Below are 72,089 nucleotides of genomic sequence, written 5' to 3' on the forward strand. Positions count from 1 at the left end.
GTTTTGGGGGAGCGCTGGGTGAAAGGAGATTTGTGGCTCCTCTCAGATTCCAGAACTTTCTGTCACCAAAATGTGAGGAGAAAGTGTTTTTTTGGCCACATTTTGAGGTTTGCAAAAGATTCTGGGTAACAAAACCTGGTGAGAGCCCCACAAGTCACCTCATCTTGGATTCCACTAAGTGTCTAGTTTCCAAAAATGCACAGGTTTGGTAGGTTTCCGTAGGTGCTGGCTGAGCTAGAGGCCAAAATCCACAGGTAGCCACTTTGCGAAAAACAGCTCTGTTTTCTTTGGGAAAATGTGATGTGTCCACGTTGTGTTTTGTGGCATTACCTGTCGCGGGCACAAGGCCAACCCACACAAGTGAGGTATCATTTTTATTGGGAGACTTGGGGAAAGTTGGGTGGAAGGAGATTTGTGGCTCCTCTCAGATTCCAGAACTTTCTGTCACCGAAAGTAAAAATTGTTTTTTGGCCAGATTTTGAGATTTGCAAAGGATTCTGGGTAACAGAACCTGATAAGACCCCACAAGTTAACCCCATCTTGGGTTCCCCTAGGTGTCTAGTTTTCAGAAATGTACAGGTTTGGTAGGTTTCCCTGGGTGCTGGCTGAGCTAGAGGCCAAAATCCACAGGGTGGGACTTTGCAAAAAAACTGTTCTGTTTTCTTTGGGAAAATGTGATGTGTCCAGATTGTGTTTTGGGGCATTTCCTGTTGCAGGCCCGAGGCCTACCCACCTAAGTGAGGTTTCATTTTTATTGGGAGTTTTGGGGGAGCGCTGGGTGAAAGGAGATTTGTGGCTCCTCTCAGATTCCAGAACTTTCTGTCACCGAAATGTGAGGAGAAAGTGTTTATTTGGCCACATTTTGAGGTTTGCAAAAGATTCTGGGTAACAAAACCTGGTGAGAGCCCCACAAATCACCACATCTTGGATTCCCCTAAGTGTCTAGTTTCCAAAAATGCACAGGTTTGGTAGGTTTCCCTAAGTGCCGGCTGAGCTAGAGGCCAAAATCCACAGGTAGGCACTTTGCAAAAAACAGCTCTGTTATCTTTGGGAAAATGTGATGTGTCCACGTTGTGTTTTGGGGAATTACCTGTCGCGGGCACAAGGCCAACCCACACAAGTGAGGTATCATTTTTATTGGGAGACTTGGGGGAACGTTGGGTGAAAGGAAATTTGTGGCTTCTCTCAGATTCCAGATCTTTCTGTCACCCAAATGTGAGGAAAAAGTGTTTTTTTGCCAACTTTTATAGGTTTGCAAAGGATTCTGGGTAACAAAACCTGGTGAGAGTCCCACAAGTCACGCTAGCTTGGATTCCCTTAGGTGTCTAGTATTAAAATATGCACAGGTTTGGTAGGTTTCCCTAAGTGCCGGCTGAACTAGAAAGCCAAAAATCACAGGTAGGCACTTTGCAAAAAAAAGCTCTGTTTTCTTTGGGAAAATGTGATGTGTCCACGTTGTGTTTTGTGGGATTTCCTGTCGCGGGCCCTAGGCCTACCCACACCAGTGAGGTATCATTTTTATCGGGAGACTTGGAGGAACGCTGGGTGGAAGGAAATTTGTGTCTCCTCTCAGATTCCAGAACTTTCTGTCACAGAAATATGAGGAGAAAGTGTTTTTTTGGCCACATTTTGAGGTTTGCAAAAGATTCTGGGTAACAAATCCTGGTGAGAGCCCCACAAATCACCACATCTTGGATTCCCCTAAGTGTCTAGTTTCCAAAAATGCACAGGTTTGGCAGGTTTCCCTAGGTGCCGGCTGAGCTAAAGGCCAAAATCCACAGGTAGGCACTATGCAAAAAACAGCTCTGTTTTTTGGGAAAATGTGATGTGTCCACGTTGTGTTTTGGGGCATTTCCTGTTGCGGGCACTAGGGCTACCAACACAACTGAGGTATCATTTTTATCGGGAGACTTGGGGGAACGCCTGTGGGAGGAAATTTGTGGCTCCTCTCAGATTCCAGAACTTTCTGTCACCGAAATGTGAGGAAAAAGTGTTTTATTGGCCACATTTTGAGGTTTGCAAAAGATTGTGGGTTACAAAACCTGGTGAGAGCCCCACAAGTCACCTCATCTTGGATTCCACTAAGTGTCTAGTTTCCAAAAATGCACAGGTTTGGTAGGTTTCCGTAGGTGCTGGCTGAGCTAGAGGCCAAAATCCACAGGTAGCCACTTTGCAAAAAACAGCTCTGTTTTCTTTGGGAAAATGTGATGTGTCCACGTTGTGTTTTGTGGCATTACCTGTCGCAGGCACAAGGCCAACCCACACAAGTGAGGTATCATTTTTATTGGGAGACTTGGGGAAAGTTGGGTGGAAGGAGATTTGTGGCTCCTCTCAGATTCCAGAACTTTCTGTCACCGAAAGTAAAAATTGTTTTTTGGCCAGATTTTGAGGTTTGCAAAGGATTCTGGGTAACAGAACCTGATAAGACCCCACAAGTTAACCCCATCTTGGGTTCCCCTAGGTGTCTAGTTTTCAGAAATGTACAGGTTTGGTAGGTTTCCCTGGGTGCTGGCTGAGCTAGAGGCCAAAATCCACAGGGTGGGACTTTGCAAAAAAACTGTTCTGTTTTCTTTGGGAAAATGTGATGTGTCCAGATTGTGTTTTGGGGCATTTCCTGTTGCAGGCCCTAGGCCTACCCACCTAAGTGAGGTTTCATTTTTATTGGGAGTTTTGGGGGAGCGCTGGGTGAAAGGAGATTTGTGGCTCCTCTCAGATTCCAGAACTTTCTGTCACCGAAATGTGAGGAGAAAGTGTTTTTTTGGCCACATTTTGAGGTTTTCAAAAGATTCTGGGTAACAAAACCTGGTGAGAGCCCCACAAATCACCACATCTTGGATTCCCCTAAGTGTCTAGTTTCCAAAAATGCACAGGTTTGGTAGGTTTCCCTAAGTGCCGGCTGAGCTAGAGGCCAAAATCCACAGGTAGGCACTTTGCAAAAAACAGCTCTGTTTTCTTTGGGAAAATGTGATGTGTCCACGTTGTGTTTTGGGGAATTACCTGTCACGGGCACAAGGCCAACCCACACAAGTGAGGTATCATTTTTATTGGGAGACTTGGGGGAACGTTGGGTGAAAGGAAATTTGTGGCTTCTCTCAGATTCCAGATCTTTCTGTCACCCAAATGTGAGGAAAAAGTGTTTTTTTGCCAACTTTTATAGGTTTGCAAAGGATTCTGGGTAACAAAACCTGGTGAGAGTCCCACAAGTCACGCTAGCTTGGATTCCCTTAGGTGTCTAGTATTAAAAAATGCACAGGTTTGGTAGGTTTCCCTAAGTGCCGGCTGAACTAGAAAGCCAAAAATCACAGGTAGGCACTTTGCAAAAAATAGCTCTGTTTTCTTTGGGAAAATGTGATGTGTCCACGTTGTGTTTTGTGGGATTTCCTGTCGCGGGCCCTAGGCCTACCCACACCAGTGAGGTATCATTTTTATCGGGAGACTTGGGGGAACGCTGGGTGGAAGGAAATTTGTGTCTCCTCTCAGATTCCAGAACTTTCTGTCACAGAAATATGAGGAAAAAGTGTTTTTTTGGCCACATTTTGAGGTTTGCAAAAGATTGTGGGTAACAAAACCTGGTGAGAGCCCCACAAGTCACCTCATCTTGGATTCCACTAAGTGTCTAGTTTCCAAAAATGCACAGGTTTGGTAGGTTTCCCTAGGTGCCGGCTGAGCTAGAGGCCAAAATCCACAGGTAGGCACTTTGCAAAAAACAGCTCTGTTTTCTTTGGGAAAATGTGATGTGTCCACGTTGTGTTTTGTGGCATTACCTGTCGCGGGCACAAGGGCAACCCACACAAGTGAGGTATCATTTTTTTTGGGAGACTTGGGGGAACATTGGGTGGAAGGAAATTTGTGGCTCCTCTTAGATTCCAGAACTTTCTGTCACCAAAATGTGAGGAGAAAGTGTTTTTTAACTTTTAAGGTTTGCAAAGGATTCTGAGTAACAGAACTTGGTGAGCTCCCCACAAGTCATCCTACCTTGGATTCCCCTAGGAGTCTAGTTTTTAAAAATGCACAGGTTTGGCAGGTTTCCCTAGGTGCCGGCTGAGCTAAAGGCCAAAATCCTCAGGTAGGCACTATGCAAAAAACAGCTCTGTTTTCTTTGGGAAAATGTGATGTGTCCACGATGTGTTTTGGGGCATTTCCTGTTGCGGGTGCTAGGCCGACTCACACAAGTGAGGTATCATTTTTATCGGGAGACTTGGGGAGCGCTGGGTGGAAGGATATTTGTGGCTCCTCCCAGATTTCAGAACTTTCTGTCACCGAAATATGAGGAAAAAGTGTTTTTTAGCCAAATTTTGAGGTTTGCAAAGGATTGTGGGTAACAAAACCTGGTGAGAGCCCCACAGGTCACCCTAGCTTGGATTCCGCTAGATGTCTAGTTTTAAAAAATGCACACGTTTGGTAGGTTTCCCTAGGTGCCAGCTGAGCTAGAAGGCCAAAAAACACAGGTAGGCACTTTGCAGAAAACACCTCTGATTTGTTTGGGAAAATGTGATGTGTCCCTGTTGTGTTTTGGGGCAGTTATTGTTGCGGGCACTAGGCCTACCCACACAAGTGATGTATCATTTTTATCAGGAGACTTAGTGGAACACTGGGTGGAAGGAAATTTGTGGCTCCTCTCAGATTCCAGAACTTTCTGTCTCTGAAATGTGAGGAAAACGTGTTAGCCAAATTTTGAGGTTTGCAAAGGATTTTGGGTAACAGAACCTGGTGAGAGCCCCACAAGTCACTGCATCTTCGATTCCACTAGGTGTCTAGTTTTCAAAATGCACAGGTTTGGTAGGTTTTCCTAGGTGCTGGCTGAACTAGAAGGCCAAAAAGCACAGGTAGGCACTTTGCAAAAAACAGCTCTGTTTTCTTTGGGAAAATGTGATGTATTGACGTTGTGTTTTGGGGCATTTCCTGTTGCGGGCCCTAGGCCTACTCACACCAGTGAGGTGTCATTTTTATCGTGTGACTTGGGGGAACGCTGGGTGGAAGCAAATTTGTGGCTCCTCTCCGATTCCAGAACTTTCTGTCACCGAAATATGAGGAAAAACTGTTTTTTAGCCAAAATTTGAGGTTTGCAAAAAAATCTGGCTAACACAACCTGGTGAGATCCCCACAAGTCATTTCATTTTGGATTCCCCTAGGTGTCTATTTTTCAAAAATGCACAGGTTTGGTAGGTTTCCCTAGGTGCCGGCTGAGCTAGAGGCCAAAATCCACAGGTAGGCACTTTGCAAAAAGCAGCGTTGTTTTTTTGGGGGAAAATGTGATGTGTCAATGATGTGTTTTGGGGCATTTCCTGTTGCGGGCACTAGGCCTGCCCACACAACTGAGGTATCATTTTTATCGGGAGACTTGGAGGAACACAGGGTGGAAGGAAATTTGTGGCTCCTCTCAGATTCCAGAACTTTCTGGTACCGAAATGTGAGGAAAAAGTGTATTTTTAGCCAACTTTTGAGGTTTGCAAAGGATTCTGGGTAACAAAACTTGGTGAGAACCCCAAATGTCACCCTAGCTTGGATCCCCCTAGGTGTCTAGATTTATAAAATGCACAGGTTTGGTAGGTTTCCCTAGGTGCTGGATGAGCTAGAGGCCAAAATCCACAGGTAGGCACTTTGCAACAAACAGCTTTGTTTTTTGGGAAAATGTGATGGGTCAATGTTGGATTTTGGGGCACTTCCTGTCGCAGGCACTAGGCCTACCCACACAACTGAGGTATCATTTTTATTGGGAGACTTGGGGGAGCTTTGGTGGAAGGAAATTTGTGGCTCCTCTCAGATTCCAGAACTTTCTGTCACCAAAATGTGTGGAAAAAAGTGTTTTTTAGCCAAATTTTGAGGTTTGCAGATGATTCTGGGTAACAAAACCTGGTGAGAGCCCCACAAGTCACTCCATCTTGGATTCCGCTAGGTGTCCAGTTTTCAAAAATCCACAGGTTTGGTAGGTTTCCCTAGGTGCCGGCTGAGCTAGAGGCCAAAATCCACAGGTAGACACTTTGCAAAAAACAGCTCTGTTTTCTTTGGGAAAATATGATGTGTCCATGTTGTGTTTTGGGGCCTTTCCTATCGCGGGCACTAGGCCTACCCACACAAGTGAGATATAATTTTTATCGGGAGACTTTAGGAACGCTGGGTGGAAGGAAATTTGTGGCTCTCTCAGATTCCAGAACTTTCTGTCACCGAAATGTGAGGAAAAAGTGTTTTTTAGCCAAATTCAGAGGTTTGCAAAGGATTCTGGGTAACACAACCTGATGAGAGACCCACAAGGCACTCCATCTTGGATTCCGCTAGGTGTCCAGTTTTAAAAAATGCACCGGTTTGGTAGGTTTCCCTATGTGCCGGCTGAGCTAGAGGCCAAAATCCACAGGTAGACACTTTGCAAAAAACAGCTCTGTTTTCTTTGGGAAAATGTGATGTGTCCATGTTGTGTTTTGGGGCATTTCCTGTCACGGGCACTAGGCCTACCCACACAAGTGAGGCATCATTTTTTATCGGGAGGCTTGGGGGAATGCTGGGTGGAAGGAAATTTGTGGCTCCTCTCAGATTCCAGAAGTTTCTGTCACCAAAATGTGAGGAGAAAGTATTTTTTAACTTTTGAGGTTTGCAAAGGATTCTGAGTAACAAAACTTGGTGAGCTCCCCACAAGTCACCCTACCTTGGATTCCCCCTAGGTGTTTAGCTTTCAAAAATGCACAGGTTTGGCAGGTTTCCCTAGGTGCCGGCTGAGCTAAAGGCCAAAATCCACAGGTAGGCACTATGCAAAAAACAGCTCTGTTTTCTTTGGGAAAATGTGATGTGTCCACGTTGTGTTTTGGGGCATTTCCTGTCACGGGTGCTAAGCCGACTCACACAAGTGAGGTATCATTTTTATCGGGTGGCTTGGGGGAGCGCTGGGTAGAAGGATATTTGTGGCTCCTCCCAGATTTCAGAACTTTCTGTCACCGAAATATGAGGAAAAACTGTTTTTTAGCCAAATTTTGAGTTTTGCAAAGGATTGTGGGTAACAACACCTGGTGAGAGCCCCACGGGTCACCCTTGCTTGGATTCCGCTAGGTGCCTAGTTTTAAAAAATGCACAGGTTTGGTAGGTTTCCCTAGGTGCTGGCTGAGCTAGAGGCCAAAATCCACAGGTAGGCACTTTGCAACAAACAGCTTTGTTTTTTTGGGGGGAAAATGTGATTTGTCAATGTGTTTTGGGGCATTTCCTGTTGCGGGTGCTAGACCTACCCACAGAAGTGAGGTTTCATTTTTATTGGGAATACTTGGGGGAACTTTGGTGGAAGGAAATTTGTGGCTCTGCTCAGATTCCAGAACTTTCTGTCTCCGAAATGTGAGGAAAAAGTGTATAGCCAAATTATGAGGTTTGCAAAGGATTCTGGGTAACAGAACCTGGTGAGAGCCCCACAAGTCACCCCATCTTGGATTCCCCTATGTGTCAAGTTTTCAAAAATGCACAGGTTTGGTAGGTTTCCCTAGGTGCCGGGTGAGCTGGAGGCCAAAATCCACAGTTAGGCACTTTGCAAAAAACACCTCTGATTTCTTTGGGAAAAAGTGATGTGTCCATGTTGTGTTTTGGGGCGTTTCTTGTAGCGGGCCCTAGGCCTACCCACACCAGTGAGGTATCATTTTTATCGGGAGACTTGGAGGAACACTGGGTGGAAGGAAATTTGTGGCTTCTCTCAGATTCCAGATCTTTCTGTCACCCAAATGTGAGGAAAAAATGTTTTTTTAGCCAACTTTTATAGGTTTGCAAAGAATTCTGGGTAACAAAACCTGGTGAGAGTCCCTCAAGTCACCCTTGCTTGGATTCCCCTAGGTGTCTGGTTTTAAAAAATGCACAGGATAGGTCGGTTTTCCTAGGTGCCGGCTGAGCTAGAAGGCCAAAAAACACAGGTAGGCACTTTGCAAAAAACACCTCTGATTTATTTGGGAAAATGTGATGTGTCCACGTTGTGTTTGGGGCATTTCTTGTCGTGGGCACAAGGCCTACCCACACAACTGAGGTATCATTTTTACCGGGAGACTTAGGGGAACACTGAGTGGAAGGAAATTTGTGGCTCCTCTCAGATTCCAGAACTTTCTGTCTCCAAAATGTTAGGAAAAAGTGTTTAGCCAAATTATGAGGTTTGCAAAGGATTCTGGGTAACAGAACCTGGTGAGAGCCCCACAAGTCACCCCATCTTGGATTCCCCTAGGTGTCAAGTTTTCAAAAATGCACAGGTTTGGTAGGTTTCCCTAGGTGCCGGATGAGCTAGAGGCCAAAATCCACAGTTAGGCACTTTGCAAAAAACACCTCTGATTTCTTTGGGAAAATGTGATGTGTCCATGTTGGGTTTTGGGGCGTTTCCTGTAGCGGGCCCTAGGCCTACCCACACCAGTGAGGTATAATTTTTATTGGGAGACTTGGAGGAACACTGGGTGGAAGGAAATTTGTGGCTTCTCTCAGATTCCAGATCTTTCTGTCACCCAAATGTGAGGAAAAAGTGTTTTTTTAGCCAACTTTTATAGGTTTGCAAAGGATTCTGGGTAACAAAATCTGGTGAGAGTCCCACAAGTCACCCTTGCTTGGATTCCCCTAGGTGTCTAGTTTTGAAAAATGCACAGGTTTGGTAGGTTTCCCTAAGTGCAGGCTGAACTAGAAGGCCAAAAAGCACAGGTAGGCACTTTGCAAAAAACAGCTCTGTTTTCTTTGGGAAAATGTGATGTGTCCACGTTGTGTTTTGGGGCATTTCCTGTCGTGGGCCCTAGCCCTACCCACACCAGTGAGGTATCATTTTTATCGGGAGATTTGGGGGAACGCTGGGTGGAAGGAAATTTGTGGCTCCTCTTTGATTCCAGAACTTTCTCGCACCGAAATATGAGGAAAAAGTGTTTTTGGGCCACATTTTGAGGTTTGCAAAAGATTGTGGGTAACAAAACCTGGTGAGAGCCCCACAAGTCACCTCATCCTGGATTCCCCTAAGTGTCTAGTTTCCAAAAATGCACAGGTTTGGTAGGTTTCCCTAGGTGCCGGCTGAGCTAGAGGCCAAAATACACAGGTAGGCACTTTGCAAAAGACAGCTCTGTTTTCTTTGGGAAAATGTGATGTGTACACGTTGTGTTTTGGGGCATTACCTGTCGCGGGCACAAGGCCTACCCACACAAGTGAGGTATCATTTTTATTGGTAGACTTGGGGGAACGTTGGGTGGAAGGAAATTTGGGCTCCTCTCAGATTCCAGAAGTTTCTGTCACCAAAATGTGAGGAGAAAGTGTTTTTTAACCAACTTTTGAGGTTTGCAAAGGATTCTGAGTAACAAAACTTGGTGAGCGGCCCACAAGTCACCCTACCTTGGATTTCCCTACATGTCTAGTTTTCAGAAATGCACAGGTTTGGCAGGTTTCCCTAGGTGCCGGCTGAGCTAAAGGCCAAAATCCACAGGTAGGCACTATGCAAAAAACAGCTCTGTTTTCTTTGGGAAAATGTGATGTGTCCACGTTGTGTTTTGGGGCATTTCCTGTTGCGGGTGCTAGGCTGACTCACACAAGTGAGGTATCATTTTTATCGGGAGACTTGGGGGAGAGCTGGGTGGAAGGATATTTGTGGCTCCTCCCAGATTCCAGAACTTTCTGTCACCGAAATATGAGGAAAAAGTGTTGTTTAGCCAACCTTGAGGTATGCAAAGGATTGTGGGTAACAAAATCTGGTGCGAGCCCTACAGGTCACTCTAGCTTGGATTCCGCTAGGTGTCTAGTTTAAAAAAATGCACAGGTTTGGTAGGTTTCCCTAGGTGCCGCCTGAACTAGAAGGCCAAAAAGCACAGGTAGGCACATTGCAAAAAACAGCTCTGTTTTCTTTGGGAAAATGTGATGTATTCACGTTGTGTTTTGGGGCATTTCCTGTCGCGGTCCCTAGGCCTACTCACACCAGTGAGGTATCATTTTTATCGTGAGACTTGGGGGAACGCTGGGTGGAAGGAAATTTGTGGCTCCTCTCCGATTCCAGAACTTTCTGTCACCGAAATATGAGGAAAAAGTGTTTTTAGCCAAATTTTGAGGTTTGAAAAGAATTCTGGGTAACACAACCTGGTGAGAGCCCCACAATTCATTACATCTTAGATACCCCTAGGTGTCTAGTTTTAAAAAATGCACAGGTTTGGTAGGTTTCCCTAGGTGCCGGCTGAGCTAGAGGCCAAAATCCACAGGTAGGCACTTCGCAAAAAACAGCTTTGGTTTTTTTGGGAAAATGTGCTGTGTCAGTGTTGTGTTTTGGGGCATTTCCTGTTGCGGGCACTAGAGCTACCAACAAAACTGAGGTATAATTTTTATTGGGAGACTTGGGGGAACGCTGGGTGGGAGGAAATTTGTGGGTCCTCTCAGATTCCAGAACTTTCTGTCACCGAAATATGAGGAAAAAGTGTTTTTTTGGCCACATTTTGAGGTTTGCAAAAGATTGTGGGTTACAAAACCTGGTGAGAGGCCCACAAGTCACCTCATCTTGGATTCCACTAAGTGTCTAGTTTCCAAAAATGCACAGGTTTGGTAGGTTTGCCTAGGTGCTGGCTTAGCTAGAGTCCAAAATCCACAGGTAGGCACTTTGCAAAAAACAGCTTTGTTTTTTTTGGTGGAAAATGTGATTTGTCAATGTGTTTTGGGGCATTTCCTGTTGCGGGTGCTAGACCTACCCACAGAAGTGAGGTTTCATTTTTATTGGGAGACTTGGGGGAACTTTGGTGGAAGGAAATTTGTGGCTCTGCTCAGATTCCAGAACTTTCTGTCTCCGAAATGTGAGGAAAAAGTGTATAGCCAAATTATGAGGTTTGCAAAGGATTCTGGGTAACAGAACCTGGTGAGAGCTCCACAAGTCACCCCATCTTGGATTCCCCTATGTGTCAAGTTTTCAAAAATGCACAGGTTTGGTAGGTTTCCCTAGGTGCCGGATGAGCTAGAGGCCAAAATCCACAGTTAGGCACTTTGCAAAAAACACCTCTGATTTCTTTGGGAAAATGTGATGTGTCCATGTTGTGTTTTGGGGCGTTTCTTGTAGCGGGCCCTAGGCCTACCCACACCAGTGAGGTATCATTTTTATCGGGAGACTTGGAGGAACACTGGGTGGAAGGAAATTTGTGGCTTCTCTCAGATTCCAGATCTTTCTGTCATCCAAATGTGAGGAAAAAGTGTTTTTTTAGCCAACTTTTATAGGTTTGCAAAGGATTCTGGGTAACAAAATCTGGTTAGAGTCCCTCATGTCACCCTAGCTTGGATTCCCCTAGGTGTCTGGTTTTAAAAAATGCACAGGATAGGTCGGTTTTCCTAGGTGCCGGCTGAGCTAGAAGGCCAAAAAACACAGGTAGGCACTTTGCAAAAAACACCTCTGATTTCTTTGGGAAAATGTGATGTGTCCACGTTGTGTTTGGGGCATTTCTTGTCGCGGGCACAAGGCCTACCCACACAACTGAGGTATCATTTTTATCGGGAGACTTAGGGGAACACTGAGTGGAAGGAAATTTGTGGCTCCTCTCAGATTCCAGAACTTTCTGTCTCCAAAATGTTAGGAAAAAGTGTTTAGCCAAATTATGAGGTTTGCAAAGGATTCTGGGTAACAGAACCTGGTGAGAGCCCCACAAGTCACCCCATCTTGGATTCCCCTAGGTGTCAAGTTTTCAAAAATGCACAGGTTTGGTAGGTTTCCCTAGGTGCCGGCTGAGCTAGAGGCCAAAATCCACAGTTAGGCACTTTGCAAAAAACACCTCTGATTTCTTTGGGAAAATGTGATGTGTCCATGTTGGGTTTTGGGGCGTTTCCTGTAGCGGGCCCTAGGCCTACCCACACCAGTGAGGTATAATTTTTATCGGGAGACTTGGAGGAACACTGGGTGGAAGGAAATTTGTGGCTTCTCTCAGATTCCAGATCTTTCTGTCACCCAAATGTGAGGAAAAAGTGTTTTTTTAGCCAACTTTTATAGGTTTGCAAAGGATTCTGGGTAACAAAATCTGGTGAGAGTCCCACAAGTCACCCTTGCTTGGATTCCCCTAGGTGTCTAGTTTTGAAAAATGCACAGGTTTGGTAGGTTTCCCTAAGTGCAGGCTGAACTAGAAGGCCAAAAAGCACAGGTAGGCACTTTGCAAAAAACAGCTCTGTTTTCTTTGGGAAAATGTGATGTGTCCACGTTGTGTTTTGGGGCATTTCCTGTCGTGGGCCCTAGCACTACCCACACCAGTGAGGTATCATTTTTATCGGGAAATTTGGGGGAACGCTGGGTGGAAGGAAATTTGTGGCTCCTCTTTGATTCCAGAACTTTCTGTCACCGAAATATGAGGAAAAAGTGTTTTTTGGCCACATTTTGAGGTTTGCAAAAGATTGTGGGTAACAAAACCTGGTGAGAGCCCCACAAGTCACCTCATCCTGGATTCCCCTAAGTGTCTAGTTTCCAAAAATGCACAGGTTTGGTAGGTTTCCCTAGGTGCCGGCTGAGCTAGAGGCCAAAATACACAGGTAGGCACTTTGCAAAAGACAGCTCTGTTTTCTTTGGGAAAATGTGATGTGTACACGTTGTGTTTTGGGGCATTACCTGTCGCGGGCACAAGGCCTACCCACACAAGTGAGGTATCATTTTTATTGGTAGACTTGGGGGAACGTTGGGTGGAAGGAAATTTGGGCTCCTCTGAGATTCCAGAAGTTTATGTCACCAAAATGTGAGGAGAAAGTGTTTTTTAACCAACTTTTGAGGTTTGCAAAGGATTCTGAGTAACAAAACTTGGTGAGCGCCCCACAAGTCACCCTACCTTGGATTTCCCTACATGTCTAGTTTTCAGAAATGCACAGGTTTGGCAGGTTTCCCTAGGTGCCGGCTGAGCTAAAGGCCAAAATCCACAGGTAGGCACTATGCAAAAAACAGCTCTGTTTTCTTTGGGAAAATGTGATGTGTCCACGTTGTGTTTTGGGGCATTTCCTGTTGCGGGTGCTAGGCTGACTCACACAAGTGAGGTATCATTTTTATCGGGAGACTTGGGGGAGAGCTGGGTGGAAGGATATTTGTGGCTCCTCCCAGATTCCAGAACTTTCTGTCACCGAAATATGAGGAAAAAGTGTTGTTTAGCCAACCTTGAGGTATGCAAAGGATTGTGGGTAACAAAATCTGGTGCGAGCCCTACAGGTCACTCTAGCTTGGATTCCGCTAGGTGTCTAGTTTAAAAAAATGCACAGGTTTGGTAGGTTTCCCTAGGTGCTGCCTGAACTAGAAGGCCAAAAAGCACAGGTAGGCACATTGCAAAAAACAGCTCTGTTTTCTTTGGGAAAATGTGATGTATTCACGTTGTGTTTTGGGGCATTTCCTGTCGCAGTCCCTAGGCCTACTCACACCAGTGAGGTATCATTTTTATCGTGAGACTTGGGGGAACGCTGGGTGGAAGGAAATTTGTGGGTCCTCTCCGATTCCAGAACTTTCTGTCACCGAAATATGAGGAAAAAGTGTTTTTAGCCAAATTTTGAGGTTTGAAAAGAATTCTGGGTAACACAACCTGGTGAGAGCCCCACAATTCATTACATCTTAGATACCCCTAGGTGTCTAGTTTTAAAAAATGCACAGATTTGGTAGGTTTCCCTAGGTGCCGGCTGAGCTAGAGGCCAAAATCCACAGGTAGGCACTTCGCAAAAAACAGCTTTGGTTTTTTTGGGAAAATGTGCTGTGTCAATGTTGTGTTTTGGGGCATTTCCTGTTGCGGGCACTAGGGCTACCAACAAAACTGAGGTATCATTTTTATTGGGAGACTTGGGGGAACGCTGGGTGGGAGGAAATTTGTGGCTCCTCTCAGATTCCAGAACTTTCTGTCACCGAAATTTGAGGAAAAAGTGTTTTTTTGGCCACATTTTGAGGTTTGCAAAAGATTGTGGGTTACAAAACCTGGTGAGAGCCCCACAAGTCACCTCATCTTGGATTCCACTAAGTGTCTAGTTTCCAAAAATGCACAGGTTTGGTAGGTTTCCCTAGGTGCTGGCTTAGCTAGAGTCCAAAATCCACAGGTAGGCACTTTGCAAAAAACAGCTCTGTTTTCTTTGGGAAAATGTGATGTGTCCACGTTGTGTTTTGTGGCATTACCTGTCGCGGGCACAAGGCCAACCCACACAAGTGAGGTATCATTTTTATTGGGAGACTTGGGGAAAGTTGGGTGGAAGGAAATTTGTGGCTCCTCTCAGATTCCAGAACTTTCTGTCACCGAAAGTAAAAATTGTTTTTTGGCCAGATTTTGAGGTTTGCAAAGGATTCTGGGTAACAGAACCTGATAAGACCCCACAAGTTACCCCCATCTTGGGTTCCCCTAGGTGTCTAGTTTTCAGAAATGCACAGGTTTGGTAGGTTTCCCTGGGTGCTGGCTGAGCTAGAGGCCAAAATCCACAGGTAGGGACTTTGCAAAAAAGCTGTTCTGTTTTCTTTGGGAAAATGTGATGTGTCCAGATTGTGTTTTGGGGCATTTCCTGTTGCGGGCCCTAGGCCTACCCACCTAAGTGAGGTTTCATTTTTATTGGGAGTTTTGGGGGAGCGCTGGGTGAAAGGAGATTTGTGGCTCCTCTCAGATTCCAGAACTTTCTGTCACCGAAATGTGAGGAGAAAGTGTTTTTTGGGCCACATTTTGAGGTTTGCAAAAGATTCTGGGTAACAAAACCTGGTGAGAGCCCCACAAATCACCACATCTTGGATTCCCCTAAGTGTCTAGTTTCCAAAAATGCACAGGTTTGGTAGGTTTCCCTAAGTGCCGGCTGAGCTAGAGGCCAAAATCCACAGGTAGGCACTTTGCAAAAAACAGCTCTGTTTTCTTTGGGAAAATGTGATGTGTCCACGTTGTGTTTTGGGGAATTACCTGTCGCGGGCACAAGGCCAACCCACACAAGTGAGGTATCATTTTTATTGGGAGACTTGGGGGAACGTTGGGTGAAAGGAAATTTGTGGCTTCTCTCAGATTCCAGATCTTTCTGTCACCCAAATGTGAGGAAAAAGTGTTTTTTTGCCAACTTTTATAGGTTTGCAAAGGATTCTGGGTAACAAAACCTGGTGAGAGTCCCACAAGTCACGCTAGCTTGGATTCCCTTAGGTGTCTAGTATTAAAAAATGCACAGGTTTGGTAGGTTTCCCTAAGTGCCGGCTGAACTAGAAAGCCAAAAATCACAGGTAGGCACTTTGCAAAAAACAGCTCTGTTTTCTTTGGGAAAATGTGATGTGTCCACGTTGTGTTTTGTGGGATTTCCTGTCGCGGGCCCTAGGCCTACGCACACCAGTGAGGTATCATTTTTATCGGGAGACTTGGGGGAACGCTGGGTGGAAGGAAATTTGTGTCTCCTCTCAGATTCCAGAACTTTCTGTCACAGAAATATGAGGAAAAAGTGTTTTTTTGGCCACATTTTGAGGTTTGCAAAAGATTGTGGGTAACAAAACCTGGTGAGAGCCCCACAAGTCACCTCATCTTGGATTCCACTAAGTGTCTAGTTTCCAAAAATGCACAGGTTTGGTAGGTTCCCCTAGGTGCCGGCTGAGCTAGAGGCCAAAATCCACAGGTAGGCAGTTTGCAAAAAACAGCTCTGTTTTCTTTGGGAAAATGTGATGTGTCCACGTTGTGTTTTGTGGCATTTCCTGTCACGGGCACTAGGCCTACCCACACAAGTGAGGCATCATTTTTTATCGGGAGACTTGGGGGAATGCTGGGTGGAAGGAAATTTGTGGCTCCTCTCAGATTCCAGAACTTTCTGTCACCAAAATGTGAGGAGAAAGTGTTTTTTTTACTTTTAAGGTTTGCAAAGGATTCTGAGTACCAGAACTTGGTGAGCTCCCCACAAGTCACCCTACCTTGGATTCCCCTAGGATTTTAGTTTTCAAAAATGCACAGGTTTGGCAGGTTTCCCTAGGTGCCGGCTGAGCTAAAGGCCAAAATCCTCAGGTAGGCACTATGCAAAAAACAGCTCTGTTTTCTTTGGGAAAATGTGATGTGTCCACGATGTGTTTTGGGGCATTTCCTGTTGCGGGTGCTAGGCCGACTCACACAAGTGAGGTATCATTTTTATCGGGAGACTTGGGGGAGCGCTGGGTGGAAGGATATTTGTGGCTCCTCCCAGATTTCAGAACTTTCTGTCACCGAAATATGAGGAAAAAGTGTTTTTTAGCCAAATTTTGAGGTTTGCAAAGGATTGTGTGTAACAAAACTTGGAGAGAGCCCCACAGGTCACCCTAGCTTGGATTCCGCTAGGTGTCTAGTTTTAAAAAATGCACACGTTTGGTAGGTTTCCCTAGGTGCCAGCTGAGCTAGAAGGCCAAAAAACACAGGTAGGCACTTTGCAGAAAACACCTCTGATTTGTTTGGGAAAATGTGATGTGTCCCTGTTGTGTTTTGGGGCAGTTCTTGTCGCGGGCACTAGGCCTACCCACACAAGTGATGTATCATTTTTATCAGGAGACTTAGTGGAACACTGGGTGGAAGGAAATTTGTGGCTCCTCTCAGATTCCAGAACTTTCTGTCTCTGAAATGTGAGGAAACGTGTTAGCCAAATTTTGAGGTTTGCAAAGGATTCTGGGTAACAGAACCTGGTGAGAGCCCCACAAGTCACTGCATCTTCGATTCCACTAGGTGTCTAGTTTTCAAAATGCACAGGTTTGGTAGGTTTTCCTAGGTGCTGGCTGAACTAGAAGGCCAAAAAGCACAGGTAGGCACTTTGCAAAAAACAGCTCTGTTTCCTTTGGGAAAATGTGATGTATTCACGTTGTGTTTTGGGGCATTTCCTGTTGCGGGTCCTAGGCCTACTCACACCAGTGAGGTGTCATTTTTATCGTGAGACTTGGGGGAACGCTGGGTGGAAGCAAATTTGTGGCTCCTCTCCGATTCCAGAACTTTCTGTCACCGAAATATGAGGAAAAACTGTTTTTTAGCCACAATTTGAGGTTTGCAAAACAAGCTGGGTAACACAACCTGGTGAGAGTCCCACAAGTCATTTCATCTTGGATTCCCCTAGGTGTCTATTTTTCAAAAATGCACAGGTTTGGTAGGTTTCCCTAGGTGCCGGCTGAGCTAGAGGCCAAAATCCACAGGTAGTCACTTTGCAAAAAACAGCGTTGTTTTTTTGGGGGAAAAGGTGATGTGTCAATGTTGTGTTTTGGGGCATTTCCTGTTGCGGGCACTAGGCCTGCCCACACAACTGAGGTATCATTTTTATCGGGAGACTTGGAGGAACACTGGGTGGAAGGAAATTTGTGGCTCCTCTCAGATTCCAGAACTTTCTGGTACCGAAATGTGAGGAAAAAGTGTATTTTTAGCCAACTTTTGAGGTTTGCAAAGGATTCTGGGTAACAAAACTTGGTGAGAACCCCAAATGTCACCCTAGCTTGGATCCCCCTAGGTGTCTAAATTTATAAAATGCACAGGTTTGGTAGGTTTCCCTAGGGGCCGGATGAGCTAGAGGCCAAAATCCACAGGTAGGCACTTTGCAACAAACAGCTTTGTTTTTTGGGAAAATGTGATGGGTCAATGTTGGGTTTTAGGGCACTTCCTGTCGCAGGCACTAGGCCTACCCACACAACTGAGGTATCATTTTTATTGGGAGACTTGGGGGAGCTTTGGTGGAAGGAAATGTGTGGCTCCTCTCAGATTCCAGAACTTTCGGTCACCAAAATGTGAGGAAAAAGTGTTTTTTAGCCAAATTTTGAGGTTTGCAGAGGATTCTGGGTAACACAACCTGGTGAGAGCCCCACAAGTCACTCCATCTTGGATTCCGCTGGGTGTACAGTTTTCAAAAATCCACAGGTTTGGTAGGTTTCCCTAGGTGCCGGCTGAGCTAGAGGCCAAAATCCACAGGTAGACACTTTGCAAAAAACAGCTGTTTTCTTTGGGAAAATATGATGTGTCCATGTTGTGTTTTGGGGCATTTCCTATCGCGGGCACTAGGCCTACCCACACAAGTGAGATATCATTTTTATCGGGAGACTTTAGGAACGCTGGGTGGAAGGAAATTTGTGGCTCCTCTCAGATTCCAGAACTTTCTGTCACCGAAATGTGAGGAAAAAGTGTTTTGTAGCCAAATTCAGAGGTTTGCAAAGGATTCTGGGTAACACAACCTGATGAGAGACCCACAAGTCACTCCATCTTGGATTCCGCTAGGTGTCCAGTTTAAAAAAATGCACCAGTTTGGTAGGTTTCTCTATGTGCCGGCTGAGCTAGAGGCCAAAATCCACAGGTAGACACTTTGCAAAAAACAGCTCTGTTTTCTTTGGGAAAATGTGATGTGTCCATGTTGTGTTTTGGGGCATTTCCTGTCACGAGCACTAGGCCTACCCACACAAGTGAGGCATCATTTTTTATCGGGAGACTTGGGGGAATGCTGGGTGGAAGGAAATTTGTGGCTCCTCTCAGATTCCAGAAGTTTCTGTCACCAAAATGTGAGGAGAAAGTATTTTTTAACTTTTGAGGTTTGCAAAGGATTCTGAGTAACAAAACTTGGTGAGCTCCCCACAAGTCACCCTACCTTGGATTCCCCCTAGGTGTTTAGTTTTAAAAAATGCACTGGTTTGGCAGGTTTCCCTAGGTGCTGGCTGAGCTAAAGGCCGAAATCCACAGGTGGGCACTATGCAAAAAACAGCTCTGTTTTCTTTGGGAAAATGTGATGTGTCCACGTTGTGTTTTGGGGCATTTCCTGTCGCGGGTGCTAGGCCGACTCACACAAGTGAGGTATAATTTTTATCGGGAGGCTTGGGGGAGCGCTGGGTAGAAGGATATTTGTGGCTCCTCCGAGATTTCAGAACTTTCTGTCACCGAAATATGAGGAAAAACAGTTTTTTAGCCAAATTTTGAGGTTTGCAAAGGATTGTGGGTAACAACACCTGGTGAGAGCCCCACGGGTCACCCTTGCTTGGATTCCGCTAGGTGCCTAGTTTTAAAGAATGCACAGGTTTGGTAGGTTTCCCTAGGAGCTGGCTGAGCTAGAGGCCAAAATCCACAGGTAGGCACTTTGCAACAAACAGCTTTGTTTTTTTGGGGGGAAAATGTGATGTGTCAATGTTGTGTTTTGGGGCATTTCCTGTTGCGGGTGCTAGACCTACGCACAGAAGTGAGGTTTCATTTTTATTGGGAGACTTGTGGGAACTTTGGTGGAAGGAAATTTGTGGCTCCTCTCAGATTCCAGAACTTTCTGTCACGAAAATGTGAGGAAAAAGTGTTTTTTAGCCAAATTTTGAGGTTTGCAAAGAATTCTGGGTAACACAACCAGGTGAGAGCCCCGCAAGTCACTCCATCTTGGATTCCGGTAGGTGTCCAGTTTTAAAAAATGCACAGGTTTGGTAGGTTTCCCTAGGTTCCGGCTGAGCTAGAGGCCAAAATCCACAGGTAGACACTTTGCAAAAAAACAGCTCTGTTTTCTTTGGAAAAATATGATGTGTCCACGTTGTGTTTTGGGGCATTTCGTATCGCGGGCACTAGGCCTACCCACACAAGTGAGGTATGATTTTTATCGTGAGACTTTGGGAACGCTGGGTGGAAGGAAATTTGTGGCTCCTCTCAGATTCCAGAACTTTCTGTCACCGAAATGTGAGGAAAAAGTGTTTTTTAGCCAAATATTGAGGTTTGCAAAGGATTCTGGGTAACAGAACCTGGTGAGAGCCCAACAAGTCACTCTATCTTGGATTCCCCTAGGTGTCTAGATTTAGAAAATGCACAGGTTTGGTAGGTTTCCCTAGGTGCTGGCTGAGCTAGAGGCCAAAATCCACAGGTAGGCACTTTGCAATAAAGAGCTTTGTTTTTTGGGGGGAAAATGTGATGTGTCAATGTTGTGTTTTGGGGCATTTCCTGTCGTGGGCACTAGGCCTACCCACACAACTGAGGTATCATTTTTATCGTGAGACTTGGGGGAACTTTGGTGGAAGGAAATTTGTGGCTCCTCTCAGATTCCAGAACTTTCTGTCACCAAAATGTGAGGAAAAAGTGTTTTTTAGCCAAATATTGAGGTTTGCAAAGGATTCTGGGTAACACAACCTGGTGAGAGCCCCACAAGTCACTCCATCTTGGATTCCGCTATGTGTCCAGTTTTCAAGCATGCACAGGTTTGGTAGGTTTCCCTAGGTGCCGGCTGAGCTAGAGGCCAAAATCAACAGGTAGACACTTTGCAAAAAACAGCTCTGTTTTCTTTGGACAAATGTGATGTGTCCACGTTGTGTTTTGGGGCATTTCCTATAGCGGACACTAGGCCTACCCACACAAGTGAGGTATCATTTTTATCGGGAGACTTTGGGAACGCTGGGTGGAAGGAAATTTGTGGCTCCTCTCAGATTCCAGAACTTTCTGTCACCGAAAGGAAAAATTGTTTTTTTGGTCAAATTTTGAGGGTTGCAAAGGATTCTGGGTAACACAACCAGGTGAGAGCCCCCCAAGTCACTCCATCTTGGATTCCAGTAGGTGTCCAGTTTAAAAAAATGCACAGGTTTGGTAGGTTTCCCTAGGTGCCGGCTGAGCTAGAGGTCAAAATCCACCGGTAGGCACTATGCAAAAAACAGCTCTGTTTTCTTTGGGAAAATGTGATGTGTCCATGTTGTGTTTTGGGGCATTTCCTGTTGCGGGTGCTAGGCCGACTCACACAAGTGAGGTATCATTTCTATCGGGAGGCTTGGGGGAGCGCTGGGTAGAAGGATATTTGTGGCTCCTCCCAGATTTCAGAACTTTCTGTCACCGAAATATGAGGAAAAACAGTTTTTTAGCCAAATTTTGAGGTTTGCAAAGGATTGTGGGTAACAACACCTGGTGAGAGCCCCACGGGTCACCCTTGCTTGGATTCCGCTAGGTGTGTAGTTTTAAAAAATGTACAGGTTTGGTAGGTTTCCCTAGGTGCTGGCTGAGCTAGAGGCCAAAATCCACAGGTAGGCACTTTGCAACAAACAGCTTTGTTTTTTTGGGGGGAAAATGTGATGTGTCAATGTTGTGTTTTGGGGCATTTCCTGTTGCGGGTGCTAGACCTACCCACAGAAGTGAGGTTTAATTTTTATTGGGAGACTTGGGGGAACTTTGGTGGAAGGAAATTTGTTACTCCTCTCAGATTCCAGAACTTTCTGTCACCAAAATGTGAGGAAAGAGTGTTTTTAGCCAAATTTTGAGGTTTGCAAAGAATTCTGGGTAACACAACCAGGTGAGAGCCCCGCAAGTCACTCCATCTTGGATTCCAGTAGGTGTCCAGTTTAAAAAAATGCACAGGTTTGGTAGGTTTCCCTAGGAGCCGGCTGAGCTAGAGGTCAAAATCCACAGGTAGACACTTTGCAAAAAAACAGCTCTGTTTTCTTTGGAAAAATATGATGTGTCCACGTTGTGTTTTGGGGCATTTCCTATCGCGGGCACTAGGCCTACCCACACAAGTGAGGTATGATTTTTATCGGGAGACTTTGGGAACGCTGGGTGGAAGGAAATTTGTGGCTCCTCTCAGAGACCAGAACTTTCTGTCACCGAAATGTGAGGAAAAAGTGTTTTTTAGCCAAATTTAGAGGTTTGCAAAGGATTCTGGGTAACAGAACCTGATGAGAGCCCAACAAGTCACTCCATCTTGGATTCCCCTAGGTGCCTAGATTTAGAAAATGCACAGGTTTGGTAGGTTTCCCTAGGTGCTGGCTGAGCTAGAGGCCAAAATCCACAGTGAGGCACTTTGCAATAAACAGCTTTGTTTTTTTTTGGGAAAATGTGATGTGTCAATGTTGTGTTTTGGGGCATTTCCTGTCGTGGGCACTAGGCCTACCCACACAACTGAGGTATCATTTTTATCGTGAGACTTGGGGGAACTTTGGTGGAAGGAAATTTGTGGCTCCTCTCAGATTCCAGAACTTTCTGTCACCAAAATGTGAGGAAAAAGTGTTTTTTAGCCAAATATTGAGGTTTGCAAAGGATTCTGGGTAACACAACCTGGTGAGAGCCCCACAAGTCACTCCATCTTGGATTCCGCTAGGTGTCCAGTTTTCAAACATGCACAGGTTTGGTAGGTTTCCCTAGGTGCCGGCTGAGCTAGAGGCCAAAATCAACAGGTAGACACTTTGCAAAAAACAGCTCTGTTTTCTTTGGACAAATGTGATGTGTCCACGTTGTGTTTTGGGGCATTTCCTATAGCGGGCACTAGGCCTACCCACACAAGTGAGGTATCATTTTTATCTGGAGACTTTGGGAACGCTGGGTGGAAGGAAATTTGTGGCTCCTCTCAGATTCCAGAACTTTCTGTCACCGAAAGGAAAAATTGTTTTTTTGGCCAAATTTTGAGGGTTGCAAAGGATTCTGGGTAACATAACCTGATAAGAACCCACAAGTTACCCCATCTTGGGTTCCCCTAAGTGTCTAGTTTTAAAAAATGCACAGATTTGGTAGGTTTCCCTGGGTGCCGGCTGAGCTAGAGGCCAAAATCCACAGGTAGACACTTTGCAAAAAACAGCTCTGTTTTCTTTGGGAAAATGTGATGTGTCCACATTGTGTTTTGGTGCATTACCTATAGCGGGCACTAGGCCTACCCACACAAGTGAGGTATCATTTTTATCTGGAGACTTTGGGAACGCTGGGTGGAAGGAAATTTGTGGCTCCTCTCAGATTCCAGAACTTTCTGTCACTGAAAGGAAAAATTGTTTTTTTGGCCAAATTTTGAGGGTTGCAAAGGATTCTGGGTAACAGAACCTGATAAGAACCCACAAGTTACCCCATCTTGGGTTCCCCTAAGTGTCTAGTTTAAAAAAATGCACAGGTTTAGTAGGTTTCACTAGGTGCCGGCTGAGCTAGAGGTGAAAATCCACAGGCAGGCACTTTGCAAAAAACAGCTCTGTTTTCTTTGGGAAAATGTGATGTGTACACCTTGTTTTTTGGGGCATTTCCTGTTGCGGGCACTAGGCCTACCCACAGAAGTGAGGTACCATTTTTATCGGGAGACTTGGGAGAACGCTGGTTGGAAGGAAATTTGTGGCTCCTCTCAGATTCCAGAACTTTCTGTCACCGAAATGTGAGTAAAAAGTGTTTTTTAGCCAAATTTAGAGGTTTGCAAAGGATTCTGGGTAACACAACCTGGTGAGAGCCCCACAAGTCACTCCACCTTGGATTACGCTAGGTGTCCAGTTTTCAAAAATGCACCGGTTTGGTAGGTTTCCCTAGGTGCCGGCTGAGCTAGAGGCCAAAATCCACAGGTAGACACTTTGCAAAAAACAGCTCTGTTTTCTTTGGGAAAATGTGATGTGTCCATGTTGTGTTTTGGGGCATTTCCTGTCACGGGCACTATGCCTACCCACACAAGTGAGGCATAATTTTTTATCGGGAGACTTGGGGGAATGCTGGGTGGAAGGAAATTTGTGGCTCCTCTCAGATTCCAGAAGTTTCTGTCACCAAAATGTGAGGCGGAAGTGTTTTTTAACTTTTGAGGTTTGCAAAGGATTCTGAGTAACGAAACGTGGTGAGCTCCCCACAAGTCACCCTACCTTGGATTCCCCTAGGATTTTAGTTTTCAAAAATGCACAGGTTTGGCAGGTTTCCCTAGGTGCCGGCTGAGCTAAAGGCCAAAATCCACATGTAGGCACTATGCAAAAAACAGCTCTGTTTTCTTTGGGAAAATGTGATGTGTCCATGTTGTGTTTTGGGGCATTTCCTGTTGCGGGTGCTAGGCCGACTCACACAAGTGAGGTATAATTTCTATCGGGAGGCTTGGGGGAGCGCTGGATAGAAGGATATTTGTGGCTCCTCCCAGATTTCAGAACTTTCTGTCACCGAAATAGGAGGAAAAACAGTTTTTTAGCCAAATTTTGAGGTTTGCAAAGGATTGTGGGTAACAACACCTGGTGAGAGCCCCACGGGTCACCCTTGCTTGGATTCCGCTAGGTGTCTAGTTTTAAAAAATGCACAGGTTTGGTAGGTTTCCCTAGGTGCTGGCTGAGCTAGAGGCCAAAATCCACAGGTAGGCACTTTGCAACAACCAGCTTTGGTTTTTTTGGGGGAAAATGTGATGTGTCAATGTTGTGTTTTGGGGCATTTCCTGTTGCGGGTGCTAGACCTACCCACAGAACTGAGGTTTCATTTTTATTGGGAGACTTGGGGGAACTTTGGTGGAAGGAAATTTGTGGCTCCTCTCAGATTCCAGAACTTTCTGTCACGCAAATGTGGGGGAAAAGTGTTTTTTAGCCAAATTTTGAGGTTTGCAAAGGATTCTGGCTAACAGAACCTGGTGAGAGCCCCACAAGTCACTCCATGTTGGATTCCCCTTAGTGTCTAGTTTAAAAAAATGTACAGGTTTGGTAGGTTTCCCTATGTGCTGGCTGAGCTAGAGGCCAAAATCCACAGGTAGGAACTTTGCAACAAACAGCTTTGTTTTTTTGGGGAAAATGTGATGTGTCAATGTTGTGTTTTGGGGCATTTCCTGTTGCGGGTGCTAGACCTACCCACAGAAGTGAGGTTTCATTTTTATTGGGAGACTTGGGGGAACTTTGATGGAAGGAAATTTGTTACTCCTCTCAGATTCCAGAACTTTCTGTCATCAAAATGTGAGGAAAAAGTGTTTTTAGCCAAATATTGAGGTTTGCAAAGAATTCTGGGTAACACAACCAGGTGAGAGCCCCGCAAGTCACTCCATCTTGGATTCCAGTAGGTGACCAGTTTAAAAAAATGCACAGGTTTGGTAGGTTTCCCTAGGTGCCGGCTGAGCTAGAGGTCAAAATCCACCGGTAGGCACTATGCAAAAAACAGCTCTGTTTTCTTTGGGAAAATGTGATGTGTCCATGTTGTGTTTTGGGGCATTTCCTGTTGCGGGTGCTAGGCCGACTCACACAAGTGAGGTATCATTTCTATCGGGAGGCTTGGGGGAGCGCTGGGTAGAAGGATATTTGTGGCTCCTCCCAGATTTCAGAACTTTCTGTCACCGAAATAGGAGGAAAAACAGTTTTTTAGCCAAATTTTGAGGTTTGCAAAGGATTGTGGGTAACAACACCTGGTGAGAGCCCCACGGGTCACCCTTTCTTGGATTCCGCTAGGTGTGTAGTTTTAAAAAATGCACAGGTTTGGTAGGTTTCTCTAGGTGCTGGCTGAGCTAGAGGCCAAAATCCACAGGTAGGCACTTTGCAATAAACAGCTTTGTTTTTTTTTGGGAAAATGTGATGTGTCAATGTTGTGTTTTGGGGCATTTCCTGTCGTGGGCACTAGGCCTACCCACACAACTGAAGTATCATTTTTATCGTGAGACTTGGGGGAACTTTGGTGGAAGGAAATTTGTGGCTCCTCTCAGATTCCAGAACTTTCTGTCACCAAAATGTGAGGAAAAAGTGTTTTTTAGCCAAATATTGAGGTTTGCAAAGGATTCTGGGTAACACAACCTGGTGAGAGCCCCACAAGTCACTCCATCTTGGATTCCGCTAGGTGTCCAGTTTTCAAACATGCACAGGTTTGGTAGGTTTCCCTAGGTGCCGGCTGAGCTAGAGGCCAAAATCAACAGGTAGACACTTTGCAAAAAACAGCTCTGTTTTCTTTGGACAAATGTGATGTGTCCACGTTGTGTTTTGGGGCATTTCCTATAGCGGGCACTAGGCCTACCCACACAAGTGAGGTATCATTTTTATCTGGAGACTTTGGGAACGCTGGGTGGAAGGAAATTTGTGGCTCCTCTCAGATTCCAGAACTTTCTGTCACCGAAAGGAAAAATTGTTTTTTTGGCCAAATTTTGAGGGTTGCAAAGGATTCTGGGTAACATAACCTGATAAGAACCCACAAGTTACCCCATCTTGGGTTCCCCTAAGTGTCTAGTTTAAAAAAATGCACAGGTTTAGTACGTTTCACTAGGTGCCGGCTGAGCTAGAGGTGAAAATCCACAGGCAGGCACTTTGCAAAAAACAGCTCTGTTTTCTTTGGGAAAATGTGATGTGTCCACCTTGTTTTTTGGGGCATTTCCTGTTGCGGGCACTAGGCCTACCCACAGAAGTGAGGTACCATTTTTATCGGGAGACTTGGGAGAACGCTGGTTGGAAGGAAATTTGTGGCTCCTCTCAGATTCCAGTACTTTCTGTCACCGAAATGTGAGTAAAAAGTGTTTTTTAGCCAAATTTAGAGGTTTGCAAAGGATTCTGGGTAACACAACCTGGTGACAGCCCCACAAGTCACTCCACCTTGGATTACGCTAGGTGTCCAGTTTTCAAAAATGCACCGGTTTGGTAGGTTTCCCTAGGTGCCGGCTGAGCTAGAGGCCAAAATCCCCAGGTAGAGACTTTGCAAAAAACAGCTCTGTTTTCTTTGGGAAAATGTGATGTGTCCATGTTGTGTTTTGGGGCATTTCCTGTCACGGGCACTAGGCCTACCCACACAAGTGAGGCATAATTTTTTATCGGGAGACTTGGGGGAATGCTGGGTGGAAGGAAATTTGTGGCTCCTCTCAGATTCCAGAAGTTTCTGTCACCAAAATGTGAGGCGGAAGTGTTTTTTAACTTTTGAGGTTTGCAAAGGATTCTGAGTAACACAACGTGGTGAGCTCCCCACAAGTCACCCTACCTTGGATTCCCCTAGGATTTTAGTTTTCAAAAATGCACAGGTTTGGCAGGTTTCCCTAGGTGCCGGCTGAGCTAAAGGCCAAAATCCACATGTAGGCACTATGCAAAAAACAGCTCTGTTTTCTTTGGGAAAATGTGATGTGTCCATGTTGTGTTTTGGGGCATTTCCTGTTGCGGGTGCTAGGCCGACTCACACAAGTGAGGTATCATTTCTATCGGGAGGCTTGGGGGAGCGCTGGGTAGAAGGATATTTGTGGCTCCTCCCAGATTTCAGAACTTTCTGTCACCGAAATAGGAGGAAAAACAGTTTTTTAGCCAAATTTTGAGGTTTGCAAAGGATTGTGGGTAACAACACCTGGTGAGAGCCCCACGGGTCACCCTTGCTTGGATTCCGCTAGGTGTCTAGTTTTAAAAAATGCACAGGTTTGGTAGGTTTCCCTAGGTGCTGGCTGAGCTAGAGGCCAAAATCCACAGGTAGGCACTTTGCAACAAACAGCTTTGGGTTTTTTTGGGGAAAATGTGATGTGTCAGTGTTGTGTTTTGGGGCATTTCCTGTTGCGGGTGCTAGACCTACCCACAGAACTGAGGTTTCATTTTTATTGGGAGACTTGGGGGAACTTTGGTGGAAGGAAATTTGTGGCTCCTCTCAGATTCCAGAACTTTCTGTCACGAAAATGTGGGGAAAAAGTGTTTTTTAGCCAAATTTTGAGGTTTGCAAAGGATTCTGGCTAACAGAACCTGGTGAGAGCCCCACAAGTCACTCCATGTTGGATTCCCCTTAGTGTCTAGTTTAAAAAAATGTAGAGGTTTGGTAGGTTTCCCTATGTGCTGGCTGAGCTAGAGGCCAAAATCCACAGGTAGGCACTTTGCAACAAACAGCTTTGTTTTTTTTGGGAAAATGTGATGTGTCAATGTTGTGTTTTGGGGCCTTTCCTGTTGCGGGTGCTAGACCTACCCACAGAAGTGAGGTTTCATTTTTATTGGGAGACTTGGGGGAACTTTGATGGAAGGAAATTTGTTACTCCTCTCAGATTCCAGAACTTTCTGTCACCAAAATGTGAGGAAAAAGTGTTTTTAGCCAAATTTTGAGGTTTGCAAAGAATTCTGGGTAACACAACCAGGTGAGAGCCCCGCAAGTCACTCCATCTTGGATTCCAGTAGGTGTCCAGTTTAAAAAAATGCACAGGTTTGGTAGGTTTCCCTAGGTGCCGGCTGAGCTAGAGGTCAAAATCCACCGGTAGGCACTATGCAAAAAACAGCTCTGTTTTCTTTGGGAAAATGTGATGTGTCCATGTTGTGTTTTGGGGCATTTCCTGTTGCGGGTGCTAGGCCGACTCACACAAGTGAGGTATCATTTCTATCGGGAGGCTTGGGGGAGCGCTGGGTAGAAGGATATTTGTGGCTCCTCCCAGATTTCAGAACTTTCTGTCACCGAAATAGGAGGAAAAACAGTTTTTTAGCCAAATTTAGAGGTTTGCAAAGGATTCTGGGTAACAGAACCTGGTGAGAGCCCCACAAGTCACTCCATCTTGGATTTCCCTAGATGTCTAGATTTCAAAAATGCAAAGGTCTGGTAGGTTTCCCTAGGTGCTGGCTGAGCTAGAGGCCAAAATCCACAAGTAGGCACTTTGCAAAAAACAGCTCTGTTTAATTTGGGAAAATGTGATGTGTCGTTGTTGTGTTTTTGCGGCATTTCGTGCTGCGGGCACTAGGCCTACCCACACAAGTGAGGGATCATTTTTATTGGGAGACTTGGGGGAACGTTGGGTGGAAGGACATTTGTGGCTCCTCTCAGATCCCAGAACTTTCTGTCACCAAAATGTGAGGAGAAAGTTTTTTTAACCAAATTTTGAGGTTTGCAAAGGATTCTGAGTAACAAAACCTGGTGAGAGCCCCACAAGTCACCCCATCTTGGATTCCCCTGGGTGTCTAGTTTTAAAAAATGCACAGGTTTTGTAGGTTTCCCTAAGTGCCGGTTGAGCTAGGGAGCAAAATCTACAGCTAAGCACTTTCCAAAAAAGACGTCAGATTGCAAAGTAAAGATGTGATGTGTCTATGTTGCGTTCCCTGTTGTGGGCATTAGGCCTACCCATGCAAGTGAGGTACCGTTTTTATCGGGAGACTTAGGGGAACACAGAATAGGAAAACAAGTGTTATTGCCCCTTGTCTTTCTCTATATATTTTCCTCCCAAATGTAAGACAGTGTGTAAAAAAGACGTCTATTTTAGAAATGCCCTGTAATTCACATGCTAGTATGGGCACCCCGGAACTGAGAGATGTGCAAATAACCACTGCTTCTCAACACCTTATCCTGTGCCCATTTTGGAAATACAAAGGTTTTCTTGATACCTATTTTTCACTCTTTATATTTCAGCAAATGAATTGCAGTATACCCGGAATAGAATGAAAACCTACTGCAAGGTGCAGCTCATTTATTGGGACCTAGGGTTCTTGATGAACCTACAAGCCCTATATGTCCCCGCAACCAGAAGATTCCAGCAGACATATCGGTATATTGCTTTCAAAAATCTGACATCGTAGGAAAAAGTTACAGAGTAAAACGTGGAGAAAAATGGCTGTTTTTTTCACCTCAATTTCAATATTTTTTTTATTTCAGCTGTTATTTTCTGTAGGAAACCCTTGTAGGATCTACACAAATGACCCATTTCTGAATTCAGAATTTTGTCTACCTTTCAGAAACGTTTAGCTTTCTGGGATCCAGCATTGGTTTCATATCCATTTCTGTCACTAACTGGAAGGAGGCTGAAAGCACACAAAAATCGTAAAAATGATGCATGTCCCAGTAAAATGCCAAAATTGTGTTGAAAACTTGGGTTTTCTGATTCAAGTCTGCCTGTTCCTGAAAGCTGGGAAGATGGTGATTTTAGCACTGCAAACCCTTTGTTGATGCCATTTTCAGGGAAAAACCACAAGCCTTCTTCTGCAGCCTTTGTTTTCCTTTTCCTTGAAAAAAACAAAATGTTCGCTGTATTTTGGCAAATTTCTTGGTCTCTTTCAAGGAAACCCACAAACCCTGGGTACCTCTAGAATCCCTAGGATGTTGGAAAAAAAGGACACAAATTTGGTTTGGGTAGCTTATGTGGGTAATAAGTTATGAGGGTCTAAGTGAGCATTTCCCCAAATAGCCAAAAAAGGCCTAGCACCTGAGGGGGAAAAGGCCTGGCAGTGAAGGGGTTAATAAACAGAGACCCAAGGTAAACAAGGAAGAAAGTAAAGCCGACGAGGAAGGAGAGGAGAAAGAAATGGAACTCAGATATTAGGCAAATATATGCGTGTGAGCATGATAAATAAAAGTACTAACTGCGTAGAAAGTAAACAAGAAACACATTATAGAAATAACAATGAATTAGAGGAATATAAATAAGGAATGTTTCATTCAATAAAATGGTGAATTATGGGAGTTACAGTCAATAATTGTGTCATGGTGATCTGAATACATCTAGTAACCGCAAGACAAGGATGAGGAATCCCAGATGGTTAAAGTTGGAAAAAGAAATACTAGAAAACTGTGCAAAGAAAAGATAGGTATGTGCAAATCAGACCCCAGATTATGGTGCACCATTGTGCATCCACTCTTCTTCACACGCTGGTAACACAAACCCACACCCAGTCAAGGAACATTCTTTGGAAATTTCTCTGTTTTGGCCTCCTGAACAAACATAGCATCACGCTACCAACCACTCTGACATTGGAGAGCCGTGTCTGTACCTTGCCCTTTTCTTTGGAAGCTCACCTCTTTTACTTGGGGATCAAGATGAATAAACTGCGCAAGCCTTTACATTTTAGAAACGCTCCCGGGGAGAACACGTGGTTCTAATAAGGCCCAGAGCTCTACAGAGCATCCTGTTTGACTTCTATAATTAATTCGTGACAAATTATTCTATCTCTAAATCTCAGGCAAGCAAGCCTTCATTTTAGCCTAACGTAATTAAACTTATTGGAAGCAGTCAGTTTATATGAACCCAGTGTGATGCTCTGTAAATGGAAGCATCTCTTAAATATCTTGCACGTGTGAACAAGTTCGTACATAGTGGCAACCAACAGAATGTAAGAAGTAAAGTGTGCCCAGTTGCGTGTGGCAACAGTAAACAACAAATTGGCGCTGCTTTGGAACGCATAATTGAAATGCTTTTAATTGTGCGTTTCAAATGAGTGTCAGCCATCTGATATGGTGAGCTTAATTTCCACAGAGACGAGAGACAATGTGGTGTAAGGATTAGAGCGGCCGATCATGAAACTGGGGAACCGATTTCCAGTCTCGACGGATGCTCAAAGTTCTGTAGTTCTTGGCAAATTATTTAAACTCTCTGTGCCTGGGAATGTGTCCTATTTTAATGTAACTGCTGTGCGAAGATGAACAAAAGCACACTTGAAATGCGTGCAGCCATGGAGAGATTAGGTAAAGGGGGAGGACAAACAAAGGACGCACTGTGCAGACAAAACCTAAAAAAAAAGAGTTGAACAAAAGCGGATGAAAACAGTACTTGGGCCTTGGAACACTAATAAGAGCAAACACACAAACAAGCATTGGTAAATGCAGGAAATAGTATGCTATAGCCAATAGAAAAGTATGCAGCAAGGACAGTAACCAATGAAAAGCAAGGGCGAGATGTAAACCCCTTTTAAGATTTATATTAAATACAATAGATTTCACAAGCACAGTGTAAGCCCTGTGCAGGCGAAACCTAAAAAGGATTAGCTGGAGCCATCCATTACGGGCCAAGGCTCCAGTCTGTATGCAGCAGAACATCCATCCCTTAGGGGTTATCATATCTTCCAGGTCCTAGTCCTGTGTCACTTTCACACCCTGCAGCACCAGGGGGGGCATTACTTGTATAGTCAAATATAAATGGGTAATCAAATGTTTGCAAATGGCCGCCATTAGAAGAGCTGTTAATGCCTGACATTCAGGGGGTACCAGTTGGAAAGTGTGATAGTGTTCCTTAAATTGTGCATGTATCTGCACATAAAGGAATAAGTATAGGGCTGTGGCCCCCTCTCGCTCAGTCACATGGACATGTTCAAGAACTCACCATCCAGAAATAAGTCTCCCATTGACCTCACCTCCCATGTATCCACCCGTGCCAGTGTGCATGAGCCAAATGTACTGAGTAACAACGGAAAAAGGGTGAGGGTTTGATGCAGTGAGTACATCCCATCACTCCCATAGCACTTGCAGATGCCTTTCCATGCTAGCTGTGTGGTGACCGCTGTATGAATTTCCAGACATTTCCTCTTCAGTAATTGTGGAGTGTGGCAAGCACGACTGGCAAAGCTATGCTGTGTAAAATAGCAGTGTGTGCCGTGTAGGGCAGAGATTGTAGCCAATAGTAAGCATAGTGTGCCTGCAGGCAGAGATCGTAAAGCTCAAAGTCTGGCGCTGCCAGACCACGATGCTCGTATGGCAGCGTAAGTATGTCCCAATTAACCCAGGACAGTTTAGATGTCCGGGCAAACTTAATCATGAGTGATGTAAGGGTGGTAAAGAATTGTTTGCTTCAAGGGATCAGTATGTTACTGAATAGATATAGAAGTTTTGGTAGTATTACCGACTTCATTAGGGCGATTCTACCATGTAGCGACAATGGGAGATGGGTCCAACGTGCTACCTGAACTTCTAGTTTGGACATGTAGCGCCATTGTTTTCAGTAATAATGGTCTCTTTGTCACAACCTACCCCAATGCTAAGGTATTTGAGGCATGTAGTGCACCAAGGAAGGGGATAGCCAAGTTGCTGCTGCTTCATCGCAGAGGTGAGCAGGAGCACAGCGGACTTTTTCTAGTGTGCCAGATAAAAATTGATAAATGGTAAATTCCTGTATAATAGGCGTGAGGCTGTGTCTGGGATCACAAATATAGAGAGTAATATCATCTGCATATAGAGATATGATTACATTGTGTGGTGAAAATGCAATTCCCCATGTCCATTTTGCTGTCTGTTGGCACAGGCCAGAGGCTTCGTTGCCAAGGTGAATAACAGGGATGATCGAGGCATCCCTGGTGGGTGCCATGGCTGATCTCCAACGGGTCAGAAGTCAGGTTGTTTAATCGCACTTGACTGTAGGGGCAGTGTATATCAGCTGTATTAAGCAGAAGAATTCCTCCGGAAAGCCCATGCATCTTAAGACAGCAAAGAGAGAGATCCGTTCAACAGAATCAAACGCTTTAGCTGGGTCTAACATCACAGCTACTGCATCCTGCTGTGGGTCAATCTTGTGCTATAGTGCAAATAATGGGTGAAGGGTGTGTGATGTAGATCTTCCTGGTATGAAAACTGCCTGCTCCAGAAGGACCATGGTTGGTAGCAGGAGTAGGATTCCATTGGCAATGATTTTAGAAAAACTTCTTGCGTCCATATTAATTAGTAACAATGGACGGTAAGAGTCTGGACACCGTTGTTCCATCCCAGGCTTCAGTAACGTTATTAGGATAGACTCCTCGAAGGAAGGGGAAGAGAGCCAGCCTTTCCAGCCTCCTCAAACACCTACTGGTGGAGTCGGGGCACCAGAATAGCCAAGTATGCTTTATAGAGTTCAGTGGTGAAGTTGTCACCTCCTGGCAACTTGCCTGTGCAGAGGCCACATATGGCCTCATTGATTTCATCTAGTGTAATAGGCTCTTCTAGAAAGAGGCAGTGGCGCCCTTCGAGCCAAGCCATGGCAATCCTATCAAAATAAGCAGTATAGTCTTCTGCAGAGCCCTGATGCTGCGTAGAATAAAAGTTACAATAGTATCCAGCAAATTCTTGTAGAATGGCCTCTGATTTCTGATAAATCATGCCAACCTCTCCTTACAGGTGTGATTTTATAGGAGACCCCCTATTCTGTTGTATCAGTTGGGCAAGAGTTCTACTTGAGTGGTCAGCATCTCCAAATGCCTGGGCTATGGCAAAGCGAGATAAATGCTTCACCTCTCTATCTTCTTCATCACAAAATTAATTGAGTGTGGCCTGATGTCCACTAGTATATCTGTAGAGGGGGTTGCATAAGACTTCATTAGGGCGATTCTACCATGTAGCGACAATGGGAGATGGGTCCAACGTGCTACCTGAACTTCTAGTTTGGACATGTAGCGCCATTGTTTTCAGTAATAATGGTCTCTTTGTCACAACTTACCCCAATGCTAAGGTATTTGAGGCATGTAGTGCACCAAGGAAGGGGATAGCCAAGTTGCTGCTGCTTCATCGCAGAGGTGAGCAGGAGCACAGCGGACTTGTTCTAGTGTGCCAGATAAAAATTGATAAATGGTAAATTCCTGTATAATAGGCGTGAGGCTGTGTCTGGGATCACAAATATAGAGAGTAATATCATCTGTGCAGAGGCCACATATGGCCTCATTGATTTCGTCTAGTGTAATAGGCTCTTCTAGAAAGAGGCAGTGGCGCCCTTCGAGCCAAGCCATGGCAATCCTATCAAAATAAGCAGTATAGTCTTCTGCAGAGCCCTGATGCTGCGTAGAATAAAAGTTACAATAGTATCCAGCAAATTCTTGTAGAATGGCCTCTGATTTCTGATAAATCATGCCAACCTCTCCTTACAGGTGTGATTTTATAGGAGACCCCCTATTCTGTTGTATCAGTTGGGCAAGAGTTCTACTTGAGTGGTCAGCATCTCCAAATGCCTGGGCTATGGCAAAGCGAGATAAATGCTTCACCTCTCTATCTTCTTCATCACAAAATTCATCGAGTGTGGCCTGATGTCCACTAGTATATCTGTAGAGGGGGTTGCATAATACTTAAGTTTCTGGGTGTGCAGTGCCCTCTCTAGTGTGTTTAACCTGTGTTGGATAGCTGACCTCACTCTGTGCTGTTTGTCAATGAATATTCCCCAAATGTAGGCCTTGAAAGCCTTCCTCAGAAGCCCAGGAGAAACCACAGAGCTCTTGTTAATTGACAAATATTTTAGGATCTCCGTTCATAGGTCCTCTAGAAAGGCCATGTCAGTTAGCGCCAGTGGTGAAAGGCGTCATGTAAAAGCACAGTATCTTGAGTCAGGAATCTTTATGGTGAGTTTCACAGGTGAGTCATCAGAATTGGCTCTCGGGAGATGTTCGACACCTGTGACCCATCCCTTGATATTTTGTGTGCCCAACCAATAATTGACCCTGGCCCATATGCCATGCACTATGGAGATGTGTGTGCCCTCTCTTTGGGGTGCATTTCATGCCATAGATCCACCAAGACATGAATATCCATAATGTCCCTCTGGGCCTGGGCTGCAGTGTGGTGGGTACGGGTGAGATAGTGAGAGCGATTGAGGTGCTTGCCTAGTACCACAATAAAAACACCCCCCATAATACCTTCCTGGGGAGGAGCAGCTCACTGTGTTCCCATACCTGGCCAAACAAAACCATGATTGTCAGTGTTGGTCCCTTTTTTATTAATTATTGTTATATATTGTGTGGCTATATGAGCCTATACAATATTATATCAGCCCTGTGGGTCATTACCCTCTGCAATAACAGCAAACGGTGCCCCAAGACGGGTCAATAGGACTGTCCCTCTCAGATAAGAATAACAGGAGAAGGACATGCTACAGCTCCACTCTGCCTTGAACTCAGGGGTGGTCGGTGCTCTGAGCCGCAAGGTGCATCTCCTGAAGGTGCGCTATTTCAATTTTATGGCTGTCTAAATACACTAATCGTTGCTTGACTTTTGATGATGACCAATGCCCTGTATATTCCAGGTTAGTAAATTAATAGTAGCTTGTGTGGTGCACATAGGAGCCATTACCTTAGAGATAGTCTAATATGTGTGTGTTGAGTGTGTTGTTGAGGGACTCCTCCCAATTGCTGACCAGTGTATTTGTAGAGTCAAGGTCACTATGTAATAAAATGCAATTCCAGTTGTACACCCCCCCACCCATACTAGCCACCCTAACCTGCCAGTAAAACATTAACACCCTTAACCTTCCCTCAAGAATTTGGCTGCATAACACAACATAACTATGTGTGTCCATGGTTGTAAGATAACAGGCAAGTTCCTTATGGGGGCATGCAGAGTGCCAGTTAGTAGCACCTCCTTTCTACAGAGGGCGCTCACTTGGCATGTAGTTTAGCCTCACTTCTGCGAGAAGTTATGGGGTAACATAGTGCCATAAGTAGATCAATGGGGGCATACAAAAGGTGTAGATAATTGAGGACACCGTTTCAATGGTAAGTCCCCCCACATAAGCACCACTGGGGCAACCCTGCCCAAGTAGGCATCTGTAATTCCTTGTTGAAATCCAGAATGGGTGTTACAGGGACAGCCACACCCAGGGCATCTGGCACTGCAGCACCCAGAGCTCTGCATTATCCTAGTTTATTCCATATCGCTCAGTTCTGTAGTAGATGGGTCCAACCGACTTCTGGAAGGGTCAAGCCATCCACTCTTAAAATTACCTAGAAAGCGCAAAGTGATCTTGGGATCCACGAAAATATAGGATTTGTTGTCATGCGTGACCTTGAATCGTGCCAGACACAGAATCACATAGTGGTTGTCCACCTGCCGTAGTTTTTGCTTAATGGGTAGTTAGACTCTCCGGCCCTCTTTTAACTTTTGGGTGAAGTCTGGATATTTAGAGAGAGGATTGCCTTTGTGGACAAGGAGCTACCGGACTAGTTGCAAGACTGTGTCCTGATCCTGGTAGTTGAAAAGGCGAGATATGATAGGCCAGGGGGGCACCAAAAGGTAGCCGGGGGCCCAGCGAGGGGAAGCTGCCTTTACAACAACAGTTGAACCCCACATACCATTACCACGCAGGCTAACCACGCATGCATCTTTACCACACACTACTTTACCACACAGGGTTTTATAACAAATGTGCCTTTATCATGCATGCCTCTAAAACAAAGTTAGTTGTAAAGTCATGAATAGTAAAGGTATATTCGTTGTAAACATTTTACAGGTAAGTATATATGTGTGTGTGTGTATATTTATATATATTGATATATACATTTATAAATATGAGGAGTGCACAGAGTGCTTCATCCTGCCAAGGACTAAGGTAGTGGATGAGATATTCCACTGGTTCTGGAGGGGGCTTGGTGCCCAGAGTGCTTCATCCTGCCAAGGACTGAGGTAGTGGATGAGATACTCCACTGGTTCTGGAGGGGGCTTTGTGCCCAGAGTGCTTCATCCTGCCAAGGACTGAGGTAGTGGATGCCTTTCTCCACTGGTTCTGGAGGGGGCTTGGTGCCCAGAGTGATTCATCCTGCCAAGGACTGAGGTAGTGGATGAGATACTCCACTGCTTCTGGAGGGGGGTTGGTGCCCAGAGTGCTTCTTCCTGCCAAGGACTGAAGTAGTGGATGCTTTTCTCCACTGGTTCTGGAGGGGGCTTTGTGCCCAGAGTGCTCCACGTGCATTGTGGCCGGAACAATACACTCACCTGGGTGTGTGTGCCACGAGATTGCTGAGGTACAGGTACGATGATATGCCATGGAGGCAGAGACATACCCCACACTGCTGCGGCTTCGCATTCCATATGCAGGTGACAACTGTGATGACAGTAATGCTTCATGGAAGCTACCCAGGGTCCTGGAACTCACCACCAGCCTCGGACGACTGACCACTGGGGATGGTAGCCATGTCTGCAGTGGTGCCACTGTCGGGCGGTGCTTGCAGTGGTGTCAGTTGCGGCGGTGCTGGCTGCGGGGTCTGTGGCGGCGGTGCTTGTGGTGGTGTCAGTCGCGCTGCGGTGCTGGCTGCTAGGTCTGTGGCGGTGGTGCTGGCTGCGGGGTCTGTGGCGGCGGTGCTGGCGGAGGGGTCTGTGGCGGCGGTGCTGGTGGAGGGGTCTGTGGCGGTGTTCTCCGCCGTACAGGTTGGCGTCGACGTGGACAGAAGGTGTGACACTGGTCCCTCAGCCGGTGCCACCATGCCCTCTCCTGACCTGCCCTTCAGTTTTTGGTCCTTCCCCACCTTTGATGGTGGCGCAGCTGTCTTGCCACTATCCCCTTTTGTTTTCCCTGATCCCTTGGTGGCAGGTGTTTTCGGCTTCTCCCTCTGGGATGTGGGCACCATTTTCACCTTGGCAGGTGGTCGAATGTCCTTGCCCTCGCTACGTGGCACACTGGTAGCCCTGATGGTTGGCGCACTCCATGACCCCCCCAGTTGCTGGCACCACTGTGCCTGGGGATGTGGTGTATGAGGTGCTGGGCTGGGACCTGGAAAGCCTGGCCCTAGGGAAAGGATGGGGGGGAGGTGTAGGGAAGAGGTCCATATTAGCCAGGAAATGTTTTTTAGACACACTGGGACGAGTAGATGGAGGGGGTTTGGGAGTGGAGGTAGAGGTAGTGATTGTAGGAGGTGTACGTCTGCTGAATTTGGGTGAAGGTGCATGGAGTGGAGGCTGTTGTGAGGTGGATGGCTGTTGGGAGGGTGTGTGCCTGCGTTTGTGTACTTTGGGAGGAGGGCTCACAGACACACTGGGAGAGGACACTGGGGATGTGTGAATGGTAGTGGGGGTGGTGAATGCACGTGAGCGGTGTGTGGTGATGGGTGTGCTGGTGATGGAGGTAGTGGCTGAGGATGTAGTGCATGCAGGTGTAAGTGGAGACGAGACTGGGAGGGAGGAGGGAGATGTGGAGGAGGGGGACACAGTGGAGGCAGTGGATGTTGGTGTGTGTGCATGGGTGTGATGCTTGTGTGAGTGCCTGTGGGATGTGTGGTGCTTATGTTTGCCTGAGCCACCCTTCTGTGTTGATGTGTGTGCATGCTGGTCTGATGGTGTGTTTGGGATAGGCTGAGGTACAGGGGATTGGGTCTGGGTGGAGGAAGTTGGAGGGGGGAGGCTGCACACAGGGACAATGGCTGCCATCAGTGCTGAGGCCAGAGCCTGAAATGCTCTCTGTTGGGCTGCCTGGCCAGAATGAATGCCCTCCAGGTATGCATTTGTTTGTTGCAAATGCCTCTCAACACCCTGGATGGCATTCAGAATGGTAGACTGCCCAACAGTGAGGGATCTCAGGAGGTCAATAGCCTCCTCACTGAGGGCAGCAGGGCTGACGGGGGCAGGACCTGAGGTGCCTGGGGTGAAGGAGATGTCCACCCTCCTGGGTGAGCAGGCACGGGACACACGCGGGGCTGCTGGGAGGGCGGTGCTGGTAGGGGGGTGCCGGCTGTACCTGTTGATGCGGGGGGCACAGAGGTGCCCGCCACCGCAAGGGAGCTCCCCTCAGAGGAGGAGTCGCTGTCACTGCTGTCTGCTCCTGTCCCAGCCGTGGAGCTCCCCTCGCCCTACGTCCCACTGGTGGCTTCAGACTCCGTTGTTTTGCCCTCCAGGGCCAAGTGGGATGCAGCTCCCTCCTGCTCCAGTGCCAATGCTCCTCCGCCTGATGATGCTATTGCACACAAGAACAGGGAGACCACAAAAAGGGAGGGAAAGTCAGAAGAAAGACATGTTCAGTGCATGCAACACCACTACCGTTGGCGGACACTACAGACACAGCAGCCCTCTGCACTACGCCATGCACTTATAGTTCCTAGATTAATCACATGCCCATGGAGTACAAGGCCTAAGCCCGATTGCTGCACACATGGAAGTCACAGGAGCCTGACTAGGTGTAGATGGCTATTACCACTAGTGGGGTTGGGGGATCCACTGAGCCTGCCTCACAAGGGACCTTGCCTACCAAGATCGCCCTGGCCTAGGGGAACCCACTGCCCACCTCCCCCACCCAGACACCTTGTAATGCGCGCAGAGTCAGCTGAATGAGAGTGTACTCACCCCCTTGTGGCTGCTGTGATGCCCTCAAGTGCCCCTCCAACTCTGGATATGCCACAGCCAGGATCTGGAACATCGGGGGTCATGGTGCGACGGGCACCCCTCCCACGTTGGAAGGCCATCCCCAGCTGAGCCTCCGCCGTCTTCTTGCTCCAGTGGTGAAGGTCCTTCCATCTTTTACGTCAGTGGGTGCTCCGTCTGTGGTGGACCCCCAGGGTCCGGACGTCTTTGGAGATGGCACACCAAATAGCCTTCTTCTGGTGGTCGCTCACCTAGAGGAATAGTACAGGGGAAAAGGAAAATCTTTACCCGTCCGGACCATCATACTCATTGGCCCAAGTTCCCACCCTTGCCCTGACGCACATACACTCACCGTCCACACATGCAGGCCTCAGTCCCGCCCCAATTTATCTTCCATCCACACCACTCCAAACAGGCATTGCCCATGCAGCATGCTCACAGTGTACTCACCTGTTTGTCTGGAGGACTGTACAGTTGTGTGTACTGGGGGAGGACCCCATCCACTAGTTTCTCCGACTCCTCCGAAGTGAAGGCAGGGGCCCTTTCCCCAGACACATGAGCCATCGTCGCTTCCAGACTGAGGTCACAGCAGCACTTGCAGTGTAGGTCCTCTCCTGTCGAAGGTCAGGTATCAAGTGAGTGAACAGACAGAAAATGGCGGTCACGTCCGCAGTGGTGCGTACCGTCACCGCCGGCGTACATCCTCATTGGCTCCTCGGAACCATAGAGTCCAATGTTAACCAATGCAGGATTGCGCCACGGCCTTCGACCGCCTGTCGCCACAGTGAACAACGCTAGCGCAGTTACCTCATATCCCCTTGTCCCACCTTACAGGTCAGGCAGCCGCCATTTCAGGGGGCCATATGGCATTAATTTTAACTGTGTTACACCAATGTAGGCCTTGAATACACACAGTAACAGGCACATTGCGGTTAATAAATGTGTGCAATTGACATTTTGTGATACCTCAGTGTTGGCTGACTCTCTGCTCGCTGGTCTCGTCCATAGGGCACGTCTGCTGGGGCAGGTGATGAGATGGCGGCATCCTCCAGTGTACAGACCGCTGGTGGACCAGTCGACAATGGAAGAGAGACACGTAATAGTCACCTACAGACTTGATCATGCAACAATCCATGAACTGTGTGCCCAGTTGGAGCCAGACCTGATGTCAGCTATCCGCCATCCCACAGGAATCCCCCTCTAGTGGAGGTCCTGTCAGTACTCCATTTCCTGGCAAGTGGTTCCTTCCAAACAACAGCGGCCATTGCATCAGGGATGTCCCAGCCAATGTTCTCTAACGTGTTGTCCAGAGTGTTGTCAGCCTGCTGAAACACATGCGCAGCTACATCGTTTTCCCTCAGGTGGAGGATTTGCCCACAGTGAAAGGTGACTTCTATGCCCTGGGACAGATCCCCAACATCATAGGTGCCATTGATGGGACACATGTGGCCTTGGTACCCCCGCAGGAGTGAACAGGTGTACAGAAACCGGAAGAGCTACCATTCTGTGAATGTGCAGATGGTGTGTTTGGCCGACCAGTACATATCCCATGTGAATGCCAAATTTCCTGGCTCAGTGCATGACGCTTACATTCTGAGGAATAGCAGCATCCCTTATGTGATGGGGCAACTCCAGAGGCACTTTGTGTGGCTAATAGGTGAGGACAAGGACCCCATACAGTGTGAATATGTGTCTGGGTATGGGGTTTTCCCTACGGGTTAGTGTGTGTCTAACAGTTGTCCCTCGACATTTGCAGGTGACTCTGGTTACCCCAACCTGTCATGGCTACTGACCCCAGTGAGAAATCCCAGGACAAGGGCAGAGGAACGCTACAATGAGGCACATGGGCAAACTAGGAGGGTGATTGAACGCACCTTCGGCCTCCTGAATGCCAGGTTCCGGTGCCTCCATATGACAGGTGGTTCTCTCTACCACTCACCAAAGAAGTTGTGCCAGATCATCGTGGCCTGCTGTATGCTGCACAACCTGGCTTTGTGACGGCAGGTGCCTTTTCTGCAGGAGGATGATCCATCTGGTGTTCTTGTGGCAGCTGTGGAGCCTGTGGACAGTGAAGAAGAGGAGACAGAAGAAGAGGATATTGACAACAGAAACAACATAATCATGTAGTACTTCCAGTGAGACACAGGCCACTGCCTCCCACATCTCATACTATTGTTGGAGCTAGCATAAGTCTGTCATTTTCACTCAGTGTATGGACCCTGACTTGTCACTTTGCCTTTCCATTTCACAGATGTGGGTCCAACTTTGTGCCCTCTGCTATATTTCCTCCAGCCCTACAGCTGTGTTACATCAGTATGTGAACAATTAAATTGACATTGCTATATTCCATGGTTATTACAATTACACGTTTGTGAAAACACAGACTGACTCCAGATTTTTTTGTGATTGAAGTGTGTTTATTTCTGTGCAAATAAGTGGAGGGGTTTGTAAAATGGGCAGGGGTGATGGTGGAGGAATGTCCATAGCAGAGTCCAGTCTATTTGTTTCACAGGTGCATTGTCCAAAGGGGCATAGGAAGTGGAGCAATGGCAGTTGAAGGATGGACAGGGTGGCAAAGTGGGACAGAAGGGTGACATTCAGGGGGTCTCAGTTCCTGGCGGGGGGTCTTGGCAATGTTCTCTGTCTTGTTCCTGGATCTCAGGGACCATTTGCGGGGTGGTTCTCCATCTGCAGGGGGTGGGGTGCTGGTGTCATGTTCCTGTGGCGGTGCCTCCTGTCCACTAGCGCCGGCGGAGGTGGAGGGCTGTTCATCATCCAGGCTAGTGTCAGGGCCCCTTGTTGTGCCACAGTGTCCCTCCTGGTGTTGACAAGGTCTTGCAGCACCCCTGCAATGGTGACCAGGGTGTTGTTAATGGACTTCAGGTCCTCCCTGATCCCCAGATAGTGTTCCTCCTAAAACCGCTGGGTCTCCTGAAACTTGGCCAGTACCGTTGCCATCATCTCCTGGGAATGATGGTAAGCTCGTGGAGAGTGGGTTCCCTGGGCCTGTCCTCCCCCTGTCGCACAACAGTCCTCCTAGTTTCCCTGTTTTCCTGAGCCTCTGTCCCCTGAACCGTGTGCCCACTGCCCCCAGGTCCCTGATTTTCTTGGGTTGGTGGGTTTGCCTGGGTTCCCTGTAGTGGTGGACACACTGCTAATTGCGGTGTCCTGGGGACAGAGGAATAGGCCCGCTGGGTGGGTGCTGTGCTGGTGTTTCCTGAGGGGGGAGGGTCTGTGGTAGCTTGTGCCAGTGTCAGAGGAACTGACTGTCCCGAGGTCGCTGATGGGCCGGGCTGGTCATCTTGATCCAGTTGTGCAGAGCTGCTGTCATCACTGTGGGTCTCTTCTGTGGGGGGACTGGATATGTCTGGTACCTTCTGTCCGGTGGCGTTGGGTTGGGGTCCTGCAGGGGTGTAAAGGCATGATTATTGCATCTGTGTGTGCCATTGTGTGCAATGGGTGAGTGACCCTGTACTCCAGTGCTTGCATTCTTGTCTTGGTCCTTGTGTGGTATTTGGGTTGGGGTCTGTGTGGGTATCTGTAGTGGACATGCTTTGGTGATGGGTGTCCATGCTTTGGTGTTGCATGCAGGGCTTGGTGTTGGGATGGGTGGGTTGTGATAGTGGGGCATATGTGAGGTGTTAGAGTGATGGGGGTGAGGGTGAGGGTGGGAGTATGTGATGTCATGCAGGTAGGGTGGGGGATATAATAGTAAAGCTTTGACTTACCAGAGTCTAGTCCTCCTGCTACTCCTACGAGGCCCTCAGGATGCAGTATTGCCAAGACCTGCTCCTCCCATGTTGTTAGTTGTGGGGGAGGAGGTGGGGGGCCACCGCCAGTCCTCTGTACAGCAATCTGGTGTCTGGAGACAACAGAACGCACCTTCCCCCATAGGTCGTTCCACCTCTTCCTGATGTCAGCCTGTGTTCTGGGGTGCTGTCCCACTGCATTGACCCTGTCGACTATTCTGCGCAATAGCTTCATCTTCCTTGCAATGGAGGTGTGCTGCACCTGTGATCCGAATAGCTGTGGCTCTACCCGGACGATTATCTCCACCATGACCCTGAGTTCCTCCTCAGAGAACCAGGGGTGTCGTTGAGGTGCCATGATGTGGTGTGGGTGATGTGTGAGGTAGTGTGTGCTGTGGTGTGTGAGGGGATGTGTTTGTGTGTGTTGTTTGAGGTGCGTGGATGTTATATAAGTGATGGTGTTGTGTGTCTGTGGATGCTGGTGTTGTTTATGGTGGTGTCTCTCTCTGGCGTGGTATCAGAATTCTGGTAGTAAGGGGTTGTGGGTGTGTGTTTTATATTGGATTGGGTGTGTGGGTGTGGTGTGTGTATGTGTGTCAGGTGTGTGTATTCCGAATTGTCCAATGTGGTTGTGTTTTGTAAATGTGTGTGTATTTTGAGCGCAGCGGTGTGTACCGCCAATGGAATACCGCAGTTGAAAGACCGCCGCTTGGATTCGTGGGTCGTGATATTGTGGGCGTATTCCTGTTGGCGTGATGGTGGAGGTTTTGTTATCGCCAGTTTATCACTGACCTTTGGTCTGGCAGACTTGTGTGGGTGTCTGTATTATGGCGGATTCCGAGCTGTGGGTTGTAATAGCTGTAGCGGAATTCCGCAGCTGCAGCGGTATGTTGCCGGTCTTCTGCACAGCGGTAAGTGGCATTTACCGCCAGGGTTGTAATGAGGGCCTATATAATTATTACTAGGCTTAATGAATGATACATATTTAGGATAATTTCAGTTTCCACCATGGTAACCCTGTTTGGGTAATTCAAAGGGTTTCAAATTCACCTTGAGATAACTGATTATATTTAACATTCCAAGATGGCAACCACCCTTTTGAGTAGTTTGTTTGTATTGTAATTTTAGTCCACTTTTTATGTTGGTGTATTTTGATATTCATTGGGCTTGTATTTTGACTCCCCCATCCGTGATCAAGGTTACAGCTGAAACGTGTTGGGAGGAACAACCTTGTGTCATTTTCAACATATTTGCAACTTGCCAAAGGTGTCTTGACTGTTTTCCTCTACTTGGATAAGGAAACGTTTGATGCATATTTATGGGATTCCCGATCCCATGGTCAGACCGCCACGTTTGAGCTTTGTTTTTTCGGGATTGACTGTGGTATATATTTATTTATATATTCACTGAAAAACTGAAAAAATTTAAGGTTACAGGGACGTTATAGTTAGGAAATAATATTAAAAAACCGTAGCAATTCCCTGAAAAAAGCAAAGTTTACCAGGCCATTATAGTTAGGAAATAGAATTAAAGAAATCTTACAAATTCACTGAACAAAAAAAGTTACAGGGATGTTATAGTTAAACTGAGATTTCACACTCACAAAACCATTGAAATTCAGTAGTTATAGTTACCAGAGCTAACTATAACTTATACCACCGCAATGCACTACTTATGACTTCGCATATTATATCACTCATGACATGATCAGTGACATTACTGATGACAGCACAAATGACATCCATGGTAACATCACAGATGACATCATCCACAGAACCACTCACTAACCCACTCATATAACCACACAAGCACTCACACACCCACTCACACACCTATACAACCCCTCACACACCCACAATACCACTCACAGACCTGCTACCAGACCCATATGACTACTCACACACCCATACCACTCACACACCCACTTACAGATCCATACAACCAATTACACACCCACTCACAAACCCACACAACCACTCACACGCCCACTCCCGGACTCATACAACTACTCACACCCGCTCACACACCTGCACAGCCAGTCACACACCCATCACACTCACCTAGAACCACTCACACATCCACACATATCCACTCACACACCCACTCGTGCCCCTCCATGCACAGTTTTTTCTTTAACCTTTTACAGCAAATATTACATTGATATTATCACCAATGTTATGAGTGTCATACTTTGTGGGGTAATTAGCAGTGCATGGAAAGAACATGAGTTATAGTTACCTTAAGGCACAAGGTATGGTTACTTGAGATAACTTTAGCAGTTGAATTTCTTTGGTTTTCTATGTTTAAAATGTGAGCTTAACTATAAAGTCATTGTAACAGTTCGTTTTTTAAGTTAATTTCTATGTTTTTAAATTCTATTGACTAACTATAACATCACTGTAACCTTTGTTTTTTAAGTGAGTTTCTATGTTTTTTTAACATAAAGTAATTTTCATTACTATATGTTAATCCAACCACCGTTGCATATGGCCTTTATCAGCGGCCAAACCCCTTCAGCCCCCCAACGTTGGGCTGCACACAGCCCAAGGCAGTGTGCAGTGGGGTTAGCCGCAGGGCCTGTTGCCAAACCCTGCAGCCAACCCCTCTAACCACTCAACCCCACACTGCAGATGGACTTTGGCCATGCAGAGCGGGAGTTAGCTGCAGGTCCACATGGACCCCTCTCCCGGACGATTTTGGCCCCAGAAACCCTGGGAAATGACCACAGACACACCTGCACTTGAACCCTCAACCTTCAGTATACGGGCCTGGACCTTAACCACTAGGTCAAAAGTGAATCCTTAGCAGTCCAAGAGCTTTACCATTAGTCCAGAAGTGACCATTGTCTGCTGTCCATCTAAGCGTCACTATAATGTTCAAACCAAACATTTTGATAGTGTGATACTTTGTAGTCATTGTATGGATAGTCCATTGCAATAAGAATCTCTCCCTCTCTCTCTCTTCCATCCCATTATGGATGGAATGAAAGCATTTAATTAGTTGTTAGCCCCAGGGAGGTGGCGGTTCCCGGGGCTGTGGGGGGGCGGACAGCCCCCTACATTTTATCAGTTGTTAGCCTAGGAAGATGACTGTCCCCTGAGTTGTGAGGAAGCCGGGCAGCCCCTTCGCATTTAATTGGTTTTTAGCCCCAGTGAGGTGGTAGTCCCCGGGGCTGTGGAGGGGTGGTCGCCCCCCCAGCATTTATTTAGTGGTGAGCCTCAGGGAGGTGGCAGTCCCCGGGGCTGTGAGGGGGTGCCAGGCAGCACCCCGCATTAAAAATTTAAATGCCCACCGGCATATAGATATGGATTATGCTTATCTTTTAAATTTTTACCACACATATGCCTTTATCATACATGAAAAATGTTATTGTACGGGCATGTGTGGTAAAGGCATATTCGTGGTAAAGACTTGCAGGGTGATGGCACGCATGGTAAAGATGCATTTGTTGTAATGATAGTGGGATAAAGGCATGCGTGATAATAGCATGCATGGTTCTATCATACAATCCTCAGTGAGTGGTGTGCCCACTCCACAGTGAAGAGAAAAAAGAAAACGTCTTCCCCGAATAGTCGCTTGAGGAGATCATCAGTGAAGCTGGCCATGTTGCCGCTATTGGTGGATTTTGGGAACCCCACTAGCCATAGGTTATTCTGCCTTGAATGAGCTGCAAGGACCTTTTGCATATTCAATAGTTTACCAATAACTTCAGTTGTTGTGTCTTCCACAGTAGAAATGCGTGATTCAGCGACAGTGAGGTGTTTATCTTCCTTTTACAGGGCGGAGGCCATAATGTCAACTCGTTGTATGAGGGTGCTGTGTTTATTGTCGATGGATCAAGCTCTGCTGCATTTGGAGCAAGAAAGATTGAATATCTGGCATAGCCATCTCAGGTGATGATACTGCCCTGTCTGAGACTCCCAATATTTTAATCAAAATATGGCTTTATTTTGGCTGTCTCTCATCTTAAATCGCCTCTGCTTCAATAGAAGTCAATGCGTTAAAGACATTGTCCAGATTATTTTTTTTATCTTCCGCTTTTCTTTCTAAAATGCTGCCATGTTTAATGGTGACGTTCATTGATGTTGGTTGGTGGTCAGGTATGAAGGTCAGGAATAACACTCCTTTTCACTCCCTTATATGCAATACTGTTACTGGTGCTGAGCACTAAAAGGGAGGAGAGCAAAGGGACAGAAATGCTCAGTGACTGCATAGCTTTAGAATAAAGCCCTACAATGATTAGGCATGTTTCTTGTGCCTGCGCCGCCCACCCCTTTGCTGCTGCAAATGCTGGACTGCAGATCTACCTGCTTCTCCTGAGTCAATCCAGATGCTGCTCTCTTGCTGTTAATGTTAGCAAAACAGCTTGAAAGCAGTGCCAGGATTGGCCAGGACAAGTGAATCTAGTTCTAAGGAGACTGAGTGCTACAGCTGTACTCCTCCTAGCTCACTAACATTGCGCATGTAGGCTAGGCCTTGAGTGTGTATGTAGGGCTGGTCACAGAAATGCAGGCACCCAATCCAACATGTACACTTCAACAAGAGTGATATAGTGACTAGTGACCATCCATCACCAAGCTGAGTCTATCTGCCTCCTGTCAATTATGTAAGCCCCACAATGCCCTCGTTCATCATGCAGGAACTAATGCAGGCTATCCAGCCCACAACTGAAAAATAGTAACTCCATAGCTGAAAATAAACTTGTTTACATATTTAATACAGGGAGCCACAGATATGGGAGAAAAAAAACACCTAACTCCCTTACAGAGGAGCTCCCCTGCCAACTAATTGTGCTCAAAGAGAAGCCCCCCAACACGTGGACAAGTATGCACCCCCTCCTTAACTCCAGAGGCCCCAATACCATTAGGGCCTCCACCTGCACCTCCTGCATGGGTATGATCTACTCCTCCAAGTGCTCATCCATAAAAACACAGGTGGTCGAGTGGCATTTAGCCCTCAACACTCCACAGCCTTCTTGTGTAGCCCACTCCCTACTTCTGGATTAAGTGAGATTAAGGGGGTGATTCTAACCCCGGCGGTCGGCGGAGAGGCGGCGGTCGGACCGCGAACAGACCGGCGGTCCAAAAAATGGCATTCTGACCGCGGCGGTCACCGCCGCGATCGACCGCCACTTTCCCACTCCGACCGCCACGGCGGTCATGACCGACGGGCTGGAGTTTGCGCACTCCGGCCCGGCGGTCGACCCAAGACCGCCAACCGCATCATGACCCTGCTTACCGCCGCGGTTTTTGGCGGTCGGGAACCGCCATGCGAACCATGGCGGTAGGCACTATCGGGGCCAGGGAATTCCATCCCTGGCACTGATAGGGGTCTCCCCCACCCCCCACTACCCCCCACGAGTCCCCCCGCCACACCCTCCACCCCCTGCCACCCCCCAGAGATGTTACAAACCCCCTGCCCCCCCCACCCCGACATGCACATACACGCACCCCGACATGCACGCACCCCCAACATGCACATATGCACACCCCCTACACACACACATACACAACGGGGGCACATACCCGCACACATACATGCCAACATGCGCACCCGCCGAACTACACACATTGCCCATAGGCACAGCAGCACCCCCCGCCCGCATGCACACACTCACACACCCCCTCTACACACCCCCATGCACGCACACATCACACAACACCCCCCCCTCCCCTCACGGACGATCAACTTACCTTGCGTTGGTCCTCCGGGAGGCGACGGGAGCCATAGGGACGTGACCGCCAACAGAAGACCGCCAACAGAAGACCGCCACACAGAAATGTGGGTCGTAATTCTGTGGGCGGTGTTCTGCTGGCGTGGCGGTGGAGGTTGACCAGTCTCCACTTTCCCGCCGACCGCCAGTGTGGCTGCTGGCGGTTTTCCGGCGGAACGCTCCCAGCGGTCGGAATACGCGCCGCGGCATACCGCCGCGGTCGGCGGTCTTTACCGCGGCGGTAACTCGGCGGTCTTGCGAAAAGACCGCCAAGGTCAGAATCACCCCCTAAGTGTCCTTGTCTGCTCTCAAGGAATTCCTAAGGCCAATCAGAGAGATTCAGGAAGTGATCTCTCTGGATATCTGGGACTTAGTCAGACAAAGTCTAATAGACAGTCACTGACCAGCTCTGAACCACATGTGGTCTCATGACCTTCTTGATAGCAGTTCTAAAGATGTTTCCGTCTCTTCAACCCACCCAACCTCCTGTTGTCACATCTCCCAGAGTGTCTAATATGCCTGATTCACTTGTGTTTCCTTTTTCCATGTGGTGTTTGGCCCTGCCATGGCCAGTCATTTAAAATCTACATTTGATTAAATCTTTGCCATCATTGTGGTGGAAACAGAGGCCAAAGATAACCCAGAACATTTGCTCCCAGCTGGGAACATCACTCAGTCAATCCCTCTGGCTTGGAGTAGTGACATTTTTAGAGTTTAGGGCTGTGGACTTGGTGAACTTTGATGTTTGGGAAAAAATTAAGCTTTCTTTTTAAGGAGTAATTTTTGTGTCTCTTTATGGACATTTTTGTTTTCAATTGGTCCCTTTGACTACAGACGTCTTCCCTTGATGTTTCTCTGGTGTGTTTCTATTATTTTCCCACCCCCAAGTTTGCATTTCTCCATTGAAGTCAGACTCCATTTTATATTATTTTGTCCAGTCTCAAGAACAAATTTTTATTTTCCCCAAATAATCTTTTGGGGGAAAAGTAATATTTTTTGTAATATATGTACAAAAGCTAACAAAATTAAAACACTAATGTATTTCTTTATTTAAAAAAATATTTGTAAATTAATGTATTGCATGACAGGTCGAAGAAATTTCACAAAACAAAACTTATTTTGGCTGCACTTACCCTACTACTCTGTCTATGCAATACTGGTGGTGAGACTGAGTGTGTTTGTTGTGTGGGTGGTTGAGTTGGTGATGAATGAATTGGTGGTATTGATGGCTGAAGTGGTAGAGTTGGTGCAATTGAGTGGGGCAAAGGTGTGAGGTAGCAAAGCGGTGGGTGCCCCCTAGGATGAGGTGCATCTGTAGAGTCTTGTGTATGCGCTGTAAAGAAGAATCAACTTTGCATATTTTGCTTATTGTTAAGGCATGTTTCCTCACATGCTTGCCCCTAAAACTTTGAAATTGTTCTCAATGTATCTTTGCCATGTCTTTGTAGAATGTTTCAATATTATTCAAGGAATAGGTTTGACTGTCCATTATCTGAGGGAGCCTTTTACGAGAAACAGCAATCTTTTGGAGAGTAGCCCCACTGCATGAATATTCTCCTGTACATTAGAATGTTGTTGGAAAAAATCCTCCTCCTGCAGATTTAGCCAACCCACCAGCGTGTGTGGCCATCTGACATGGCCAGCAGGCTGTCCGGCATTGAGAGGGGAAACATATGGGCAGTTGTGAAAGGGAGGATGAAGGGTGAGAAAGGGATACTTGTTGGTATGGGGAGTTATCTCCCTCAGTTGAATGAAAGAATACCAGAGATGCTTCTTTATGGGACAAGTGTGGAGGAGATTGTGCAAAAGAACCTGTTAGTTGAGAGCTGTGAAGAGGTGAGTTTTGCTTAGGTGGAACAAGCAACTGTGGTTGCTTATCTAATGACGAGGGACTGGCAATTCTCAGAACTTAGTAAAGTGGCTTTCTTGGAGATGAACTGTGGGGGGCAACAACATTGTTCTCCTCGTCCAGGCCCTCCTCTTCTTTTTTGACCAGCTCCTGCTGCTCTTTTCCTTCTGGAGCAATGTTGGCCACTGAGATTGTTGCTTTGAGGAGGACTGAATTATCTCCTTGGATTGCTCACCATTCCCCACTTGTAGATGGTTCAGCCATATTGTCCAGGGCAAAAACATTATGCCAATAATAAAAGGACATCAAATATAGTTCTGTGCCTAAAGTTCAACACTGCATTTAAATACCATTACTCTGAAAAAATAATAACGTTAGCACCATGTCAACATAATAAAACATATGAATTTAAGGGTTGGTCAATTCATGGAACTCTTATATCTTGAAAATGCCAGCTCCCCAGCTTAAGGCACAGATGTTTGATGTGTGGGTAATCCCCAGGAGGTCAGCTGCTAAACCAGTGGCCTCGTCGTTGGTGTTGTCAAGGTATCTCCAGAACAGCAATTATGCTCAATGTTCATTGTCAATCTATAAAAGTGATCATAGCCAAAAATGCTGACACAGTAGAGACACAATTATAAATTAACAACAACCAACACCAATTAAAAAAAGCTAGGCAAATGTAAAATAAAAGGAATGGGATAATGATGAGATGTAGAAGTTAAGATCAGAGGTTCCCAGACCTACCTGACCGACTGATGGTAGGGGGCTTAATTGCTGTGCCAGGATGTTCTCTGATGGTGTTGATGTTTGCAGGGCCTGTTGTATAGCAGAAACTGGCAGGAGAGAGACACATGCATATGGGAGTACACCATCTTAAATCATACATGAAGGTGATAGTTTCATGGTTTAAATACTAATTTTGAGACTCACAAAGATTTCTCTCCTGCAAGTTAAGATAAGGCATAGCAGACAGTGGTTTCCTTACAATGCCAAGTCTAAGGGCAATTGTATCCGAAAATATTGTTTTCCAACAAATGCATTACATATTGACCAGGTTGCAAATAGGAATGCCTGACAATATATACACATCTACTGTGTCAGTAACAAATAAAGAGGTTAGACTCAAAGCCAAAAGTGCAGACATTTACCTTGCCAGTCTCTACCAATCTGTGTGCTTTGTGGTACTAGTCTGGGTTTTAGTGCAGTGCTAGGAGAAGAAGTAGATGTTGTGATAGGTGGGAGATGGGACAACACCACAGAGACTTACAAATGAAAAAAACAAAAATGAATGAATAGTGATGTCAAGGTAAGATTCGATTAAAAGTATAAGTCATTAAAAAACACATAGTAAATTACTGTGTTCAAGTTTAACAAACCAAGTGACAGAAATGACATATAGGCCCTCATTCTGACCTTGGCGGTCGGCGGAGAGGCGGCGGTCGGACCGCGAACAGACCGGCGGTCAGAAAAATGGCATTCTGACCGCGGCGGTCACCGCCGCGATCGACCGCCACTTCCCCACTCCGACCGCCACGGCGGTCATGACCGCCGGGCTGGAGTTTGCGCACTCCGGCCCGGCGGTCGTCCCAAGACCGCCAACGGTATCATGACCCTGCCTACCGCCGCAGTTTCTGGCGGTCGGGAACCGCCATGCGAACCATGGCGGTAAGCACTATCGGGGCCAGGGAATTCCTTCCCTGGCACTGATAGGGGTCTCCCCCACCCCCCACTATCCACCCGAGTCCTCCCCCCACACCCTCCACCCCCCTGCCACCCCCCAGAGGTGGTACGAACCCCCTCCCCACCCCCACCCCGACATGCACATACATGCACCCCGACATGCACACACCCCCAACATGCACATATACACACCCCCTACACACACATACACAACGGGGACACATACCCGCACACATACATGCAGACATGCGCACCTGCCGAACAGCACACATTACCCATAGACACAGCAGCACCCCCGCCCGCATACACGCACTCACACACCCCCTCTACACACTCACACGCACACCCCCATGCACGCCCACATCACACAACACCCCCCCTCCCCCTCCCCTCACGGACGGTCAACTTACCTTGTGCGTTGGTCCTCCGGGAGGCGACGGGAGCCATGGGGAGGTGACCGCCAACAGAACACCGCCAACAGAAGACCGCCACACAGATATGTGGGTCGTAATTCTGTGGGCGGTGTTCTGCTGGCGTGGCGGTGGAGGTTGACCAGTCTCCACTTTTCCACCGACCGCCAGTGTGGCTGCTGGCGGTTTCCCGGCGGAACGCTCCCAGCGGTCGGAATGCGCACAGCGGCATACCGCCGCGGTCGGCGGTCTTCACCGCGGCGGTAACTCGGCGGTCTCGCGAAAAGACCGCCAAGGTCAGAATGAGGGCCATAGAGTCTTAGTAACCCAAGTGGCATAAGGATATTCCTGTGTGTCTATTTGGATTGTGTTGAGAGACATTCCCTGTTGGTTGTCTTTCTGCACTTGCAACTTGTCCTGCATGACCTTAAGCAACCAATTTACACAAAAGAGTGACTGTATGAAAAGAGTACCAAACACATTTACTAAAACATTTAGGTAAATATAGGATATATGTCAGAGAGTGTTTTTGAGGGGTACAAATGTGATGTGTACATAACAATGTACATATGGGCGAAGGACAGGTATTTGTGAGTGATTGTAGCTTTGCTTTTCATCAGAGAGAGAGGAGGGTTTTAGAATTTTACCTGGCACCATATTAGTTTTGCTGGGGATAGCTAACCCAGACAGCATGTGGATGTGCATTGTGGAGAGGATAGTCTTCTCAAGGATGGAGGAGGAGGCAGGGTCCAGTGGCCTTCAAGCAAGCGCTTGTGCAAGCAGAATCCTGTGGAATATCTCCCACACCTGTCTCTTCTTATCTTGCCACTTTTACATACAATGAGTGCATCCTCCTCCAATGTTTTGACAGAGTCTGTCACTTCCTGTCAAAATGCTGCCTTCTGTGTTCTACTGAGGGTGAATGTAGGCAGCCTGTGTAGCTGTTTGTAGGATTTTACCACAAATGAAACTATGAAGGCTATCTTCTCCTCAGTGAAACTGCTCTTCCTCTTCAGAAATGGGTTCTGCACAATTCAGGCACAGAGTGGTGGTTGCATGATGTGAAAGATAAAGATCCGTTTGGATTTAAGTTAATAAATCACATCATATAAATCCGTATATATTTCTTAAATATAAAAGTCAATATTCCATCACAACCATTAAATAAAACCATTAAATAAAACCATTATAAAATGAACCACAAATCATTTTAGTTATGTTTTGGATAGGTCCTCCTATATTGAATAGCAGAAAGTACACTAATGAATTTTAGAGCCCTTAACTGGATAGCTCATCAAACAGAACTAAAACCAAAAATGACCAAACAAACTAAACAAATGTATCAAATGCTGCTAGCAAAATGTAACTACTGTATTACTAACAACCATAGCCTATTTTACCTTGAAACAGCAGCCAGAACATTTACAGGTACTTATGTTTAAGAAATGGTTCTTGACAAGGTTAAGGTAGCTGATGGTTCGAGTTTATCTTCAAGTCCAGTATGTTTTCATGCACATATGATTTCTTTGGTCTTGGGAACATTATTAAAAGATTTGCATTATTTTAATTGATCCACCTCAGTTAAAGTGATTTTAGCTAAGCATTGTGGTCACTGCATAACTGCTGCATCGACTGGGCAGCTAGAACTTTCACACTGAATACTGATTTTTCTCTGAATGAGTCTTTGCTCGCAGGCATTAGCAGAAAAAGCAATGCCTCATACTTTTGGTTAATTATTGCCTTGCCATCCTTTTATCAAAGTTTCAGTTTCAAGAAAAAGCAAGTTTAATACTTTATAATACATGGAAATCTGTAGTCCTAGTATAAATGGCAGTTTCTAATTTCTTTACAATCGGTGCCCTGGTGCCAATTGTAAAGAAAACATGTCAGAACTTGACCATTATAAGTTATTACAATTAAGTTCTACCATCACAATGCCTTCTGCCAGAGCCAGCAGCTGAAGTGGAAGGAAGGTCAGTGAGCATAATTGGAACATCTATTTAGAAATGAAAACTGAACATTGCTTTTCTTTCTTTTGCTCTATTTTCTAGCTTATAATGAGAAGCAGAGAGAACATGTTTATTTTTTGCACATTTCTACACATTCCAAACTACTGCATCTTTTTTTTTTTAAAGAAATCTGACTTGTATTGAACTGTTTCCAATATCTGTTTGCAACAAACATCTAACAGGTTTTTGATGTGTTTAAATTTGCGCTACAGGTTTTATTTTATTCTTCATGTCTGCAAACATGCTCGCTCATTCATACAAAAGAACTGCGCATCAAGGTTTTAAGTGGTTTGTGGGAAAGGTGATGTTGTGACAATGTATTATATGGGATAAAGTGCCCCCCGGCATACGTAATAAGGATATTGAAAGTGACCTCAGAGGGCCATGACCTTATAAAGAAACTCAGTCTTGGGCCTTGTTTTTATATATGGTCATGGAACTCCTCAGTGACTTGCAAAATACTCCCATATATTACAGCTAACTGGGGAGGACACAATGTATAGAGAAATAGAGAATTAAAAAATATGTATTTTAAATACTTCTAAAAATATTATTTTTTAATAAGAAATAATAAAACACATTCCTTAGGTCTATCACAGTACATAGGACAACACCCCTGCAGTAAAACGTAACATATTATTTTTATAAAACATAGAATTAATTTAAATAAAGGTGTATTTAATATGATATCTGATTTCATTTAATTTATGTCTTTTCCTGTGTTAGTGTCATTGCCTGCCTCCATTGATTTCTATGGGATTTTGTTGCAGTACCAGTGACTGGCAATGTGTGGTGCTTGACTTATTCCAAGGTTGGCCTGGGGGACATTTTGTTTGTCAATAGTACTGCTGTAGCAGATTTAAATATGTATTTTATAAATTGCAATTGACTTACGCTTATGAGGGGGTGTTTTGCATTAGGTGGTCCCTGCCTAAACCCATCCTTCGATTTCCTCTTGTCTCTTCCCCATTTACTAGTGATTCCTTTTCCCTACACATGTTAGTTCTCTGTACAGAAAAGTTAGGAGACGTGGAGGAGGAGATCTTCAGTTGGATTTTTGTGAATTACATTTTGGAGTATGTAAAGCAGTGCTTCTTTACATACTGCAAAATAGCTTTTCTGAATATGCTCCTTTTGTTTGGCAGGTGGTGCTGAAGTACGCCAACCCTAAGTTGGTAGTTATTCATTTGTGGAGTATGAGATATGAATAATAAATGACTGTATACTTCACTAATTACCCATCCATGCAATTTTTAATGCACCCACTCAAAACTGCTACTATGTGCATTGTACAAACGTCGACACAAAACAACATTCTCCCTCTTGATATTTGTATTTCAAGGTCAGTTGAGATAACTCAGTACTGAGGCAGAAATGTCAGAGCTTCACAAGGTGGGCACAGCTATATTAGGAGTTATGCTTAGGGATAGCAACTAAAGGCTCCTTTTTGAGAATCAGAACACAAAAAGAAGGGGCAAGAGGAAATAAATAAATCCCTTGTCCCTCCTCAGAACCACTCTCAGAAAAAGGACAAGGAAAACAGTAGAATTCTCTCTGAACCTAGAGTAGATTCTACCAAATCATTGGGAACAAAACATTTGTTAAAATATTGTCCCTTACCCACTACTCGTGGCATGCTTCATCATTGGGCTCTTGCTATCACACCCCTATGTGTAAAGAGTTAACGGAGAGCCACGCGGGCTCTCCCTGTGTGCCTAACGTGCTCTGCGTGTCCTGGAGGGGCACGGAGCACGAGGGTATAAATAAAGAAGGAACTGCGGGTGACGCAGTTCCACGCGTGTTTGCAAGTAAGCACAGTCTCCGTGTAATCATTTACAGTGCTGGGTGTGGCAATCTACACTATGCAAGCCTACAGTAGGGGTGGAGCGATAGGGGAGGGGAAACAAATCGAAACAGTACAACCAAATACAAACAAATAACGGGATCTACATGCAGAACAACACTAAATCTGTGTCATGGGAGTCCGCCCCAAATCTTTATTAAGAGACCCCCTTAGGCAGGGCTAAAAAAGAAATCGAATCGTGGTGGTGATATTGGGCTGCAATCAGCCATACACCCCAAGTCTCTGCTACTAGGTCAACATGTGTCGGACATTTCTTTTGCCCCTGTGGGTCAATCCGCCTTTATCAGGACTCAAGATCCCCTATAGGTACATTCCCCTCCCTTTCCTTTGATACAAGGTTTATGGATCAGCAGGAATGCTTGGGCTCAATAGTTCCCAGCCAGTAAACAGACTCTTAGTTACTGAGTTTTCATCCTGACTTTATGAAACTGGATCTCGGTGGGAGCACCTCCCTGTAGTCACTCATTTGTCAAGGGACCGGTGTCTCCACATTGCCACTCTAATTCTAATTTTATGTTACTCAGGTGCCTATCGATAAATTAGGTGATGCTGAACCAATTGATTGTGTGTGCACATCCTGCTGAATGCCCAAAAGATGCCATCTATTTTCTAACTGAATGTTTCAGTCAGATTACAGTTCTTGAATTAATCAACCATGAAAAAACTCCTTGTTTATGAAAGGTATTAAAGGTCTCTTTTGATCCATCGTGTATAGAGTTTATAAGGCTGGTGTGATACTGGCCAAAACTCTTCAACATGTTAGCACATAGTACGGATTTGTATTTCTGTGAATTAGCATCCCGTTTAAGAAGCAGTTTTTCATCTGTATGCAGATGATACACAACCGCACATGACCCGGATACTTATTGATAATCTTCATTACTCAAAGTCCTAGTCTTCCTTGTCCCAGTCCCCACAAGCTGAGGAATCTACACTGCCCCATTTTGCCTGCCTAAGCAAACTAGAAAGTTATGCAATTCTCCCATTATTCCTGTTACCACCTCTGCCCAAGATATAAAAGATGATATGATCAATAAGACCACGTCTTACTTTTACTAAGCCAGACAACAAAAAGCCCTAGATTTCAATTGAGGAAGAAACCTCAGGACTGGGTAAAGGAAGACCAGGACTAGTGTAATTAAAACTACCTCACTTGTCTTCCTTATCTCAGTTCTCACAAACTGAGGTAATGCTCAAGGTTCCGTGAAATCACAGGTACTTAAAGAAGAAGAGACACAAACACATATCAAGTATAGCACAAGAAAAAAAATACTTGTATTCATCTGTATGTAAGATTTATGTAAAAAAAGAAAAATAACTATAGTTTAACTGTGTTATTCATGAGTTAATAGCACTCAGAGCATGTACAGCAAAATCTGTATAATAGTTTCCTCTCCCCTGCAACTAACAGTGGCTCTTTCCTTCAATGTGGCACCCTTAAAAGCTTCCCAGGATACATCCATGCCCCTTGTGGATAACCCCTGAATAGCAATAGGTAAGGGGACCCTTTTAGAGCAACAGGTTGTAGAAATGGCAAAACTGAAAGTGATCCATTTATTGAAAGTTGCAGGAGGTGGACCCTTCCATTGACTTGCGGAACCAAAGGTTACAAAATATAAATTTGTTTAAAAAAAAAAGTTATTTCCAGGCAAACAGAGAATACTTAATGAACATCCAAGCAATGTCGTTTGAATTAGAACATGAAGATACAAAAACACAGGAAGAACTAAGGGCCTGATTACAAGTTTGGAGGTCTGCTTTGCTGACCGCCAGACCTGTGGTGAGGAGACCGTCGCCGAGGTGGCGATCTCCCCACTGGCCCCATTATAACTTTCCCACTAGGCTGACGGGCATGAACCAAGGTTACTACCCGTCAACCCAGGGGAATGGTGCAGCAGCATTGTCGCCGGCTCATACAGCAGACAGTGCACATTTTGATGGTGCTAGGAAGGGGGGTTCCTGCACTGCCCATGTTATGGGCAATGCAGGAGCTCTCCTGTGGCCCCCTGCACTTGTTCTCTGCCAGCCTTCTCATGGGGGTTGAACTGTCATGAAAAGCCTGGTGGAGAAAAAGGTTGTAATCAGCAGGCCCTGGTTGATTAGAACCTGCACCGCTGTCATCCCGTCGAGATCCTGGTGGGGATGGCGGTAGGTTGGCGGGTCTGCCCGCCAACCTCATAATGTGGCGGTCAGACCACCACAACCGCAGCAGTATGACCACCCCTGTGAGTCTGACGGTCTGTTGACCACCAGACTCGTAATAAGGCCCTAAATCTTGTTTGCAATGAAATACTGATGGTGCCTTTAGAAAGGAAAACTGAGATGGCATGAGGCCAATTCTATTTAAGAAATGTACTTTGATTTGATTTCTCAGTTAACAGTGCTCCTAATGCTCTCATGCCTTTTCCTGAACAGTTTTCTAAAAGAAATAATGCATTAGCACACAACAGTTTCAAGTCTATACAGTAGAGAGGTTCAGAAGGACTTTCTTGCAAGACCTGCTATACTAAGACCAAATACAAAGATATTACCATAGGAAGAACTACAGTCTCTTTAGAAAGAAACTTGTTTCGCGGGCTATTACTCAGCATCCATAGACAACACTTCTTTTCCTCTGAAAGGCCTAATTGCAATCTTTGCAGACTTTATAATGTTGACAACGACAACCCTAGGGCAAACCCTGTCTTAGGAATTCTAACATCATGGTAGGCTCATAGAAGGAGGCTTAATAATTTTGATTTTTACACCACCCTTCAAAATCTCTTCCATATCTCAAATTGACCTTCAGGTCTATGGTCTTTGTGATTTCGGTATTCATAAAGCTACCTCTGAATTACAACCTGTATTTTCCATTGCTAACCTTTCAAGTACCAGACCCAAAGACGTAAATTCTTGATGGAAGAAGAAACAGAATTTGTGATAGTAACAGAGACAGTGTAAAAATCAGTTGAACTTGTTGTGGTAGCGATAGGCACCAATTCATTGTGTGCCAGCAAGTAACTATTAACAGTATTCTAGATTTTCCCAGCTGGGCTTCCCCCAAAACTCCTGGTGCTAATGGAAATGGGGAAATGCATGTAGCAGCTTCTGGGGTCATGAAATTACAAAAGAGTCCATGTCTTATACTTTCTTCTTGTATAAATGAAAATATAGAAGAGGACCTCAGAAAAAGAGAGTTTACCTCCAAAGCAAGCAGGTCTTTCCATGGACGACTGAACCAAGCCATCCCTTCCTGAAATATCTCTGGAGAGATTGACATGATCATCGACATAGGAAAAAACCTGCTGAGGTGCTTAGCAGGCCCAATTTCCCTCCCCAGAAGATGAACTGCCTGAAGGTGAAGAAGAGTCTTCTCTGCTCACTGAAAATTCACTTGTGCTAGCACTAATAATGTCCTGTTCGTTAGTCTTCCCTGTCTGTTTATATGCCACCTGAATGTCTAATTCTATGCATAGTAATTGGCCCAGAAGTTCCAAATGAAACTATAACATAGGTCAAGGTATCACTGGTAACTCTCTCCAATTATTAAAGTTCTGGTTTGCCACCTAAAACCATACCCTTTGGGCATTGAGATCTCAAATCCACCCCCCTCCCCAGCCCTTGCAGCTCGCCTCTGTAGTTATTACTGTTGATGGGGAAAGAGAAAGAGCTACACTTTTTTCTAGATTAAGAAGATCTAGCTATCAGCAGAGACTGGCAGATAGAGTGAGTCACTGGAATTAATACTTTGTAAGTTACCGATGCCGGCATCCAGTGATTTACTAGATGATATATGAAGGGTTGAGAAGACTGCTTGACAAATGTATTACAATGAGTGATGCTGCTATATCTCACTGAACTGGCAGTTGCTTGCCCCTTCTGCAGTGGTGTAGACAGATTGTGTAACAACTTATACTTGAGTGAGGAAGAAACACTCTTCCTAGACTGGTTTGAAGACTGCCCCAATTAATTTTAGGAAGTGCAATAGGGATATGTTGGATTTCTTCTTGTTGCGAATATTCATACTATGTAGCCATTTGACACACTCTCTGAACACCTTCCAATCTGTTGGAAAAATGGGGTGATGAAATTAATAAATCATCCAGTTATGGAAACTAATTGATTCCTTCAGAAAGCAACAAAATCACAACTGGAGCCCAAACTTTGGTAAATACCCTTGCACATGACAACAGGATGAAGGGCAATCCTGTGCATTGATAATGTTTCTCCTAGACACAAAACCTTAGGAGCTTCTGCGAATGGGATATACTGATATGTACAAATAGATGCCCTTCACTCAATGAAATCAAAATGTTTCCTGGAGAAATTAGAGGTAGAATTGTCTGTAGAAGGAACATTTCGAACAGTATTTCAAACTTGTTAATGTTCTTTAAATCCAAGACAGGACGAAACTCACCTGACCTCTCCTGAATGACAAACAGAATTGAGTAGCGCCTGTGACCCCTGTTCTGATACTAATGCTGATGCAATTGTTGCTTTCAGCAATAAGTCTTGTTTCCCTTGACCAAGAATCGTCCATTGAATATGAAAACAAGGTCTCAGTGTCCTCTTAATGTTATTCTGGGCATTTCTACAAATTGTATCCTGTAACTTTGCTGCAGTTTGTAACACCCAAATATTTATGCTCTTGTGATTCCACATTTTGTTTTTTTCAGTCTTCTGCCTCACCTATGGGGCCTCTACGGAAGTATCTGATGTTGGGGTTGTTTAGGTGGCAGCAACTGGGGCTGGGACTTTTCAGCTTGTGGGGACCCCCGGACACAACCACTGGATTAAAAAGGGATGCATGTGAGATCTCAACGCAGCAGATGGCCAAAGGCTCTTCTTACACCAATGCCTTATCGGCGGAAGAGAGGGTTCACTTGTGTCATGAGCTTCCAGTCCTCTGCTGGCTTCTTCGTTAGATCATCCAACTGCAGCCCAAACAATTTGGGTCCAAAGGCCATTGTGTAAAAAGTGGTTTCTCTGAATTATCTGCCCTTTAAGAGCCTATCCACAGTTGGCTACGAACAGCGATAGCAGATCCTGACAGTGATGCAGCACCACACAAGGAGTCAAACGATATGTCTGATAAAAATCTTAATTGCTTAATGTCTGATAAAAATCTTAATTACTTATCTATTAAAGATAACATGGTTGTGGTATCTGTCACCTTGTCGCATGCACTCTGCAAGATTCTGAAAATCTCTCAAAAGGTTATACTTTGTAAATAGCGTAAATATTGACTCGTATTGAAAAGTTAGAAGCTCCATTAGACATCTTGACTAGTGCCTCTGTTCCCTTAACAATAGGATCTGATGGTACAGCATCCTCAGAAATTGAGGTCAGGCCTCAACAAGTCTGCCGTGACTGCAGAAAAGATATGTCATTTAATCTGTGGAAGGGATAAAGTTTTGTTAAAAAACCTTTGGAAGTTGGGAAGGGTAATAGCTTCCTAGTAGTGTTGTGCAGAAGAGCTCCAAGATTTTGCAGAGGTACTGTAGAAAAAAAGTCCTCCTTTCTATTCACCTTGGAAAAGTTCAATTTTATTTCAAGTGTTGTAGTACTTGGGCTAGGTCTTGGCCCTGAATGTATCAACATCTGATCTCTTGTTCTTCATCTCGACCACCACAGTCCACATAAGACTCCATTTGCTACAGCACTCTTGTAAGCTTTAAATGCTGTAGCTACAACATTATTGATCATGGACTGTAAAATATCCGGTGATGGCTAATTTAAGTCCACACAACTTATTCTGGAGATGCCTCCTTCACGTGCTTCCACTTTGCAGGACACTTTCTAGGCTTCATCCATGAGCTTGTCTTGAGAGCAAATGCTATCAAAGTCCTTTTGTTGACAGCTTAGTCGTTTCTATTGCAGCGAGCTCGGGCAGCTAAGTGCAGCTCATGCGTAATTGCCACTGACAAATATAGCAAAGATAGCAGCTGCGTGGTGTGTAAAAAAATCTATTCTTTCTAAAGTAACTTCATGGCCCTCCCACTACCTCAAGTAACCACTCCCCAGCCGCTGCAACAGGCCACGAACACGGTGTTGGCATCGAGCGTTTGATCAGCACAGTTGCTCTTAGGCAATGGTCACCAAAAATAATCGGCCGCTATGGCAGACTGTTTTAACAATCCTTAAAGACTTTAAAAATAATATACTTACCTTCATACTTGCAAATACCTATGCGGACAGACGTCTTCTCTGGTACACAGACAAAAAAAGCAGAAAGTGGTCTTTTTGATCACATTTGTAATGCTCGACGTGGAGGAGGTAACAAGTTCGTGATTGGAGAATAGCATAACTTTCTACATTGTTTGGGAAGGCAAAACTCTGTCGGGGGCGGGGCAGATTCCGCAGTTTGTGAAAACAACTGGGCGAGAAAGATGGAGGAGGTGGTAATGGAGCATGTGTAGATTTTGGATAAGCAGAGGAGTAAATGAACTATTAGCAAGGCCATATAAAAAAACTGCACGGATACAAGGAAACTTCTTCTGAATGTGACAATAAGTATTTAAGAAAAGGAGAGCCATATTACAGGGAACTAAGGTGATGGCCGAAAGGATGGTTTCTGAGTGTGTTTCTACCCTTTGTCTAAAGAGACACAAATTAATTATCTGATCGTTTTTAATTCATTCCAGGGCAGGCTTTAGGGCGGTGGATGTGGTGGTGGTGACCTGGATGTGTGTGGATGGGGGCGCGCGCTGTGTTTAGCAATAGCTCACGTATTTTGCGATTTAAAAGCACCTGCTGAAAAGTTCCTTGTACCTCCAGCCTTCAGGAAGCAATTAAAATGCCTAGATAACTCTTTTGTTTAATGTTCTTGCTAGAGAAAGAGATTGGACTTTTGTTCAGTGACAGCTTTGACTTGCCATAGAGTAGTGTGGAGGGTTAATGTGCCTGCTGCAAAGAACAGAACTATAATGCATGTGGATTGCTGAGTGGATTAGTAAAGCCAGTCTTTCCCAGAGCTTTAAAACTAATGAAATGTATGTGTGAGGGCTTATGGAGAGATGAGGGGCAATTTTGCCAGGTGGTAGTGAGGGAATCCGAGGAGGTGGTCATAAGGGGAAGTGGGGAGGGCACCATGCACCACCATCCCTAAAGACGCTTGGATTGTTGAGGGAGGAGAGTGGGGACTGAAGCGATTCTTGCTCTGTTATGCGCTTAAATGCTGTATTTTCACCTAACCACAGCACCTTATGTGAGGACATTGAGCATGTTCCATCGTTCCAGTAAGCTGCAGCAAGATTGCTAGTCAAGAGGACTATGTTTCAAACCAGGAAGTGAATTTTTAAAGACAAACTTTTGCATTTTATTAAACAAAGGACGGGGGCCAAGTCTTTAGCTGGATGAATGGGGCTGTACTCGACAGGGGGACCCAAATATGTGAAATCCAATGAGCATTGATACACTTCCAGAGATTATTTTTAGGATATCATAGTGCAAGATGAGAACCGTGGGGTACATTTAAGAGGATCTTTTTAAGGGTGATGATCTTTTGTGGTCCTTGGCTCCTGAGATCAGTGAGTGGGATCAATACGGCTGTTTAGGATTGATTTTGCGTATTTAGCGGTAAACTGAAAAGAGCACTAAGGTCCAGATGTGCAAACAGTAGGAATAGGGATTTCCAAATAACAAAAATGCTTGGTACGCGCGGCCCTTAGAGACTCCTGCAAACAACACATTAGATGAACCTCAGAAAATTAATGAATATATATGTACATAGATACATACATATATGATGTGTGTAGGAGAGAGAAAGAGGATTGATAAAGTAGTTGCAGATCACAAATCACAAAACATGTTAAGATACTTAATTGCACACTTAATTCACTCCAAATGAACTATAATTTAATCATTTTCTTCCATTTGCTTCCTCCTCCCAAAAGCCATTTGGAAATGAACGTTTTCATCAAAACTAATGTTCACATTTAGAAAGAACTTGTTCCGAGTTATTATAGCTTTATAGAACTATCTCGAAGTGCTTTGTGATTTGGATGTAGTATTTAAAGGCAAATGTCAGGTTAATAATGGAAAGTGCCTTTTCCCTGCCATGTGTGCACTACATTATAAGGCTTCGGTCACTGGGAGACACGGCTAAAGCGAGAAGCCTCCTATGCTTTTAAGCTCAGAGGATTGTGGGAGAACGTCCGCTACTTCCCCGGTTTTAAAACGTGTAAGAGTTGCTATTAAAACAATTACAGCACGAGTGGCATTTAAGAAGGGGTCAGGCGTGCATCTCTCCCTCCAATCGAGTTGCTCTCTATCCCTGGGAAACGGTACAGTGCTTGCTGAGCCTTCAACCCACTCCCCACTCAGCAGTTCAGAATGTACCAGGGAGCCACACTGTACGTGCATGAACCAGGGAGCGTTTAACACTTTACCTTAATCAAGGTTAAAGCAGCGCAGGTGTTCACTCTTAGAGCAGGGTGCCTCAGAATCACAAATCCATGCAGCTACTATAATAACTAGTATGAATCGACTTAAAATGTACTTTAAGCACGTCGATGTAATTTATCCAGGCCTAACTAATGTGTTCTGAGGAAATTATTGCCGACAAAAAATAAGGATGCCTTACATACAGTAAATTGTTTAAACATCTTATGGAATGAGGAAATGCATTCGTTCAGCTTTTTTTAGTCTAGCAGTAAATGTATTGTTTGCTTAATTAAAACCACTACAATCACATAAATAAAACAGTATAATTTAAAACGTGGCTTAAAATATAATGTCCATAAGATGCTGGTATGATCATATGTGCAACATCACTGTAAGAAGCTTTAGAGTGCAAAAGTAGCACACATGTAAATCACAAAAGTACAAAATGCATTTAAATGAACAGATAAACTAGACATTACTTAACAGCTGGAGTAAAACCAGTGACTTAACAAATTGTACACATTTACTGCAGTTCATATAGCCAAATAATTTCATAAGTCCAAAGCTCCTTGTTCAACCCTTGAATGAAACAAAAACTCGACTGAATTGCAGTGACATAATGGACCAGGGAATTAAGTCAGCTAGTCTGCTATTAACAAGAAAACAACAAAGTCCTCAGTTAGGGAGCAAACTGGAGTGAGAAAATAGTATTTTTTCAGCCTCAGCTAAAAATTTGAAGGAACTGGCAGATGAGTGGAATAGATTTGCCCAGTGCTTAATTTGTAAATAAAGAGGGGCCAGTGCTCAAAGCCCTTCTCTTAAACACGAGACTGCTGTAATTAAATCTGCCAGCACTGAATACTGAGGCAGCATAAACCTGAAGCCATCCATCTCGGGCCTCTTCAATCCTTTTATGGCCACCCCTGCCCCTTCAACTCATCCTGCAACTTTCTACTTTCTCCCTTTATGACGCTTTTTAGTTTTTCCTTCTTCCGTCTTTCCCATATGTGTCTTTTGCTCGCAGGAAATGCTTGAGGCATAAGAATAAGCCTCGGCCCTCACAAATAAGTGCCTGTGCTCAGCACCGGAAACAACAAGCACAAATTAAGCACTGGATTTGCCAGATAAACATAAAATCAAAGATTGACCGCACGTTCTTACCTCTGCTTATAAGAAAACGGGTCTCAACAAGATTCGACAGGAGTTTGATAGATTTGGACAAATGCACACTATATGTAATGGTGTTTCCTCCAAGTACCAACAAAGCCTGCATTTTCTGTTTGGCCAGTCATGTAGCCAGAGAAGAAATGCCACGTTTTGGCCTCAGGAATGGATTTCACATGTATGGAGAAAAATGCGAGGTAAGGTAAGGCTGAATGCTTAGAGTTTCATAGGGGTTGGTGATTGACCAGGTATGCTTTTTTGCAGCAATATATCTAATTTGTCCAGTTTGAACAAAATAAATGTCTTTGATTAATTCACGGACAGCTTGAAACATTTAAGGAGGCCATTGATTCTGCAGGCCTAAAGCTTGGAGGAAATCCGTCGTATGCTGTGCCATTGACCGGTATGGACAGAGTTGATGATTGCCAACAAGCACATGCTTGCAATAAATACAGTTTCCGTGGAGGCCAGGGAATAGGAGTATTTAAAGAATGCTGCTTGACGCACTAAGGCCTGCCGTTGAAGGCCAAACTCTAATTGGAATTGGGCCTGCCCAACGTATGCTGGAATCCTAAAAAAAAATCTTCCACCTTGACCTGTAGCAGGTCCAATACTTGGCATATTTGCCTCGAAAAATAAATAAACTGTATGTTAGGGCTGGAATTAATTTAGCTGAAATTAGATTCACAAGATGGGCATAAGATAGACGAGCCAGTTTGTCACAAAAGGTCTTAAAGGCGAAGATGTTGGTAGCAGCTTTTGCCCTGTGTAAATGAAAGTGGCTTCTGAAGGAAATTTTGTTGTCAAACAAGATGCCAAGGTACTTGAGGATTTTAACTGTTTCAATTGGCTTCCCTCTTGAGTACTAGAACTGTGATCTAAATAGAGCTACTCCAACAGTCATGATCTTAGGCCCATATTTATAAAACGTTTGTGCCACAGTTGCGTACATTTTTTGACACAAAAGCGGCGCTAACCTACCAGCACATTTATATTTTGATGTTAGACCTGTCTAAATAGCGTCAAAATATCTGAGTTTTTTGGGAGCACCAATCGACCTTGCGTCGTTTTGCGACAATGATATGCAAGGTAGGCGTTCCCTTCCAAATAATGACGCTAGCCCTCCCATGCCATATTTACACCCCAATGCTAAAACGACGCACAAAAAGGAACTGGTCACAAAAAATTACGCAAAGCATGCTTTGCGTCAAATTTTAACGCCTGGTCAGACCAGGTGTTAAAATGAGACCCACACACCACTACTTAAGGAAAACACTCAGAAGGAGCATTGGCAACCTCATGGATAACATGGAGCTGTTAATACTCCAGCTTGGCACATGGCGCAGGTGACAGCAACAAAACCGGTCCCTCCAGCACCACCACAGCAACCACAAACACCACCACAGCAGGTGGCAAAGGCAGCGCAGAAGACAGGAGAGGGTATTTTGACAGAATACAACCATCCGTGGGCTCAGGAACAAGATGTCATCAGAACCTACTGTCTGAAGCAGGAGTCCATTGTACACCTGCTACACCACATAGCACCAGACATCACTGCAAGGATGGAAACTCCAACAAATATTCCATCCATGACCAAACTCCTCGCTGTCCTCCATATGCTGGTGTCAGGATCATTTCAGCCAACGGGCGCACAAGTGGCTGGTATTTCCCAGCCATCCTTCTTGGCTTTCCTACCATAGGTTCTGAATGGAATCATCTGTCTCACACCCCACCACATCTGCTTTCCCAACTCCCAGCAACTGCAGCAGGAGACCAAGCAATGTTTCCACCTAATAGCTGCGTTCCCGCATGTGCTGTGTGCAATGGACTGCCCCCATGACCAACTTGTGCCACCTGCAGCAATGGAACACCTCTACAGGAACCACAAACACACCCACTCAGTAAATGTGAACGCCATTGTGGACCATGATGGGCTCTTCACAAACATCCTAGCCAAAAATCCCGGCAGCACCCATGATGCCTACATATTCCGGCATTCCACCATCAAAGAGCGGTTCCAAGATAGTCAATAAGGCAATGGGCTACTCGTAGATAAGCCACCATACCAATCAGTACACAGACAACACACCAACCTTGTAGAACAAACAAGACATACACCACACTAAACACACATGGGCAGGGAAACACAGATGTACAGACAAACACACATATGCTGCATGCCACACTACACAGCATTCATTGCACATCACACACATACATACACCCATATGTACATAATACAGCCACAACCTGACTGGCACACCACGTAAAGGACAGGTGGAGCTATGTCCCCTTTGCATATAGAAGCTGGACCCAAACCACTACAAGTGTCCACTGGTTGACAACTAAATACAGATCCCACACACATTACACCAAACAATAAATAGCTCAGCTATGTGAATGGCTTAGGCCAGGGTTCTGCAAAGTCGGTCCTGGAGAGCCCGGACCATACCAGGTTTTTAGCATATCCACATTTAGAAAAAAGATTTTTCAGAAATCTACATTTTTCTAAATGTGGATATGCTGAAAATCTGGCATGGACCCGGATCTCCAGGACCGACTTTGCAGAACCCTGGCATAGGCCATGTCAATTTAAAGAAAGTCACACTTATGCACAGCCCCACATTTGTCATGGTGTTCAAGCCTCTGGAGGCACAAATATTAAATGCCACCCAAGTGTTGCCATTACCAACTACATTCCACCTACACAAACCTGACATACCTGTAGTGTGCACCTTCGCCTGTCTGCTGCGTCATGCCTCCTACTTAGGAATGGAACATCACCAGCCATGAAGACCATGGGGCAGATAAATGAGAAGTGGTGCAGCACCTACTCCAGTGACACTTCACATGCGCCCCTTAACGCCACCTAATGCTACCATGTGTGCGCCGTATACAAGAAATGGCCAACCATGGTGCAGAGTAGGTGCAATACTGTCAAGATAATGGATACCATAGTAGGACTCTGTAGGAGTATTGATAACATACCTGACCTTTCATGCACCAAACATAGGGACCCATGCAAAAATATGGTATGCCCCCTCCCAATGCCTGCATTGTGCATGTGTTGAAAGTGTCTGTGATAAATCATGTATAGGAACCTTGGAGATTCCACTACACCTATTTTGCTACTCCTCCAATTGTGTGAATCACACCCTTGTACACATAATGGCTGGCACAGCCATCACCTGCCACAGAGGGTCACTAAGGTAGTCATTATGAGCCTGGCAGCAAAAACCACCTACCGCCGCGGTGACAGCCGCCAAAAGACCATCGCCGCGCTTACCAGCCATCAGCCAAAATATGACCACAGCTGGATTTCCGCCAGAAGGATGGCGGAAATCCGGCTGTGGCCATGCCAGTGGATAGTGGTAAGGTGGCACTTCTGCCAGCAGCAGCGCCATGCCAGTAGACCACCGCCAGCCGTATTATGAGAATAATACGGCCTGGCAGTGATCTGCTGGTAGACGCTGCTGGTGGCAGCAGTGCCCCATCCCGTCTCCTGCCGGAGCACCCCCTGGATCCAGGTAAGTGGGTGCTCTGACAGGGGAGGGGGTGGGGGCCGTTGTGTGTGTGTGTGGGTGTGTGTCAATGTGTATGCGTGGATGTGGGTGTGTGTTGCGTGTTGTATGTGTGTGCATGTTTGGGGGTGTGAGTCTATGTGTATGTATGTAAGTGTGTGTGGATGTGTGTGTGTGAATGGATGCGTGCGTGCATGGATGAATGTGGGAATGGGTGTGTGTATGAGTGTGTGCATGTGTGAAGGGAGGGGCATGTGTGAAGGGGGTCTGGAGAGAAAAGGGGTAGGGGGAAACCTGTGGAGGGGGAGGAGGTGGGGGAGACCCCTATCAATGGCAGGGAAGGAATTCCCTGTCACTGATAGTGCCTACCGCCATGGTTTTTGTGGCGGTAAGGGAGCCACAAAAACCATGGCGGTAGGTGGGGTCAAAATCCCACAGGCGGGCAAGTGACGGCTGCCGGGCTGGAGACTGTTGACCTCCAGGGTCATAATGACCCCCTAAGTGTTGCTCTGCATGCGTAGTGCCACAAGGTAACATGGAGGCCTGAGTTTGACTTTGTAGGGCACCATGGTGTCAATACAAATGACACCATTGTGGTGCAAGGAGGTGGTAGGTTCCACTAGCAATAGGGCATAGCCTCAAATATGGGCAACACAACACATGTTTGGCATAGTTGAACTGTCAGTTTGGATTTATTTTGACAATCACCAGGTCCCTGAGCCACAATTCACGAGAGTAATGTCCTTCAACCCAAACCAGTGCAACCATACCACAAATCAGGAACACACATAATACCAGAATCTAGTCAGAATCACCACTCCTCCTAAAACTAACATCTGCCATGGGACAAACTAAACCACAAATATATACTACCAGCCCATGTTCTCTCATTCCTTTGCAGCCGACCAAGGTTACTGCAATCAGCCATGGGTGATTAATCCTTTTGGCAACCCAACAGCGGTGGAAGAGCATGCATACAATGAGGGGTACATAAAGACATGAAATGTGGTGGAGAGGACATCTGGAGTCCTCTCCTGACCTGAAGTCAAGGTTCAGGTGCCTGGCCCTGACAGGGGGAAGCCTGTTTAATGCACCACCCCTGGTATGCAAGATGATACCTGTATGTGCTATCTTGCTTCAGATATCAATATGGACCAATGTTCCCTGGGATGAAGTGGTAGCTCTCCCTATTGAGGAGGAGGATGACAATAGTGCAGCACAGTTGGAGGGGGGACTTCACCAAACACTGCTGCTGGAGTTTGCAAGAGGCAACAAATTGTACAGAACTTCTACACCTAGACACTGTACAAATAATATCACTTTGTAAATATCACCAATAAATCACTTTTCACCAGAATGTCCTTGGTCTACTCATTTCACTACATATACCATTGGAATGTTGCTCATACCTCAGAGAGCAGGAAAGAAACACGACAGTTACAAAGATGGTTGGACCATAGGTTGTGATGTAAGAGGGTCTAGCACCTCCATGCCACACATAAACGTCACATAACTCACGGCCATCTGGCTCTCAAAGTCCACACACCACAATAAATATGTGGCGGTAAGAGGGCATTGTGCAAATTCCTTTATCCTTCCCCATATCATCCTCATGCCTGGGTAGAGGTTTGTCAGGGGGGAGCACATCCAGTAGGGGCTGTTTCCAAGTAGTGCATTGAAAAAATGAGAACTGAACTGTGCCACGTCTCAGGTGGATAGCTGCTACGCCAGCACTGAGAAAGTGTGACAAGGGGGCAGACCATTGGTATCAATGGATCTTAATTCACTGTTCAGGGTTAGGAACCAAAGTTTGAGCCTACGCCTGCATCCTATATCAAGCGGTGTTACATTCCGACACTGCCATTGGGCCTAACCCTGCCACATGGTGTACTGTACCTCAAATAAAGCACACACAGGTTGGCTGTGGAATGCACCAAGAGTTGCTAGACAAATGAAGCAGCAATGGGTGCTGATCCACTCTACATACATATGATCCATAGCCAGGATTTAACTATAAAATGGGAGAATGCACCACCAAGTGAATGTCTGGATGGAATGTAGTCTGTCCCATTCCCTCTGTACAATCTAACACACTTGTCACACAAATCTGCTGTCTTGACACAAGCCTGCAACTAATCCGGATTTACATATGAAGACTGATGTACGGGTGTATGGCCTAGGTAGGAAAGGGTTTGCAATTGCTTACAATGGTTGACATGTGTCAGCAAAGTAACCTAGTATAGTCTGTAAGACACCATCACACACCACATATGAAAACACACCTCTCATTGACACCCACATGCCTGACCAAGAGAAAGTTACCAACAGTGACAATCTTCCCTAAAATGTCTAGGTCTCCAACATGCCACTCAGGTGTGGTATGTGCAGGTATGTCTAGCAATGTCCAAACATGTCACAGACCCATCCTAAAATGTATGGCTGAAGGAGACAGATATCTTGCATGTGGCAAATAAATAATACAACACTGATATGATTTCACACACTAACAAGATACACTCATGGTGACAGTGATATAAGTTGTGGAATGCAGAATTGAGTGCAT

This window comes from Pleurodeles waltl, chromosome 1_1 (genome assembly GCF_031143425.1).
Source record: "Pleurodeles waltl isolate 20211129_DDA chromosome 1_1, aPleWal1.hap1.20221129, whole genome shotgun sequence".
Classification (NCBI taxonomy): Eukaryota; Metazoa; Chordata; class Amphibia; order Caudata; family Salamandridae; genus Pleurodeles; species Pleurodeles waltl.